A 72,089-nucleotide genomic window follows, 5' to 3' on the forward strand; every position below is an offset into this window, starting at 1 on the left:
AGATATCCATAGTTTTATAAACGTTGGACCGCTAACGGTGAGAGTTTGTACGGTTAATAACATCAAACTCATACGTCTCGAATCTGCAAACGTATGCTTGAGAATGACCAAATCGACGTTGCATCGTATGTTCGATCTCGATCGGTGCATCGATGCGAGATTCGATCATTTGATCAGAATACTTGCGACGGTCAATGCAAAGTTTGCGCTGTTCTCCGATATCGCGTCTACTGTGAAGGATCCCAAGGAAGCGTCGAATGTAATATACGCTAGCGATGCGTTCAATACGAATCAGATCATCGATTGTGAGCTCGCAGCTTTAGTTTTTAGCACGTAAGATATATTATGTAAAAGAAGAGTTAAATAAACAGGCTTTTCTTACACCCTAAAACAAACGATGTATTTTTCTTTTGCGTGCATGTCCTTCACCCACTGTATCTAAAATTATCTTTCCTTCTCCCAATTATTTATTATAAAGAAAAGAAACGCGAGCGAAGGGGCGCGAGCAAGAGAGGACGCGAACGAAGAGACGCGAGCGACAGAGAACGCGTTCACATGTGTCGATGCTCCGTCGAACTTTTGCCTGCCATTGTAGTGCGAGACATATTTCATTTTAATTTCTTTTCGTTGGAAGGGGCTGTCTGTTTTTAAATTGTTACCATTTCTTTCTCTGGTGACATTTTACCCCGCTTCGTTCTGCAATCGTCGTTGCAAAACCGAGAATTCAGTCTCGTCGAGTCCGCGAAACCAAACGTTCGAAAGTTTTTAGTAGTGTCAAACAATTATGGTGCAGTACATAGAAGTACTTATTCCGAGGAAGGGCACGGTACGAAAGACACGGTGACAGAGTATAGTGAATATATAGTGACATAATATAGTTTTTTAAATATGTTTTTTTTCTGTTTAGCAGATGCAGCTAAATATACAAGTCGTGACAAATGAGCGGTGGGTGCGGGTGCGCATTGCACGGCAACACGTGAGTCTTATTTTTTGTGCGTGCGCGCGTGTTTTGGAAAAAAAAAGTACAATAATATTTTATATATATTAATTTTACAGCTGTGGATGAGTTACGTGATACCGGGATTTATAAATATAGCTCACCGGCGTTGGATCCAAGAGGATAGACGAGATGAGAGAGATATGTGCGATTACCGAGAAACATCTCGATACGCGTTACTCAAACTTTTCGGAGAGGATACCTCCGACGAGGAAGAAAATGAAATCTGGTAAAATAATCGCTTTTTAATAAAAAAAATTTTGAATTTTTATTAATTATATTAATCATATTGCATTTGTATGTTTCAGGTGAAGATCCTCCTCCTAGTTTTCCTAGGGAGAGCACTAACTCAAACTAAAAGAAAACTTGGACAGCCAGTACGGCAAAATAGCGAAACCGAAATCGAAAAAGGAAATGGAACAACCAGAGAAGAAGTCCTACACTGCTGATGAAATCAAGCAGCTAGCACCAGAGTATAGGGGTAAACCCGAAAACTTTGATGTGCAGAAGATTGGCCGCAAACCAAAGGTCAACAAGAAAACATTAGGACCAAAGTCACCAATGGTTACACCACCTTCGATGGCCGCTACACCACAAAAACCAAGTGTGCAAAGGAACGAGAGTCTAATAACGGAATCTATTTTCGGAATTGGAGTTTCGGTAACTGAAATTGCACCGAGGCAAAACTTTGACATAAACTTGTCAAAGCTGCCAATTCTTTGTGCTGAAATTCACAATAATTATAAACCAGACGAGAAGCAACTCGATCGCCTCATAGCGAGAGAGGAATTGTCATACTATGGCACTGGCCTCATGTGGTTGAGATTATTGAGTATTAAGGCGAAACAAGGAAATCAGGCACTCACAAGTGCCGAAAAAAGATATATGTAAGGCGACTGCAAAGGACATTTTTAATGTTCTAGCTCCGTTAACTACATATTTGAATGAAATCGGTCCTTACAAGGACAAAATGGGAAAAAAACACAGTTAAGCATACCAGAATTGCCTGTATCCGTAGCGCAAAACTTTGGAGGCTATCACGCGAATAATATAACGGTTGACAATCACAACCTATTCGAAGAGATTCCTTCATTGGGCATCGCAGGAGATATGGTAATGGCGCTTGCTGCAAAAGGCGAGGAACCGTCAACTTCCATGTTGGAACGCCCGCACACACGCGAGTCACCGACAACTTAGTTAGCAGGTTTTCACCGATTGGACCACGACGTCAAGAAATACGCCAACGTCTGATAAGCCTAGGCATAACATCAACTGCCTTTCCCAAATTCATTCAAAACACACGATTTAACTTGAGATATATGCGATCAATCTCAGACATAATCGGAAAACTCGAGACATTTCGAGTTGACAAAGTGTGCTTTGAAAATCTCACCATCGCAGGAGAAGAAGCACAAACGATAGTAACACAACCTATCGAAAAGGAACACGGCAAATGGACCGAAGTTTCTGTACAACCGACATCCGCAGCAACAAGTTCGATTGCCTTCATGGGCGCTTCATACGTATTTGGATTCCAATTACGAAAAGAGGACGGCCTGGGAGCAACTGATTTGGAGCAAATGCGAAACTGGTGTTGCGTTGAGCAGATTCAGGGACAAGTGTGGCAGAATCACGCCGCATGGCGCGAAATTCGAAACGCACGCCGAAATCTTCCAGACGGTATTGGAACAGCACGATTCCGTGCAATTGCCATTAGGCAAGATTTCCATACTGAGAACGTCGTTAGAGCAATGATTAAAACAACAAGATAATCGTTGAACGACAATAGAACCGGAAGTAAGCAATAGCTGAATTTAAAGGTTCAACTGCAAATTTTGCAGAATTAGTGTATAAATATATTTTTCATTTTATTCACTTTAAAATTATTTTTCCTAAATTGATTCTCCTTATAAATTTTTTAATTTTTATATTATAAATTTTCTCGAAATAAACAAAAAATTAAATAATTATAATATTTATTTATTTCCCTTCCTTCTCCCTCTACCTTAGAGATAGTTTAATTATATATAATAAAATATATTTATTATGGGGGACGGGAGCGAGAGAGACTGCGCGCGAGAGAGAACGCGAACGGGGGATGGGAGCGAGAGACTGCGCGCGCGAGAGAACGCGAACGGGGGACGGGAGCAAGAGAAAGACTGCGCGCGAGAGAGAACGCGAACGGGGGACGGGAGCGAGCGAGAGACTGCGCGCGAGAGAGAACGCGAACGGGGGACGGGAGCGAGAGAGAGAACGCGAACGAGAAGGCGGTCCTTGTCGAGAAGAAGACAAAGAAAAGAAATAACGCGCAACGTCATAATCGAATGGCACCGCAAAAACGTGACCCAGTGAACCTGTGACCCACATGTTAAAAAAAAAAAAGAAAAAAAAACCTCAATAAATTGCCCTAAAAGACATGTCTGAAGAGGACATTGCGGCGGTAGGCATGCACAGCTGGGGTCTCCGAGACTCACAGGCCAACTTTCTTTTCCGGCGTTTTATTGTTTCCCTTTTTTTACCCCGTATATCTCGGAGTTTTTTTAGAAATTTTCTTAAAATAAATAAATAAATATTAAATAATTATCTATTCCCTTTTTCTCTTAGATAGTTCTCCTATACAGAAAAATAAAGAGAAGAGACCGCGACGGTTAAGTCGCATAAAATTTTGGTCGAGTACCTACGTCGCGCGACCATCGATGCTCGGCCATCCGCAGTGCGAGATGATATTCGTTTATAAATTCTGTCATCGACGTTCGTCGATACCCATAGAAATTGAGTCGCGTTGCCGCGCTTATGCCATCTAATGTTTATAAAATCTAGCTGCATGTCATCGGCGCTCGCCTTTGTAACGCGCGACGTCATAGCCGAATGGCGCCGCGAAACACCGATAAGCGGCACTTCCTACGAAGAAAAGTGAAAAGGACCGCGGTGTCACGCTAGTCGCAGGTCGTAAATTATAGCCGCCTGCCATAGGCGCTCGCTCGCATTTGAAGTGTGAAATGACATCTGTTTATAAATACTGTCGGCCGAACATCGACGCGAGGCGGCATTTGTTTATTGAACATGTCCCGACGCGCTCGCCTGATCCCCCCCCCCCCAGGACCTTCTCTATCTCAAAGCCCTTCCCGCCCCCCACCAACCATATGGTGGGAACGCAGATCACCCCTCCCCCCTCGGATGACGGCGGCGCTAGAGTGTCTCCCCCCCCGGCAGACCCCTCGGCCGCGAGTCCTTCCCCCCGCCCCTCACCCCCCCTGAAATCCCCGGCCTAGAACTCTTATATATATCCTACTCTTGTTCCCTTTTAAACTTATCTTACCTTTATTCTAAAAATCTCAATACAATGTGTGCGTGAAGCGCGGTCTTATTAGGTATGAGAGTGCAGGGACTAAGTCCCAGAATTGAGCGCGAATGCTCGAACTTATCGTATAGCGGAACGTAGGAAATCGAATAGAGTTAAGAGAGAGTCTGAGAATTACGTCTAGTCAAAATCGAAGTTAAAACTTATCTGCTTTCCGCGGCGTTTTTCCGCCCTATTTATACCCAAAAAAGACCGGAATCTCTCGCGCGAGATTCCCGCCTTTTTCCTACGCGTCTTAAGGGGGGAGGTATTCTAGAAGCTTCTAGAACATTCTAGAAGCGTAGTTTATGGGCCCATCTGGCCCCCAGCCCTTCAACGGACTCCGATAAGATAATCTAAACATTTACACTAACCCGGCCGTTCCCTCGGAATTCCGAGCCTAGCGTGCGTCGTCTAAGCGTCCAAAACTTTTAACGTGCGTCGTCGGAAATATAAAATTTCCGTACGTAACAATATGCTCAGAATAATACAATCAAATATCGATAAAGTAGACGAAAATACGGATGAAGAATCCAACGATGATGAAAAAATTTCTTCTGACAATGGTACAAGGACACTTACAAAGCTTAAAAATCTTTTTTGAAAAATAAAATATTCAGAGCATTGGACGAACAAGCTGAAATCATGTTGCGAAACAACAAATTCTCTAATGTGTACGCCAAATCTCGGAGTAACTACATGATGGAATTCGGTTTGCGATATGATTGACTCCGCGCTCCAGATGAGACAGGCTCTAAATTTGCGGTGTGAAAATAACGAAATTTTAAATATCTATCTTCTATCAGCAATGGAGTAGTCTCTTTTAACCAAGCTGATCAAATTCTTACGAGATTTTAAAGTTCTATCCACTGCTCTTGGTGGCGAAAAGTACGCAACATTACCGCTCGTTGTAATTGGTATCAATATGATGCTCGATAAGCTAGAAAAATCTATTTTTTCGCATCAAGAACCAACAGATAGTTGTGTTATGAGAATTGTCAGCCAAATTGTTATTGAGGCCCGAAACAAATTAGTTAAACATTACACGAAATCTAATTGGATTTATTGCGTAATACTTATCCTCGATCCGCGACAGAAAGTCGAAACTTTTCAACGAACGACATGGGGCAGAGAAATGGCTAAAGAATCGATAAAACAATTTGAATTAATATATCGGACTAAATACTACGAACCTAAAATGGTTGCTCAAACCAATCTTGATACATCACACACAAATTTTGAGAAAACTTCTGAAAGTGCTCCTACTAATACACCGGATGATATATTAGATTTAGGATTGCTTTTTGAATCAAATACGTCTAATCAGATCCTAAGTACAAATTAACGAAAAGAATTAGACGATTATTTACGCCTTCAACAAGCTGACAAAAACGAAAATATTTTTTTATAGTGGTGTCAGCATGAAAAACAATTTCCCATATTGGCTTCGATGGCAAGAGATTTCTTCAGCATTCAGGCCACATCCGTTCTCATGGAACGTTTTTTTTCAAAGGCATCGTTAGTAATACGTAAACATCGTAATCGACTCACTTGCAGCTTATCTTCAAAAATAATCGCGCAAAACTCGAAAATGTTTAATAAATAAATACCAAAAAGTAAATGTTTGTTCGTCGATATAAATATATTCTTTTAATAAATAAATGTTTAATGTTTAATAAAGGTTCTTATCTCGATATAAGCTCGCGCGAGACGGAATTCGCCGGACCGCGTTCCGAAAAGTGCGCTAAAAAATCGCGGTGCTAAGATGACTGCGAACAGCGGGATTGAGAAGTTTTCGCGTATCCGACGGATTCGCTTGACAAAATCTTTTTGGGCTCCGAAATCGCCTCGCTTCCGCGCTTCAGTGTTTCCGTCAGGACAATTAATTTACACGAGCCAATCACGTCGAGCTACGTGAAATCACGCGAGATTTATTGTCGAACAAGGGTCACCTCGTTTACATTTTTTTTTATTATACAAAGGATTCGTGAAAGCGAGCGAAATCACCGCTGAATATATATAAGCATATATTTCAAGATTCTCGTTTTGTCTCGCTTGTTTTTTTGTTTTCTTGATTTCGAGACAAATATAAAACTTCATGTTAAACGATCGAGACAAGATCTTCAACTAAATAAAAAATCCAAAGAAAATTGAGCGAGATGCTTGACAGTCTCGTCTCATACCGAATCACTAAAAATAGAGGTCGAAACGTAGTTATAATTATTAAATTATTGCCAGTCAGGCCGACTAATAAAAAGTTTTATATTAATTTATCACTGGCAAAAGATTATTTTTGAATTTAATAATTTAAATGCGTAATAAAGAAAAAAATTGTGTAATATAGAATAATGGCCTCAAAGAAACGCAGTGTACTCAGGACATTTTTTGAAAAACTTGGAGATAACAAATTAAAATGTAAAACATGCGGAAGAGAAATACAAGTTCCCCTCAAAAAACATCTTATAAAGAACGCTCATTACTTTAATGAAGAAAAACATGCATAATTGTGTGAGTACTTTGATAAAAATGGAGACGCATAAAAATGCAAACAATGCGAAGAAGAAGTTCAAGTGCCTTCTAAAAACAACACAATAAAAGCATTCAGGATGCACTTAAGTAAACATGGGATGTCTCCCGAAAAAATCGCACACTACTTAACAAGCTACGGAACCATTACACGGACTTATCCAATTATAAGGCAAAATGTAATAAATGCGGTACAATAATAAATTCAAGATATTAAACGTTAAAGTTGACAGGAATCAGGTTATGATTCCTGTCATGCCGCCAAGATGTAGCAACACTGAACATGCTCCGTAGCCACACACGCAGCGAAATAGAAGTTTTCCTGTTATATCGTAGCTGTCAGAATTCGCAAAAATTATTTAACATGGTGTTATAAAATTATTTGAATAAAGTAAAGCACTAACCTATATAAATTAGTGACGCGCTTTAAACAGTCAAATACAAAATATCTGCTTCCCAGTAAACATTGGATATTCTATGTATATACATAGAGTGTCTGTAATGTGAAAATAATATCATGTATTTGTCATGTACATACATAGAATATACAGGAATGAATATACATTTATAGGACATACATAGAATATTGTATGGATATATGTGATATGTATATTCATTTAAGATAATAGCTGAAATATACACAGCATATACGTCTTGTACATTCCATGTATGTACATCGAATGCACATACATGCAACATACATGGATGTATATATATTTATGAATATTCATAGAATATCGTATACATATGTGTGATATGTATATTTATTTAAGATGATAGCTGAAATATACACAGCATGTACGTCTTGTACATTCCATGTATGTACATCGAATGCACATACATGCAACATACATGGATGTATATATATTTATGAATATTCATAGAATATCGTATACATATGTGTGATATGTATATTTATTTAAGATGATAGCTGAAATATACACAGCATGTACGTCTTGTACATTCCATGTATGTACATCGAATGCACATACATGCAACATACATGGATGTATATATATTTATGAATATTCATAGAATATCGTATACATATGTGTGATATGTATATTTATTTAAGATGATAGCTGAAATATACACAGCATGTACGTCTTGTACATTCCATGTATGTACATCGAATGCACATACATGCAACATACATGGATGTATATATATTTATGAATATTCATAGAATATCGTATAGATATATGTGATATGTATATTCATTCGAGATGATAGAATATACATAATATATACATTATTCCATCCATGTTCATGCAACAAGTAAATATATGCATGAAAATACAGTTGTTATTAGTGTTTTTTTAAAGGAATAAGGTAGAATCAATCTATTCCATTATTAAAATAACAATATAATTATTTTCTTATCTGATAAAGCTATAGAGAGGTTTATTATCTCTACATGTAATTTTTATTGGTGGCGTAACGGCTACTGAATTATTTAATAAAAATTGTAAAGAATAACTAATGATAAAAAATACATATTTTTTGAAATAATATATACTTTTTATTTATAATATATTTTAATATTATATTTATACTCTTTACAATTTATATTTTATAATATTTAAAAAATATATATATTTATATTAAAATTAAATTTGTTTAGAATTTTATTTTTTACGCTGTATTTAAAAAAATTTTTTTAGTAAAATAAAAATTGCAAAATTTTTGAAAATTTACTAGTCGTTAAGAGTTCGACAACGAGGTCGATCGTTGTCGGCGATGTTGCCCGGTATCGGACAAATCAAAATTAAGCGCACTGATCTTTGATGCGTACAGAGCCATAACGGTATTATGAACTCTTGGGGGTCGTCTAATATCATCTGCCGAAATATGAAAAGCGCTCGACAGCAGCCAAAATATTACAATGATCAAAATATTACGGATCAGCATATTTGCGACAAAAAAACAAAATCAGCTCAGCGAGTAAATCAATGGCGATTAATGCGCTAATTATAGCGTTTTTGATTGAAGCGGATTTGATCGACCCGAGGTCGATTAAACTCGTTTCCATGTGAACATATGTTCAACCTGAAATTGTTTGAATCTGGTTCAGGTTCTGGTTATAATAAATAGTGGCGTCCCGTTTAACCACAACCACAAAAGGTAAAAACTTGAGAAATTGAATAACATTATATAATATAATAAATTAAGTTTGATATTTCGATGAATCCCTAATAACCCGAGACAGAACACGTGACGTCATTAATCGATCTCGGGTCGATCAAATCCGCTTCAATCGAAAACGCTATTAGATAAAGCCACACTTTTGTCTCAGCATGGTATTTGCTTGTGCGCACTAAAGCTGGCCACACACACTTTTTCGTAACAGTAACAGTAAAGTTTCGACTAATCGCGTTGCTTGAATCGGGAACGTATGGCCGTACGTTCCTGAATCGAGCAACGCGATTGGTCGAAACTTTACTGTTACTGTTACGAAAAAGTGTGTGTCCGGGGCTTAAACCGCGACGGCCATATGCTTATCGGTCATTGGCTTGCGCATCATGCCTCAATTGTCGCACATGTAGTAGGATGTCACTACTATCAATCACGTATCGAGCAGGATCTACCATCCTCGCTCTCTCCGTGTGCTGTGACCTGAGACGAATCTCCTCGTGTACGAGCCAAAAAACGTGTGCAGTGTCCCTCAAAAAATAAAGTACGCCGAATCTTCAAAAAAGAAGAGATCGTAAGCTGGTAAGATAACTTGCTTTTCTGTGAAACAAACTCTTTAATCGCTCTAGGACTTTGTTTACTACATTTTCGTGTTTTCGAGTCATGCCGGCAACGTGGCTGCCATTAGTGAATTTGATAATTTTCGGTGATGTTATTGCTGTTAAAAATTATTTCGAGTGACCGGTCTCAAGCGAAATAAGCGACCAAGATTGGTTTGTATAGATTCGGCTAGTATAAAATAAGTGATTGTGCTCGGCCTCTCGGAGATACGGGACCACGTGAAACACAGGCGAGTCGTCGTCTATCGTCTTTTGCTTGTGTTGTACATTTTTGCCTGTGTGTGTACTCATCTCATGTAAAATTATGTCGTATTAAGTGTGTATGTGTCGCGTCTGCGTTTATACATAAGATGAACTATAGACTTTTTACTCTGGTAGTGAATTATTGAACGCAGCCTATGTAGATGCGGTTTATTAGTTCGTGTCGCATTGGCAGAAAATTTCACGTTTGTCCTTTTGTTGCGCATGTTACGTTACCGTAAAATATGAATGTGATTGGGAAAACTGTCGCGTCCGTGATTTCGATTTATTGACTTCTCGATTCTTAGAGGTAGTTAGAAATTGGAGCTAGTCGAAATAATCTTAGCAAAAAATATTTCTTTATATAATCAAATATTTTATGAAAGTATGATGAAAAGTTTAATGTATAAAAAAAATTAATTTTATTTAAATTTTTATTAAAATTATTGAATTATTAATTTATATACAATATATTATATGTATATATTGATTATTAATTGATTACGTATATATTAATTGGCTACATTTAATAGATTGCTAATTAATTTATTGGATATTTTAGAAAATGAAAATTTATTGAATATAGTAAATTTTTTTTTAATTGAATGAGTTTAGAAACTTTTATTAAAGCTAATTATAATCTACAATTTCTTTTTTATAATAATTGTTTTTATAATTTAATTTATAAATATTTTTCTTGTTAATTTAAATAAAGTATATATTTTTCTTTAATTTAAATATATATTTTCTGTACAATACTCTAAATAATTTGTTAATTATTTTTTAATTAATTTTAAGAGGAGAAAGAATGAGGGTTAATGTAATAAAAAACAAAAGATACTGTAACATTGTTTTGTATTAATGTAAAAAATTTTACTAAATAGTTTAAGATGCCCTGGCTTGTAGTTAAATTTGATTTGGAAAATACTGTTGAAGCTGTACCAAAAAACTGGTATTGCGAAAGAACTTCGACCTGTTATTGGCCACCAGAGTCTTGTAATAGTACTGCTATTGAAGAAAAGATAAAACATCAACAGACTCCGGATCGTTCATTATGGAAAACATATCCTGCTGCAATCTTGGGGCAATATGGTAAGCTTAATTAATTATATAAGAATATGAAAATACACAACAAGTCCTTATCTAGTTTTAAACACTTTTGACTTATTTTTCCTTTTATTAACTTTATCTTAATATTTTGCAGCTTTTTTCTGACTATTTATATTTTTTCTTTTTATTAATCTTTTTAATATATATTTTCTGATGTGCAGACTGCAAATCCTAAATTAATTAATTATATATTTTCAATATAGCTAAACACTTATTATTACATTTTAATAATGATTTTTTTATGCATACTTCATTACATACATAATAACTTTTTAAAAATGTTTTTTGTCGTTAGATAATTTAAAACTCGCCAAGAAAAAAGCTAATAAAGCGAAAACTACTAATGAGCTATCTTCGAATAATGAAGATATTAGAAGAGAACACATACGAAAAAAGCAAAGAGATAATAAAAATCGAAATAAACGATTCTCAGATACTGATGAAACATCCTTAGATGATGACTCGAATGATGGAAATATTTACCCCGTTACATCTTTTCTAAACTCAGAAAAAACAGTGAATGGTGAATATTATTATCTATGAGTAAAACTCACAATTGAACTGTTGCATATAATATACATATATGGTTTCTTTTGAAATATTGTTGATGACTATATGTGGTGGCAACAAATTGTTAATTATTATTACAAACTAATAAATAAATTGTAATATACCATATTATTTTTTATTTTTTACAGATATTACACAGACAAATTCTGCATCAACTGCAAATTCGGTTGTCGTAAGCGAGGATGTTTTTTCAAAATATCAGTCATTAAATGCAAGTGAGTAAATTATGTTTGTATTATAATGTTATTCTTTTATATTTTATGAATATTTCTATTTACACATATATTTGTGTGAAATGTTAGTAAATTATTGTTAATTCTTAAATTTCAGAATTTCAGAAGGAACTACTGAAAGAAATAAGCTTATTACACCTAAAAGTTAATAACATGTTGGATAGCATCGACATTATCATTAATACTACAAAAGTAAACACCGAAGCTCTCGTAAATATTGATAAATCAGAAGTTTCGAAAATCGTACATTTGTTTCCAATGACCGAAGAATCATTAATTAAGGTAGAAGAATGGATTAACGCATCAATGGATAATAAAGTAGCATTGGTACGAATAGACTTTTTATCTCAATTTTTATATGAATTTTATTTTATAATAACGACTTAATATGTATTAAATTTTATGTTGATTTCTCTCTATATATAATAGCCTTTATTTAAAAAAATTTTTAGACTAGTGCTCGCTAGACCAATTAAAGTAAATCATCATTAAAATTTTTATATTTTAAATATTTAAATATTAATAAAATTTATATTATTAATATGTATTATATAAGATATATTTCAAAAGTAAACGTTAATTTTTAATAACTTTAAAATATTTTTATGTTGAAATTTCAAATTGCTTTACTTTATAATTTTTTGTCAGAATTCTAATGATAATGTATATAATAGATTACAAGATATTTTAAAATATAATGATAATGTATATAATAGATATACAATAAGATATTTTAAAAGTGAAGTGATGAATTGGTTCGGGAATTGATTGAGAATTTAAAATCAAGAAAAAAATTCATATGAACATAGCTCCGGCTATTGATTTTGAGATTAAGAGATAACCATTTTTATGTTAAAATTTCAAATTACTCTACTTGAGAACTTTTTGTCAAAATTGAAAGAGAAAAAGTGGCTTTCACAAATTTTGATAATTTTTACAAGTTTTTAGTTATGTTATAAATTTTAAAAATTATCTCTTTTAATTTTGACAAAAAGTTTTAAAGCAAAGTAATTTGAAATTTCAACATAAAAATGGCGTTATCTCAAAATCAACACATTTCCGGAGCTATGTTCATCAATTTTTTTTGTTTTTAGATTCTCAATCAATTTCCGATTAATTAATCATTCCATTTTTAAAATACCTTGCATATGTAAACTATATTATATACATTACATATATATATATATATATGTGTGTATATTGTAATAATATATTTTTAATAATATTATTAAGACGATTTGGTAGAAATCCCAGCATATTTCATGTAGACACGTTAATGACATAAAACAAACATTACGTCTACAGAATAAAGCCGGAATTTGCGAATGAGATAGTTGATTTTCTTTTAGTGCTTTCTTACTCTATTATATTGATCATATGATAGAATGAGAAAGCATTAGGGGAAATCAACTTGCAACTTCCGGCTTTACTCGCTGCTACAACAGAAATATAGGAATATTTAGAATTAGTTTATGTATATACGGCATTGATTATACGCGAGTTCGGTGGTTCGGCCGTCGAGCTTTAAACGTGGAGGGATCGGAGAGATCGTTTCAGATATCGGTCCAAAAATCTAATTCTGAGCACACTGTTTTAGACTGAAGAGCTGAGTCGTATAGGAGGATCCAACGTAAAGGAGTTGATTAAAAGAATAATGTATAGAATTCTATTAAACGAAGTCGGAATGCTATACTCTTGGGAAGGTGCGAAAAAGAAGAAAGCATTCAAAAATTTAAACATTGCAGCTGTCATTTTAGGTAAACGTAATAAGTTAATAGATAAAAATAATAAATAATCTTATAAATTAAACATTCTTGTTTTATAAAAATATACATTTTATTAATTTTTTAATGATTTTCAGATGTCGTTCGTAAAAATCCAAAAATTCAAAACGCCACTGAACTCGAAGCAATAAATCACATAAAAGCTTGGCTCGTCAGAAGTAAGGATCGATACTTTAATGCACAAAAAAAGATTAACCAAGTTCAACCTAACCCACCTGCAAATGCTCAGGACGACGAAGATACGTAGCCATTTACATTCATAAAATATGTGCTTTCAACGTACGTAAATTTTATTCTCTTTTGAACAGACTGATAGTTTAGTCTTGACTAAGCATTACTGCTTTTATATGTATTGTTATTACATATAAAATTTATAAACATATTTTTAATTTTTAGTAATTAATATTAAATCTATTATGAGACATTGAACTGAAAAATATAGCTGTTTTTAGTTTGGATAATAAATTTAGTATTAAACGAATGCAGGGAATTAGTTATCATTTATAGTAATTGTGGTTATTAAAGCTTATAGTATTTTATAGTATATATATGTTCAATATTTTGAATTAAAATGAATGAAAAAAAAAGTTTCAGAGAAAAACGGTGTAGATATATTAGAGAAAAAGTAAAGCAATCTGTAGCAATTATTAATAGTACTTATCAATTTCATGTTCCAAATTCAACGGTTGAAAATAAAAATGATAAAACCAATCGTTACAGCTATTCAAATAATAAAGTTACTCATAATTCTGATACCGAGAACATTGGTTCGAGTTATGTAGACATTGATAATTTGACGTTCGACGAACAACCCACCCATAGTTCTGATAGCATAATTAGGAAAACAAGTTTATGTTCAGATCATGTTGAAAATAGTGAGCAGTTATCTTCCAAACTTGCTAAATGGGCTGTAGAAAACAACATTAGTTTATCTGCACTGAGAGAGTTGCTTACTATTTTGCGCGAAGATCCTTCTTATTGCACCAATAATATACCAGCAGACCCTCGAACTCTTTTAAAAACGCCTAACAAAGCATACGGTACAAAAATGGGATCGGGTTTATTTCACTATTTCGGGATAGCTGAAACATTAAATTCTTTATGCATTGCTCTTAATATAAATGTAACGTCCAGCACAGAGTTTTTTCTTGCAGTTAATATTGATGGGCTACCTTTGAGTAAAAGTTCTGCAAGCTCATTTTGGCCCATTTTGTGTTCCGTCAAATCAATCGAAGCCCTTAAAAATAAAGTTTTCTTAGTAGCTCTTTATCATGGACATGATAAACCAAATTCCAATGATTTTTTACTTGATTTTGTTAATGAATGTGCAAAGTTAACAACAAATGGTATATTAATCAAGACCGTTATATGCAAATTTAAAATTGAAATGTTAATCTGTGATACACCTGCAAAATCATTTGTACTATCACTTAAAAGTCATTCAGGCTACTTTTCCTGCACAAAGTGCAATCAAGAAGGAGAAATGATTAACAATGTTATTTGTTTCGTTGAAACGGAAAATCTTGTAAAAAGAACTAATGATTCTTTTAGAAATAAACTTCATCTAGAACATCACGTTGGTGAAACTCTTTTCATTAACATTCCAAACTTTAATTTTATTGATAACGTGCCCTTGGACTATATGCACAATCTTTTGTTAGGCGGAACTAAGAGATTGCTATGCAATAGACGCTATGGGTGGATATTCGGTAGACCTCCTCACAAATTACGTGCAAAGGATGTTAATGATATTACTAATTTGCTTCTTAAACTAAGAAAATATATTCCTTGTGAATTTTCACGAAAGACTCGATCTATAGTAGAATGCAAGCGATATAAGGCTACTGAATTTAGACTCTTTTTATTATATACAGGTCCAATAGTCTTAAAACAAGTACTGTCTCCTAAAGTTTACAATAATTTTATTACCCTTAGCTTAGCAAGCACTATCTTAATCAGTAATTATTATTCAAAGTATGAACATTTTATTTCTTACGCTCACGAGCTCATGAAGCATTTTATTACTAATTCTATTAAAATTTACGGTCCAGATTTCATTTCTCATAATATACATAATTTTTTGCACTTAACTGATTGTGTAAAATTATTTGGTTCGCTAGACAATTTTAGTGCATTTCCATTTGAAAATTTTATGCAAAAATTAAAAAAAATGGTTCGTAAATCTTCCCAACCCTTACAACAAGTTGTTCGTCGAATCGTTGAAGAGAATAATATTTTAAGACCTACTAACAATAAGAATACTGATGATAATTTGTCTACAGAATTGTTAATGGAACATTCTGATGGCCCTTTAATAAATACTTGTAATCCTCCTCAGTACAAAAAACTTAAAACTGCCGAATATTGTTTAAATATTAATAGAATTGCTGACCGATTTGTAGAATTAAAAAATAAAACAATAATTGAAATAAAAAATTTTGTTAGCCATAAAAATTCAATAGTTCTGTTAGGTTATAGCTACAGATTGCAAAATGATTTTTACTCTAAACCATGTAATTCATCTTTGTTTAACATACAGTATATAGAAAAACATAATAATTTACTTGAAATGTGGTCCATTGATGACATTAATAGGAAATTAATAGTTCTACCATTTAAAGGTCGATACGTTTCTTTCCCACTATTACACTTATAAGCAGAATTTGAAATTATTTAAAAAATTTTGAAACTGTAATTGTTAAATTAATTTCATACAATTAAAAATTACATTTTAATTTGTAATTAAATGAAATTATATTTGCAACTCTTAAAAATGTTTTAAATCAAAATGACGTTTGTTCACCATTTCCATTAAAGACAATTTAAATAGTGTTAATGATTCTTTATAAATATAAAGAATATTATAAAGAAAACAAAACTATATTTTTCAGTTTAATTTGTAGTTTTTAATTTTAAGCGTTTTTATATAGTGTAAGCTTTTATGGGTACTTATAATGAAAGTATTCCGTTCAAAAACTTGCCTCATACATTTTTCTATATAAAAATTAATTAAACATGCCTTTTGTTCAGATTGCGCTTCACAAAAAAATCTTATATAATCATGTCTATGATTATATTTTCGTTTGCACTTTTGTAGAAAATTACCAAAGTTTATTAATAAAGAGATGTACTAATTCTTTTTCACTCATAAAATTTAATGTCAAAATAGATTAGGCAAGTTTTGGAACAGATTGCTTGAATATTATATTGATATTATATAATATATATAATATTACATTGATTTCATATATAATAAAATATTAGTAGTATTCCCAGGTAGGGAATCACGTAATTTGATGTTAAAATGACCTCATTTGACGTTTGAATAAGATCATTTGACATCAAAATAATATATGTTGCTATTTGGGATATAGATTATAAATAGAATATGCTAAAGTTACCGTATTTTTTGTTTCTGAAAACGCGTTACTTTTTCTATATTATATAAATATTAATTTTGATTTTTATACAATTACTGTTTCCATACATATCCATACATATAATTTTTGTTTTTTTACTTGGTAATGCAAAATTTTTTGTTTTACATAGGTACTCCAAATTAAAGTTTATAAAAAATGCTAAATCTAATATTAATACTCTAATACACATAAAATTTTTGTAGCTCTTGCTTTATTTATAAAATATTAGTTAAGGCTTAATTAAACCATATTATAAAATATGACGTCAGAGGCAAGAAATTATATGAAGCTCTTCTTGCAAATTATATTGAAATAAATAAGATTATTTGAGCAATAATATGAATTAATGAAATCCGTCAAATACTTTTTTGTACTTCGTAAATCTGCAAGTAGCTGTAAATAATCTTGCTCAATCATGTCCACGTTTACTGAAAATGTAGGACATATGCAAATAAGTTATACGCATATTTATTAACAAATAGGGAGTTTGACGGATTTTACTAATTCATGTTATCAAACACAATAATTACATTCAAAATCTTATTTCGATATATATATATATTTTATAAAAAAAACCTCATGTTATTTCTTGCTTCTGACATCATAATTCAATATAGCTGTAATGAGGGATCAGTAGATGTAACGTACAGTAGAAAAAATTGAAACAATTTTGTCTTAAACACAAAATTGTTTCAATTTTTTTACAAGATATTTTATGTATTAATTATTAACAGTATTAATATTATACAAACATTTTGATCCGTTTATTTTTTCAAATAGATAAAGTACTTTTTAAAACAAGCTCCTTAATAAATTGTAATTTAACGTACTTATATTTTAAGTTTCTTATTTATGGACTACTGTGACCAAAGAAATAATGTTTAATTTTTTGTTTAAAATATTTCAAAGTTTGATTTTAATATATTATAATATATTATAATATAATATGTTATATGGATGTAATGTATATTAAAAATATATAAATATATATATATATATATATATATTCGTAAATACGTATATTGTTTTTATTGCAAGTACCTATATCTGTAAATACAATACAAGATATATTAGTAATTAAATTTATGTACAGTGTATATTCGTGTATGGCATATTCTATGCATGTATAGTGATCTACAAACGATTTACATTGGATGTCTTTAATATGTACATATATAATGCACGTATATATATCCATACAATGTGCCTCATTTGTAGATCACTGTATATACATAGAATATCATTTATATACATAGAATATCATCCATAGATGTATATAGATGCAATTTACATACATTGGATATGAAAAAATATTTGGTGTATATGTAAATTATCTGTCATATACTTTCCACGAATGTACATGGAATGTACCTCATCTATACGCATATATATTGTATGGATATACAATGTATAAACAGAACATTAAATTTATATATAAATAGGATATCCAATGTACATCACCGTATATACATAGAATAAGTCATATTCACAGACGTATATGGAATACATATACATGAGATGTCCAATAAATATTGTTTATACATCACTGTATATACATATAATAAGTCATATTCACAGACGTATATGGAATACACATACATGAGATGTCCACTAAATATTCATTGTATATGAAGGAAGGTATCTGCTATATATGTACTTCTCTGTATGTACACATACATATACATAGAATATGCAGCAAATATACACATGTATGTTACATGGACATACAGTGTACATACAGCGCGTTGCATTTGTACATACCTATGACATCCAATGTATGTCATTTGTGTGTCATTGTATGTCTATAGGATATGTGATATCCACTGATGTATATGCAATGTATATTCAATGAATATCAAAATGTTTTCTGGGTTAAAGCAGGACACACACACGTGATGAACAAATATCAGAATTAATATCAAGGAAATCAATTTGGAACAAAGCAAAATTTTATAAATTTGATAACTCAACCCATATTTATTATTCTAAGTTGATTTTCTTGATAAGAAATAATGAACTATATCTATCACCTCCACCTTGGGAATTACCTCCAAACCCAAATATTTTTAAATTAATCTTTAATATCCTATATCAAAAGTTCTTCAGATTAAATTAGATGCATTGGGATAATATTCTTAAAAAAAGACACTTCTGAGAAAAAAGTATTATATAAAAAAGTTTCAACATTTTTATATTTGCCCATAAACATTGTAGAAAAAAGTAAAACCGATGAAGAAGAATCTATTGGCATAAAAAAAGATTTATGTGGTGTACCTCTGGAAGAAAACTAGCAAGTTAATGTATTTTTTCTGAAAGACAAAATATTTCAACTGTAGTCAGATAGACTCAAACCGGAGTCTTCGCAGTTTATGAATCACCTTTGCCACTAGACTACACTGCTTTTCTACGAAGACAAAATGTTGAAGAATACTGTTGAATTATCAACAATCCATAAACCATTATTAATTTCTAAAGAAGGGAAAGAGGAAAAAGAAAGTAAACTTGAAAAGAGAGAGAAAAAAGATTTCCATTATTTTCCATTTCTAAGATCAAAATGTCCATACAACTTTTTCCAATCATACTAGACAAAGATCAGATTCATTTAAAGATATATGTAAAATGTATTGGTAACAATGCAATAATAATTAATAACTTATCGTATGAAAAAGCATGAAAATTGGCTGATAGAAAATACCTAGTCCCTTGGGTAATGTCTCGATTGCGTAGCTACCCTCTTAACAAAGAAATTATTAGAGAAAATAAGAACCAACTCTAACGTACTTCGTTCCCGTGGCTGACATCAGGATTTTGTATATTTCATTTCCCGTATCTGACATGCGTGACCCAATTTTGCTTCAACAACAGATCTGTTGTCATATACATATAATAAGATCAAGCAGTCGACTATGATTACATAAAAATATGATCATATCACGCCAAATTTCGGATCTGATTACATATAATCATATAAAATTAGATCTTTTCATATCTAATTTAGATCCTTTCATATTTAACAATATATTTTAAATCTGACCATATTATACCCATTTTTTTCTTGGGTATTTCGAAATATAATATTTGAAATATGTATTATTTTACATATAAACTACAATTTCATTAGTGTTCAAATGTTCAGCGTTTAAAAGTTATGACTTTAATGTTGCTTTCAAATATTAAATAATGTTACATGGAACGCGTGATTCCGTGATATCCCTCCTCCACCTACTCTGTCGGGAATGATCAAAAACAAATAAAAAAAAATTCGGAATAGTTTTGAGCTACCACACAAACTGTATTTACGGATAATGGTGAAACATTTGCTTCACATAAATTTCAACAATTCCTACGAGTAAATGTTAAACAAAAAGTATATGGCTTCGTATAATATAGCAACAAATGGTCAGGCTGAACGTTTTATACAAACAAGTTTTACGTCGTATAAACTGTGATTCTTTAAATGTCGATTTAGCATTAAATAACGTACAGAAATTATTGTAATTTAAAAATAAATAGTTCTCATAAATTACGCACCATTACGCGTTGTTACTCTCATAGCCAAATCATTATATTAATTTTTTATTATCAAGACTCTAAAAGGATTTTAGCATTAAATAAGTTATTATTACAGTATAGAACAATGCCATATGCAAAAACAACTGTCTCCTGCGGATATGTTCTCAACAGAAAACTATGCACTAGATTAGATGTAATGTTACCTACTAAATAAAATAAGACTGTCAGAAGCTTTCGGTTGATTGACTACATTTTTCTCGCTTTCAAACAACGAAAAGTGTTAAATTTAATAACTTCTGACTGAGTTAATTCCCTTTGTGTTCCGACAAAAACTAGCATAAAAAATCCAAACTTTTAGTAATACAAACACATTAAGTATAAATTTCTCGTGCGGAGAGAGAGTAGCGTGTAAAAATTATTCGAAAGATGAAAAATGGAAATTCGATAAAATTACAGATCGATTGAGAAAGTTGCATTATAAGATGTCGTTCGATGATGGCTGTTCCTGGATAAGACATGTAAATCAAATACGTTCCATAGAAAGTAAACACTCCTGTAGAGTCTCAAACTAATGATTATTACTAGAGTTTTAAATCGCATGAACGAAATATGAACAAGACGATGTTTTTCAAGAGACATGCCGAACAATCTCGAATCAAAACACAAATTAATATCCGCGTTTCTCTACAGACAGAACCTAATCATCTTTTTGATCAAGCGCAACATACACCACGACGCTCTGTTAGAGTACGAACATTTTAGAGCGTTCATTGATAAGTAGTCAGGTCGTTATAAAACGACCTGATTACGTATCAATGTATGCAGCGAAATAACTTTTTTCTTAAGGGGTAGATGTGTGTTCATATTACGCGCGCTCTACTGGATTAGGCGCTCTAGGATAACACACGCTAATGTAACTAGATAGACAAAGTACTGCAATCACAAACATCTATATTATACATCCATGGACAACGATTCGTCCAATACACGGACCTTATAGATATGGACTGGTAACTGCCTACAGTTTATTATAACGTACGGAGGAAGTTAGAGAAAGAACCATCTTCTCTTTTTTTTCTTTCTACTTTCGGACACGTTAGAGAGAAAAGTATATTTCTCTCTCTTTTCCTCTTTCGGTGCTTCCGGACACTTTAGAGAGAGATGTACGTGACAAGATGTGCTATGTATTGCCAATCCATGGTCAATATTGCCTTAAATTTCGCTACATGCTTTTACTCACTAAATATCGCAGGCCCAATTTTTGAATATTTAAGTAATTGGGAAAAAACGCAAGAAACCGCGATAAAAACATACAAAAAACAAAAAATATTATTATATATAACTGAGCAAACACGAAAGCAGATAAGGAAATTCTACGTGAATCAGCTGATTACGGTAATTATATTTTTGTAACAATTAACCTGCATATCTATAAGATCTATGGTTCCATACCTGACTAGTAAAGCAAGTCCGAAAAATACCTCCTCTGTTCTATCCATTAGATTCATGTATGTATGTGTCACGTATGTGTGTATACTAAAGTGCTATTCCTTTCTATACCGTATCAAAAAAATGGATTCCAAAAAATATGTATCACATATATATGACGAATAAGCATCTGCGCATCCGTGGCGTAAATAAAAGAGAAAATAGTAGATATGTAATATTGCTTGAAATTCAACCAATTAGGTAACATTCGTATCTTTTACATAACGCATGAGTTATGTACATACTTTTCAGATCCACGTGAAAGTGATTTTGTGGAAATTAGCAGTCTAGTATATAATATATAGATGTCTGTAATCGCAATTCACAAGACTCAATGTTTTAGCATTTAGAGTCAAATGGCGTCGAATAATCGACATAATGTACAATTATCTTATTACATAATGTAACATAGCTACACATTAAGTGCCATTTTCCTAACCTGATTCTGTGTGTGAAACATTATATGTATGTACGCGTTTTTTTGTGTGGTCGCATAGTTGTAAAGCCAAAATGGCGGATAATTGCGATATTTTATCTATCTACTTTAGACTTAGACTTTAGGATGCGCTATTAACAAGTAAACGCAATAAACATAATTCCGTTTTTTCTTTTGCTATTTGCTCCCTTATTCTGTGCAATAAAATTGTATATTGTGTTGCCATATTAATTTGCAACAGTTATTTAAATTATCCACAAAAATCCATAATAAAAAATAAAAATAAAAACGGGCCTAGCGCCATAATGACAATAAAAAAAAAAAAAAAACCAGAAAAGTTGTACAGATAACATCATTTATCTATTCTCATGGGATACACCGAACAGAAGCGTACAAATACTTGAACTTCATTTCTAACATCTGCATTATTTAAGTGCTTCTGTAATACCAATTTTATTGCACAATGTGACAAATTTATCCTTTAATAAAAAAAAATATTTTTCTAAAGATATCGATTAGTTGGTCTTTGCTTAGAACATATCTTATATCTATTTCTTCGTTTGCATATTTTTCGCGTATAAAATAATACCTAGCACCTATATGTTTCGGAACTCATGTTTTTTGTTTTCTTTGTTTTTTTGCTTTTTGTGTTTCGTTTTTTGTTTTTTAAATATATTTTTTATGTACATAATTATGTACACAGGCCCCTAAAGAGCTAAGAAACTTGCTGGACAGGATTTTCTTTACGAAGGTTTGGGTTTGATTCAGGCAGCACACTTGTATGTCGCCTTCCTCGAAAGATATTTTTCTTCCATATCAAGCGGTATCAGTGCTCCCTCGTGTAAGCGTCTTGCAGAAGAAGCGAACCGTCTGGTAAGACAATGCTGAGACAGTTCTTATACGCAAGGTCCCACCTGGCGACAACGTACTTTTGGATAGATCTCCGACATGCTGCTGTACGGAACAGGTTGCTGAAGAAAACCCGTCAGCGTCTTGGAGGACAGAAAACAGTCGTTGAAATAGAGATAATGCGTCTCTCTGCGTCTAAGAAACTTGCTGCACAGGATCTTCTTTACAAAGATCCGGATTTGATTCAGGTAGCACACTTGTACGTCGCCTTCCTCGAAAGATATTTTTCTTTCATATCAAGCGGTATCAGTGCTCCCTCGTGTAAGCGTCTTGCAGAAAAAGCGAACCGTCTGGTAGGACAATGCTGAGACAGTTCTTATACGCAAGGTCCCACCTGGCGACAACGTACTTTCGGACAGATCTCCGACATGCTGCTGTACGGAACAGGTTGCTGAAGAAAACCCGTCAGCGTCTTAAAAGACAGGCAACAGTCGTTGAAATAGAGATAATGCGTCTCTCAGCGTCTAAGGAACTTGCTGCACAGGATCTTCTTTACAAAGGTCCGGATTTGATTCAGGTAGCACACTTGTACGTCGCCTTCCTCGAAAAAGCTTGAAACATGGCCCGGCCAGACACGGGCTCGACGACCTGCTAGCCGAAGAGCAGCCGACACTATGTCGTTCCAGATTCGAACAATATCTCGCGGCACCCGGTCGCGTCCAGACCCTCTGGGCTTCAACGAGTCTGTACTCGAGCTGCTGTCCTCACCGTAAGAGCTGCAAGTATCGGCGGGCAGTCCACGCTGGAATGCAAACTCACACCGGACGATAGCTGGGGCGAGCTGGTGCTGGTGATCCCCTGCTGCATCGCGCCGCTGCGCCGTTCACAGACAAGAAAGGGCACCGTGGAAAAAGTCCAGGCCAACGATAGACGCGGCCGCGGGGTTACACGGTAAGAATGAGTTCTCCGTCTCAAACTCCGGATCAGCCTGCTCCTCCTCATCGTCATTTTCCTTTTCGGGCTAGCTGAAGCTGTTCTCCAAAGACGGTATGTCGTCGACAGAGGCGGTGGCTGTCTGCGGGCTTCCGGTCACGTCGATTTGCACCGATGGCGACGAGATGGTCGTCGCCGTGGTGTTGCTGCCTTGTTGCCCCACATCTGAACGAGGATTCCTCGATCCAGGATAAGGACTTCGCTATCGATTCGCTCGGCGAGAAGGAACGTGTCTCACCGTTGTTCAAGTTCAATAAATCGTTGAAGCGACGACGTAGCATAAACTTGCGGCACCAACTGCTGCCGTTATTGTTTTACTTCTTCGTCGGCGACAGCAAGGAACGCGGAATCTAATAATTTTCATCCTGTCGTTCATTGATAATACTGTTGTTGCTGTTCAAAGCGACCATTATATCGCTCGGCAAAATCAGCGTCCATTCCGGGCGAGGGTTCAAGATCAAAATAATTGATAGTGTCTGCGCTGTTACCGCCGGACTTCCAGGCCTCCTGAGCTGAATGTATCTGATGGAGGAGTTGGAACGCTTGGTCACCTCGAAACTGCGTCGGTTGCGCTCGCTCGCGTTGGATGACCTCCTGCGGGTGAGTGACAAAATCACGTTGGTCAGCAAGGACTTACTCTTTCCTGTTGACAGCGACGCCACTGCACGACACGCGCAGATATGGATGATGTGTACGCAGCCGTTGACATATGTGCGCCAGTATAATACTCGCAATATTTGACAAATAGTTTACAATAGTATACAAGCCAGCCTGACTGACTAAGTATTCGACCCGAATGTTTGGGTAAAAACATCAAATAAATTTTTAATAATAACGGAAACGCAAATTATTACTTATTCCATGATAACGGTACTAAAGCAATTATTCAGTTAAACGTAACTTAAAATCTAAATTTGTATCTTTGGACCACAATCACAATGTGTGTGACTTAAAAACTAGTATTTGATTACCTTCACAAATTACTACCCTCTCTCCTTAAATATAATTTTTTTAACATTTTTTCACCAGTTTTTAATCTAAGGTTTTATTCGTCTCCAATTCGGAGACAATAAAAAATTATATAGTCTAGATAACATTAAATCTAAGAATATTTTGCACTGCATATCTGTTCTTTTAAAATTGTTAAAATAAAATATGCTAATGATAAATAATTCTTTATTAACTCCTCCAACACGGAGGTACTTCCTTCAGAGATGACTAAACTCCTCCAATTTGGCAATAATTTTTACCTCTCCACGAACTTGAACCAAAAAACTGCCATGTACGAATTCATAAAAAATATTGAAAGCAACACCAAATACCATAACATTGGCAATGTAATAAAAATATAGTTTTGAATTAAACAGCTAAAACTTCAAAGATGGAAGCGAAAGCTGATATAAAAGAAGCAAGCAAACAATACAGCAGAAATTAAACGTCTAGTTCCAAGATACCGTGGAAAATTCAACAAGTCTCTTATGGATGAAATTGACTGATGTAAAAGCTAAACAAGGACGCGAAGCTTTGTCAATTGAGAAAAAACGGCGAAACTTCCGAAAACGTCCATGCTCAGATTTAGATGAAACTTTGTGAATAGGTTTTTTTTAGATAGAAAACACATATACTAAAAGGATTTTTTGCGACTCCAAAGTTTAGCAACTTTTTTAACATTTTTAACTTACTGCCTTCGCACATACATTTTCCACTCAAAACAAACCAAAACAGCTCTCAAGTAATGTAAACAACCATAAAATTATACACAAAATACAAATATATTAGTTTATATACAAAACAAATAAAATTATATATATATATTATGAAACATTATATATATTCTCTAATTTTGTTTTCCTGAATACACATTTGCACACAGTTCTTGTCGTAAGCGAACTAACTCAGTATATTACAAACTAAAACAGCTCTCAAGTAATGTAAACAACTATAAAGTCATACCCGTCAAAGTCATAACATAAACATCATTGGTGAAACTTCCTCTGTGAGGTGAGAAGTAGAGGTGAAATACCACCTCTACTTAAACGAGCTTGTAAAGCGCGCCACGAATCTATGTGGCACCTCGTTTCGCGTGGATAGTGTATGCGTGGAGGCAGTAGGTTCCGCCCCCCTGCGGGGGGCTCCACTTTTTTCGGTAAAACAGAGTATACAGCAGAGTATATAAACTAATATATTTGTACTTTGTGTATGATTTTATAGTTGTTTACATTACTTGAGAGCTGTTTTGGTTTGTTTCGCGTGGAAAATGTATGTGCGGAGACAGTAAGTTAAAAATGTTAAAAAAATTGCTAAACTTTGGAGTCGCAAAAAATCCTTTTGGTATATGATTTCTATCTAAAAGAAACCTATTCACAAAATTTCACCTAAATCTGAGCATGGACGTTTTCGGAAGTACAGCCAGTGCCAGTTAGACCGTCGTGAGACAGGTTAGTTTTACCCTACTGATGACCAGTCATTGCGATAGTAATCCTGCTCAGTACGAGAGGAACCGCAGGTTCGGACATTTGGTTCACGCACTCGGTCGAGCGGCCGGTGGTGCGAAGCTACCATCCGTGGGATTATGCCTGAACGCCTCTAAGGCCGTATCCTCTCTAGTCAAAGGTGGCAATGATATCTCTAGGAGTCTCGTGAGTCGAAAGGCTCAAAACAATGTGACACACTACTAGGCTATACTCCTTATTTGGAAGAGCCAGAGACATCTCTCTGAAAGCTTCTGAAGAAACTCCATTAGCCATCAAGTCTAAAGAAGATTTGGAATTAGAGGAGATAATCAGGGCCCACATAAGATCTCCAACGAGGGTTATTGTCAAAAGGACTCCCATTAAATTTAGGATACCTAGCGACCTATCCGAATAAAAATGGAGAACATTCAACAGAGAGTGTCAGCAATGACAAGGGATGGAGCGTTGGCTTCTCAGCTGGCTTCCATCATCTCTGCTAAATCATTAAACGACCTACAAGCTACTATGGTCTTGGATCTTTTGGATCCTGCAAAAATGAGAGCTGAAATGGGATTTTTGAATGTCCTGAAAGAAGTTGTCAAGTATGAAGGATTTGATCCAGCTGAGATAACAGCCCTACTTTTGAGCAAATGGGAGAGGACCAGAGCAGAAATTGCAAGAGATCCGGACGCAAGAGAAGAGGTCATTGGCACTGTCAGAATTGAAGGGGAAAATCAGGATTTCACTTTTGACAATGATCAATCTTTCACCAAAGACATGCTATTCATCTGCCTAATGTTCATCACGCGTGGTGCAGCATATGACAAAATCATGAAGAAAAGTAGCAATAATATGAAGGAGTGCATGAGAATTTTGAAAATAAAATATGACATAAACACAGCTGTGAGAAGACCTGGTCAATCTCTGGAAGCTAACATAATTACCATACCCAGAATTGCTGCTACTTTCCCCACTACAACTGTTGGGCTGTTTGATCTTGGCTTTGGGAGGACCATTTTTGATGTCAACTCATTATATCCAAGGTTTAGGCGGATATCATGCTACTGAGATTAAGGAGGATAACCATAACCTCTTCGAAGAAGTACCTAGTCTAGAGATTTCAGAAGATGTTGTGATTGTCTTACGTCATGATTGGAATACATACAAAAACTAAACATTTTATTTTAAAATTAATATTACAAAAATTCGAAATATGAAACAATCTCTATAACTTTCTCTCTCTATCTCCAACCCTCCTTCACACACAAATTTTTACTCCATTTCGAATCACTGTCTACAAGAATATAATAGCATCATATAATGCATACAATTGTAATATTTAAAAATAATTATTCTTTTCTATTTTTATTTACATCAGGTTTCAATGCAGACCTAGCACTTCTAACTCAACAAATGACGTTATAGATCCTTCTGTAGAAAATCAAAGTCAAGATCCATCTGATTTGCACGTTCAGTCATGTGAGCCAACAAACGAGGAAGCAGACGCACCTGATAGACCAACTGCATAGAGAAAAAGATCTACTGTATACAAAGTAAGACAAACTGCATGGAGAGAAAGAAAAAGAGAAAGAAAACATTCTAGTCCGAGTCCAAGCCGAGCAAGACAAACTTCAAATTAAAATAGACCAACTGCATAGAGAAAAAGATCAACTGTATACAGAGCAAGTGGAAAATGTAAAATACGGCTATTAAAACAGGAATATGAGTTGGTAAGTTAGTATTTCAATTCTTTAATAAAATTATCCCATTCAACAACCTATGCTATTCACCTCTTTTATTGTATTGTTAGGGAGCCTTAAATTACGAACACCTGCAAGCCACAATATCTCTGAATGCACGTGGAGTTTTTGAAAGGTTCTAGAAATGCTATATGTATCGAAATGCAATCGTAATTGGAAGAATATCACAAGAAAAACAAAATGAATGGACTTTATGAAAACGAACGATGATGTTGCTCAGGAACTACAAAAGGCACTTAAGTCTGTTAAGAGTACAAACACGGTGTGGCAACCTCCGTCAGCCACCAAGCCTTCAGGGTAACCTCTATACCTCCGCTCCGACGACACGTGGTTCTCGCGACAGCAAACAGGTTATTATTTACGATGTACGCGGGGCAAATTCAAGTTGTCAAACGCGGAGAGATTCAAGTCATCGGGAAGCGAGAATTTCAGATCGCTTCCGGGATGACAGATTGCAAGTTTCACGAAACGCAAGTATCCTAGCAACCCCGTTGTTGATACTCGCCGCCGATTTTTCTCGGGTATAAAAGAGGAGCCCGTCGCAGGGAATATTCGGTGTATTGCGAACAGTCGGCTGATACGGTTGAGCCAGCTTCACCACGCCACGCTCCAATAACATCCAACACCTTTCCGGGGCTGTCGAGGAAGTGGTGATTGCGAAGGCGACAGAGCGACGCAGAACGCAACCGCTCCCTTTGCAGCATTATACTGCGAAGAAGAGGAAGGTTGTCTTGAGCGACAGCCCTGCGAACAGCGCTCAATCGACTCCCGGTGCTAGACACTCGGCTGACCTCTTCCCGAATCCCCCGAGAAAGACTCACCTGTCAAAAAGAAAGCAACCGCCACCCAGCGCAAGACGTGTGGTGGCAGATACTCCAAGGAAGGTGATTGTGATAGATCCGCCCTCCGGTGCTAGCCGCCAGGAGATCGACGCACGACGCTCGACAGCAAGATCTCTGCCCTCTCTTCAAAATCCTCAGACCTCCGGTGCTCAGACACCGTCACCAAGAGATAATATAACTTTAAGAGCGAAGTCGCTAACTGGCGCAGGACGCTCTCACGGTCATTCACCAATTCTTGGTGCCAGCCAACCAACTCTCTTTGTTTCACCAAAAACGAAAACTTCCTGTCTTCCACGCTGGTGACGAGGTGAACGCGGACGATAGAAAATTTGCCTTTAGACTTAAGTAGGCGGGGGACGCCATACGGGGTGACCTCTGCTAGCGTTGCAGCGCTTATACGCATGTATAATAACTTCGAATATCCGAGTTCGGCTCACCAGACTTGCAATTACGGTCTGGAGGATCGGTTGCGGGCTAGACTGACCGAAAACGCCTCTTCCAGTAACCTCTACGCCGAAGCCTGAGTTAAAGTCTCTTTTAAAAGAGTTCGAGGTTCCCAGACTTATCTCTCCTCTACCTTCCTCTCCTCGAAGCAGCGTCACTAATCCATTAAAGGAGCTTACGGAACAAGCTACGCAGACCGTAGAGCAACAACGCCCGGAGGTGACATATCGGAGTGTGGCGACACAGACAAAATCTCGAGAAAGAGAAAGAAGAAAAAATAACCAAGGGAAATTTAACCAAATAATAAATAATAAAGAGAATGTTTAAGTTGTAAAAAATGTTTAAACTGTGGAAAATATTGATTATGTTCAAATAAAAAGGTTACATGTAAAACTGAGTCAATTAATCTTAGCGTACCCAATATTTATAGGAAAGCGAAAAATAAACGAGCAAATTGAGCGATTAGCAACCAATAGAATTTCCTAAACACCGTATACCAAATATAGCAGTTGATCTCTATGATGTCTTAAGCAATAAAAAATTCATTCCTTCTATAAAAAAGGCATCAGTAAAGTAATACTAATAAAGCAAGAATTGGGTGATGAAAAACTTGCATTTATGATAACAATATGCACTTCACTTCATATAGACCCAAAAAAGTTATTGTTTACGAAAGTATGCGTCAGTCACTTAAAAAAATAAGCAGTGTATTTTATATTTTGGATGAACAATTAATCAGTTCACTGGTGAGCAAAAGTAACGTTTTGTACCAAAACCGATAAGCGAATAATTTCGTTACATGAAAATTTATCTGTAAAGAGTTTTTTGTGTCGCTGATGACGATTTTTGGGTCAAAATTTCAAAATTTAAAATGGCAGATCCAATATGGCGGCTTCTAATGGCTATATAACTTTGATATTCCATTCTTTGATATTCCATTATAAAAATGTATCACACTCGGTATATGTTTTTTGGTCGCAGATAACAGTTTAAAGTAGAGAGGGCGATACAGTATCGATATTTCAAATATTGATACGATTAACGATTTATGAAAACAAGGATATATAGAGTGTATTAAACGAGATAAGGCCAATGAACTGGAAGATAAAAGAGGAGTTTGAGCAGAAAACATAATTTATGCCGAGATACAGCCCTCGTCCATATTTGTACGGAGCGAGATAAGTCCGCGACCTCCACGACGCGATTGTGACGTTGCATCTTTTCCAGCTGACGCCGCGCGGCTTTGTTATTGTTCACGGTTTTTACGACTCCCGCCGCTCCGCCGGCCAGAGAACCGAGAACTCCCAACAACGGTAAAATCGGCAATACACCGCCTCGTTTCGCTGTCGGAAGTATCTGTTTTTTCATTAGCTTTTTTTTCTTCACCATTTTTGATTTTTTCGTTTTCAAGCCCATTCCGAGCTTTGTCTTAGCCTTCATGGTCGCCCAGACGGCTGTAGCGGCAGCTCTCTCTCCGAGAGTCGAATCTCTCGCGGTAATGCGTTTTCGCGCTTCCGCAGCGAGTATCTCGTCCGCCGCGTGTCTCTCGGTGAGATCGCGGTTACGCAAATAGGCTATGTCGTGCTTGCGACACGCCGCGTCCAATGGATTAATACCTTGATCGCCTCTCGCCAATCGTTCTTGTAAACGAGTTCCCAGACCGCAAAATTGATAGCTGGGAATGTCTAATTCGAACGGAAGTGCGTTTATCGCGCGATTTAACAGACCTCCACCATTTTCTTTCGTTGACATTCGCCGCAATCCTTTATCATTGGCACGGGACCGTCAATGTGCGTTCGCTGCCACGGTTGATTGTAATGTTCGTAACATCACCGTTAATGTCTACCGAATCCAAGAAAAAAAAATCCGGAAAAGGATTATCCATGCCTCGCGCGATGACGCTAACCGACAATAAGATCGACTACGTGCACTGAGACGACCCCAACAAGCTGGTGGATCGTCTGCGATTGCTCGACGCTTCGCGTCAAACTGGCAACAATGCCCATGACAACGAGATCATGTCGATCATCGAGGAACTTCGCGAAGCCGGGCTTATTATAAATTAAACCATGCGACGGCGATCCGTTCAATCAGCATCAAAATGCCGATCAACAAATTTGGATTGTTCGAGCACAGCGAAGACGCGACGAATGCCATTTCGTACCATCGGTGGAGCGGATTAATGAGAAATTTCGTGCGCAATAACGCTCTGTGCCGCGCCGCCACGGACTTTGACGCAAAATCGCGCAAGATTCGTCGCGAAGCGCAACCTGAGACTGACGGTGACGCGGTTAACAAACTGTACTGATCAATTTTTTAAAATGTTGAGCAATCAACGAAAAAAATCAGATGAGAAACTGACTGCGTTCGAGAAGGATCTGCAAGCGTTACGGACTGCGATAAACAAGCTTCGCCATTCGACTACCGTTGAATCGGACGCGACCACGAACAACAACAATGGACAAACGGTTCAGCAGAAACGACTATCGAAAGGCGTCGAGTGAAGAGAAGCAACGATTCATTAAAGACAGCGAGGAACAGCAACAAACGACTCGAGAACGGTTGTCGGATACGGCTGTCTAGCGGTTCAAGAACGGTTGTCGGACGGTTGTCAAACGGTTCAAAAACAGCTTAAAAACGATTACGAGCGGTTTAGAAACAGCTGCGAACTACGCGGAGACAGGAAAGGCTACAAACGGCTAGAGAACGTCGACGACGACGACGACAAATGGAAATAAACGGCTAACAAACGGCTAACGAGCAGTTATAAACGACAACAAAAACATGACATCGCTAAAATCCGACGGACGTAAAAATATCGAGAAGCAACGACTTGTCGAGAAACTGCACGCTCCGGCGACAAGAAATTTTCCCCGAAGACGTCATAGTGCAAGGGTACGATGACCTGTGGCAGGCTGACATCGTCGAGATGCGTCCGTACTCACGTTTCAACGGAGGCTACCACTACATATTTATCGTCATTGATGTGTTGAGCAAGCACGCGTGGACCGTGCCACTCAAGAGTAAAGGCGGAAGCGAAACAGCTAACGCTGTCGCAGAGATCATTCGACACAGCGGAAGGTGCCCTAGTAACCAACAAACCAATATGGGGAAAGAATTTTACAACACCGACGTACAACGTCTCGTGAGGAAACACGGCATCAATCATTATTCCACATATTCAGTATTGAAGGCATCGGTCGTCGAGTGATTCAATCGCACGCTCAAAAACGACATGTGAAAGATGTTTACGCTCAATGGAAATTACAAATGGGTCGACGCATTTGCCGCGACTCGTATCGGATTACAACACGCGCAAGCATCGAACCATCGGCATGCGGACCGTCGACGTTACCCCCGCGATCGCCGAAAAACTCTTGGCTATCGTATACGGCACGATAAAAATCACAAGTCCAGCAAAGTTTAAAGCGGGCGACTCGGTACGCGTCAGCAAATACAAGACAATTTTCGAGAAGGGTTACACGCCAAATTGGACCACCGAGGTGTTTAAGATCGTTAAAATGCAGCGTACCAATTCCGTAACCTATCTACTCGAGGACTATCGTGGAAAATCCGTCTCTGGAAGGTTCTACGAACACGAGTTGCATCGCGCGACTTATCCGGACGTGTATCTCGTGGAGAAAGTACTGCGCAGAAGAGGCGACGAGGTTTACATTAAATGGCTGGGATTCGATGGATCGCACAACTCATGGATATCCAAGGATAATGTTATTTAATTTTGGGCAAACTTTTTTATTCATAACATAAAAATATGCAATATGTAATACATGTAAATGTTTGAAATATGAAATAAACATAAAGTATGTGAAATACACATATGTGTGCAATATATTTATTTATTAATATTCTTTCCAATACTGTGTAATATAACACTCACAATACGTTACTACATACATTCATATACGTTATACTATACTATACATACGTTATACTATACATACGTTATACAGTTTTATACACACGTTACAAAGGTATTTGATCATGTCCCCACGGTAACGTATCGGTCGAATTAGGTATAATATGTCGCTTGTCGTCGTACGGACTCAGAGCGATTTTTGTTTCGGACAAGGTGTACACCTCGTGTTTTTCGGACCTTATGCAAGCCTGCTGTCGCTTCATTTCAATTTCGTCTCGCAGACACCTCGTGTAATCGTCGAACGTTATCGACCTGGCTACGACGTTGCTCTTAACACTTTTCGCTTTTTTACAGTCTTTCTTACCGTCCACTCGCAAGGCATACATCTTCGCCCTGAGTCCGACAAATTCAGTCATGATCGCACCGTTGTTTTCATCTTTCATCAAGCCAGGAATTTTTTTATTGGCGAGTGGCATACCGTTACGCGTTGTTGATCGCGTAATCGCTCGTGTCGAATTTAGCGATATCGCGTTTCATGTTCTTATACACATCCTCGCACTCTACGTGATATATCAGACTGTCCGTATCGGTGTACATAATTCTACACTTGTCGCGATACAGGGGAGACATGTACTCGTGATGAAATTCGTACAAACAAACTTTCGATATGTCAAGAATGCACATGCCGACGTAAATAGGTTTGTTACATTTAACCTCGAGTTTTCGCAGTTCAACGGCTATCAGATTTTCCGAAAAAATTTTCCTGCTGTGAAAATTTGGTTTCGAGATCAGTGCCTCCGCGTCGTATCTACCGTTCCACTTTGTTAATAATTTTACATCAACGTGATTTCAAACGTTCTTCATCATTTTCCCGAAAACCGCATTGTTCATCAATTTATACAAATTTTTCTCGAAATCGTTTTTGGCCAGTGTTTTAAATTTTGTATTAAGTTTAATGTAATTGCGGAGCCATGGAGATTGAGCAAATTGTAATACGCAATGAATTTTTGTGATGCGAAGACCGTGGCGCGTACATTGCTGTAGGTTGCGGTAGTGTATGGCATAACGCTTCTTATCGTACAGCGTGGCGAGAAGTTTGTCCTGCCGTTTGCCGGGTAGTTTATCGCGCGTCGGACAGAACGGTAAGTCGGCGTGCGCGTCGTGTTTATTCTGCGGATACTCTAGATCGACTTCGAGAATGTAACCCGTGGGCGAATCCAAAGCAATCGCGCTAAACTCGAAATTCGAGACGTCTTCGACCCATCGAAAATCTACATAAGTCCACATAAGGCAATTTGACACTTTGCCCAGCTGTACAAGTTGTTTACGTCGAAATACATCAGGTATGACGATGATTTCGATGTATCATAAGATTGCATGTACCTGTTATTGGCCAGCGCGTATCTGTTTGAACATTGACTCAAACCGCCGCGAATACCGCGTTCGATGAACATGACCATGTCAATGTCCGTGAGCAGTTCAAAATTGATACCCATATGCTTCAACATAGCGTCCCACGTAAACCCCGGTAAAGTGTAATAATACGCCGGATCGAGTCCATAACTCGCGACGCAGCTATCGCGAAAATTTTCAAAGATATCGGCCAACAGCACGACATCGATCTTTAGATACAGATCGCTGTAGTCACCGAGCGTTTGAATGGAGAACCGCTGCCAGACGTTGACGGCGTGCGCGTAATCGCTCTCGGATACGGTGTCGCCTGTCAATGAACTGTAAAACGAGTCGCGCGATGGTAAACACGCATCTTCCAACTTTTCGACGCAGTCAATGTACTCGTACGGAAAAACGCGTCAATAATTCGAAATCTTGGTCGGATAACGCGGAAAATTTTAAACGTATAATTTTTAACTTATCCTTATCGAGGAAGGACGCTAATTTTTCGAGACTCGTACTAAGAAATTTGTACAAGTCAATGAATCTTAATTTGATGCAATTTTGGTTATCTTTATCTTCAATGCTTTTAATGTTCTTCGTAAACGAAATGTATTTTTCCTTCGTGATTGGGAGTAATTCTACGCGTCCTTCGTACGCGGTGGCAATTTTTTTTATAATAAAATGAGAATCATAACCCGATAAATTATGAAATACTATGAGAATGAAATAAAAATTTTTATAATTTAAGTTACAATTAGAATGCGCGAGACCTCGATAATTGCTGGTCAAGTGACAGTGATTGCGTACTCGCACGTCGTCTGGCTCGAACGGTTTTTCGCGCACGTGACAGTGCGTTGCGTTGTTAAACTTTTTCCACTCGTCTCGCGTGAAATCCGCCATGGGTATATTATCGGACAAGATGTTCTTTACGTCGTGTGCTAAACGTCTTATACTTCCTCGGCGAACCACGCGACGCAATCCTTATCACGACGAAATCGATACGCGGATAACGAGTCGTCGTACGAGCACCGCACGTAGTATTTTATGCTAAATACCTGATGATGTTGAGACCTGAACGTGAACGTTGTCGAATCCGCATCTGTCTTCTCGAGGGTACATTCCAGGTCGGCGTATACGACATATGGAAGTCGTTTCTTCCTGCTGCGATTTTTCAAACTCAGCCACTTGTCGTCCTCGCTCGGTAGTCGGATGGCACAATTGTTTATCTCTCGGCAGTCTACATCGTGGGCTTCCAATTTCTCGCTCGAATGAAAATAATGTAAACATCTGCAAAAAAACACAATTTTGTAAATTATTAAATAAAAAATAAAATATTTTATAATTTTATTAAAAGAAGTATAAGTACTCACCGATCGCAAAAGTATTTCCGACCATAGTACCTACTCAATTGCGAGCTCACGAGGCGGGATAGATTTTTTATCCACGCGAAATGTCCCACGTCGTCTCGCGGGTCCTGCACGTACAACAGATTTACGTGCTTTTCTCTCTTTCGGTCGGTGAGCCGTATCGGGAGAACGGTTGGCGCGTCTTCTCTCCCTCAATGGTATACACATTGATGGATATATTGTTGTGATTTTCAAAATTTTTAATCTGTTTCAAAGTCATTGGAAACTCAATGTCTTGTAAATTTAATATATTGTTGTAATCAGGGTACGAGGATTCCCGATATGTATAATCCTTGACAGGATACAGCGCGGCGACCACTGACCACGCGAAGCACGCATTGTCCATAGAATGCACGTTGATCACAGCTTTTTTCAATTTAATTTTTTCCGGTAAATTGATGTAACATCCCGCGCGCAAAAGATTGTACTTGTTCACGTTCACTGTCTAATTGAGTATACGCGACAACGCCCATCCGCTATCGCGTTACTGAAACTCCTCGAGTTTCGCTAATGTGGGCTCGATAACGTGTAGCTTGTACCACTCGCGCAGATCGGACCGTTCGGACAAACAAAAGAGTTCACAGTTACTCGTGTTGAAACTTTTATTGTCACGTTTGTCACCCGTCACAAACTCGCCGTTGAACACGGTGTTTATCTTTACACTTGCGTGTGTTTGCATGACGTTTTGCACATGATCGAGCACGATGACTTCGGCATCTTCGAGAAATTTTCGCGGTTCGATGTAATTGATATTTATCACTGCACCAGTCAATACACGCCATTCGAACGCGGCATCAATCTCTCGCCACACGAGTCTTTCCGCGTTTTCGTTACCGCTACTACTGCCCGCCGCGTGCTCACCACCGATATGTACGAACCGTCTCTGTAATAGAGTCTTCGCACCATCGAGTCGCGCGATTCTTGCCACTAATGATGACCTGTTTCCGACAGTCTGAGAGTCGTCTGAGACCTGCGGACGTTTGGAACGACAGTCTTCTTCGAGCTGCTCAATAAACTTCTTGCATTGCTGTTCCCATATGCAAGATATTCGTCCAAGGTAGCGATTTGGTTGGACCTTCCACCAGGTCGCGTTCCGTTTTATCGAGATGTTCCATGTTTTGTTTTTTAATACTGTCTTTTTTTAAATCACGTCACATTCTTTGATGGAGCACTTGCACGTGACTCAATCGCACGCTGAACAATATCGTTTGCAATATTGAACGACATAGTGCGCAGACATAAACGGATAAGGAAAGAAGTAGGGGGTATTAAAATGATTAAGCTCCCAATTATCAATATCATCACGGTCACGTTCGAAAGTTCTTTGAACCATCAATAGATGATTAGGATTATTGAGGTCATGGTACATATACATGTGTGCCGAATTGTTCATCACCAATAATTCAGCGTACTTCCCAATACCTGTATGAATCTTAATGTACAGTGTTTCACAACCACCATCCTCGATCTTCCAAAAAATTTCACTCGCCCAAAAGTGATAGTCTCAATAGCGCGGTTTAAAGTAATATGGCACGTCAGCACATCTTTCTTCCTCGCTAACGCACTCATCCAGCAGCCGTTGATACACTTTTCGTCTCACGTTAGAGTTCTAGTCATAAGGAGGCTCGGTTTCGATAACGATTTTTTGTCTAACGATGCGTTCACTGGTTTCGCGTATACCTAGTTCGCGATCGCGAAGAAACTGTACCGGCGATATTCGTTGCATATCCCTCAATCTTTCGTCTCGCACATCTTCAGCATTCTTCAAAGCATCAGCGATATCGTTTATTAAATAGTGATCATAGCCTAAAAAGGTTATATACTCGTTAAAAAATCACTTTTTCTTTTTAATTCGTTTTTTTAAATTATCCGTTCCATGTTGCGCACGTTATATAATGTCCCACTCGCGATAATGTTTTTTTATCACTTTATGCAAATAGGGCACAAGTTGCATGATTATATTTGGAACAATGGAGTATTACGACAATCTATGCAAAATTGAACGGTCATTACGTCGTACGTAATGCTCTCGACGTTCACGTATGTGCTCACCAGTGTCTGGTGAAGCGATCATACACGAATAACACAAGTTATCTGAACCGTATTCAAAATAAAAATAAATAACGCAACAGTTCGTACGTCCATCTAATGCTAAAAATTCGGGACGCGACACTATTTATTTCATAACTTCTCTACGGTTATCATCTTCATCGCTGTTATAAGTGCTGTCCGGCGACAACGGACGATCCTCGTCGGATGAATCTGCATCCATTATTGCCTCGAAATTATTGTCCATCTTTATTTTTGTTCACTGTTTTTGAAAAAAATGTTTTCTTTATACGCCCATTTGACACAAAGCTTCAGCCCCGAGTATGAACTTTTAAAAGCCGCGATAATGTTTTTTTCTTATCGTGTGCAAATCGGGCACATATTTTGCGGAAATATCATATACAATGATTCACGACATCTTGAACAATATCGGCTTTGCGTCGTTCCGCGTCTCTCAACAAATTGTTTTAGGCGAGCGTACATGCCAAAATCAAGGTCCCATAGAGCAACCATACATAGAGCACATAGTGCAAGTGCACCACCCGTTGAATAATAAAAATCTATTACGCAATGTCTTACACGTAAATTTAGTGCAACGATTTCCCAAAGCAGCACTATTCTATCGATGACTTCTTCATGATTGTCGTCTTCATCACTGAAGTAATCCGAGGGGGTAACCACTAAATGAAATTGTGGGACAATGTCCCCGAAATCATTATGAAATCATATAAAATCATTAGAAATCATATGAAATCATATGAAATCACCAGAAATATAAAACCACTTAGAAATCATATGAAATCAGCAGAAATCATTTTGAATCTCCGTGTTATCACTGAAAATCATGTAGAATCACCATGAAATCACCATGAAATCACCATAAAATCACCATAAAATCCTCAGTAAAATTTGATAATATCATATCAAATCTCGTATACAGTGTGACCGTGTCGCATCGTGACGTGTTCTATTGATTACGATCGATTATCAATCACTCTCGCAAGCGCCCTTCCCAGTAAATTTAGGTTAGGTTAACCACGGAATAAGATGGCTGCGTGTCAAAAGCGTGCGTGTACAATCTCTTAACGTTGCCGGATTCTAGTATAGTTATTTTCTCGAGTGTTTTCTAATTAGAGTATAATGGACGACAAGAATGACCGAGAAGACGGTAGCCAGCTTGGCAACAAGTACGACGCGGTGATAAGTAACAAAATCCACGTTAGTGTTGGAACTCAGACATAGACTCAGGAAGAAGATCAAACAGCTACAGACGTAATGTGGCACATTATAGAGAAAGGAATGGGGCTAAATAATCCTGTATATTTAAAAAATATAATGCATCTTTTTTGAAGGATATGACACACCCATTGCTATAGAGAAAATGTCGGCAGATACTACTAAAGAGCTGGAGTTGTTTCGCAGTAGTGAGTTCCGCATTCCAACCGGACATAAGGCACTACTCGATGAAATACAGAAATTCGTTGCTAACAAACGTTATAAATCTATTGCAAAAAACCAAACTCGAATACCGCAATTTTTAAAAATTTTAAATGACATTGACTTAATTATACAAAAAAATAAAGAGTTAGAAATATGTCTAAAGAATGCTTTATTAATTCAAGAAGAAACTCGGGAGAAAATGTTAGAGAAAATTATGATTAAAAAAATACTTTTTTATTACAAATATTAATTGATTCTGCTGAAAAGAATGTAAACGTGTCAAATCGAAAGTCAAATACCGGTTCTAGATACAGTAAGACACTCAAGTTATTTTCAACATATATATTTATGCTTGGAGGGAGATTACTATACGAAACACTGTATAAGAATCTTCCATTACCTTCTCTTACATCTGTAAGTAAATATTTGCAAAAGAATGGACAAAAAATAGTTGAGGGAGAATTACGTTGTGATCAATTGAAATCTTACCTACGTGAAAGAAACTTGCCTTCTATTGTATGAATCTCGGAAGATGCTACAAGAATAACTAGTAAAATTCAATATGATCCCTCAACAAATCAGTTAGTAGGATTAGTTTTACCACTTAATGAGCATGGAATGCCTGTATCGTATTCATTTCTGGCCAGATGAGCAAAGAAAATTAAACGTCATTTCAATGAAGGAAAGACTGCCTCATTAGTTTATACCATTATGGCACAACCCATTGCAGAACATTCTGGTCCAATTTGTCTGTCATTATTTGTACTGATAATAAGTTTACCTCACAGAATGTTACTAAACGCTGGAAATTTATTCTTAAAGAACTAGCTGCATTTGGAATAACTGTACTCGGATTTTCATCAGATGGAGACCCTCGTTTATTAAAAGCAATGCGCATAGAAACACGTTTAGGAATTTCACAGGTATGCAATACGGCACATCCAAAATTTACCTCAAATTGGCCTTGGTTCAAGGTTCAATGCTATATATACTGACAATTATTTTGTACAAAATACCATACACATAGCTACAAAACTTAGAAACAGATTATTGAAACCCTCTATTCTGCTACCGTTCGAAAACACACTTATTTCTGTAAGTCGTTTAAAAATACTGATAAATATTGTATCCAAGGACAAGCATTTGTTATCTTTGTCCGATATTGAACCTAAGGACAAAATAAATTTTGAATCTGCTAACAAAATATCACAAGAACATGTTCGGAAATTATTACTTAATATATTTCTAATTCGGAGGGTACCGTATTATATTTAAAATTACTAAATTATATAATACTGTCATACACTGATCCTTATTTAACACCTTTGGAAAGGCTTTCTAAATTATGGTACTCTGTGTTTATAATACGAATTTGGCGCAACTGGATAAAAAATAATAGAATGTATACTTTAACAGATAACTTTTTAAGTTTAAATTGTTATGCCTGTATTGAAATTAATGCACATAGTATGGAAATATACATAATTACAAAAGTTAAGAGATTGCAATATGCCACATCTGTTCATGCCGCCATTGTTTAGTAATCAGCCCTGTGAAGCATTTTTTCGTCAGATCAGATCTATGTCTACTAGTTACTTGACTATTGTAAATTGTAGTTTACTTAATGTCATACATAGAATTAAGAAGCTACAATTACAAAGCGATATCTTAGCGAGCGAATTAAATAAAAATATTAATTTTTCGAGAATGGAACATAAAGTAAAAACAATACAAATTCAGTCTAGTTTACCAACTAATGACGATATTTACGAAGCTATTGATGAAGCTAAAAAAAAAAGCAATCACTGATACTCACAAGTTTGGTCTAAAGCCGGGAAAATTAAATTGCAATTTACCATTAGTAATTGATACAAGAGTTGATGACTCGGAAGTCGACTCCTCTGATAATGAAAATAATAATTTGAATAACTATGTAGACGGCACTAGGGAAAATAGTACAGTTACATCAACTTCTACTAAAGATTCTATTTCTAGAAGTATAGAACAAGAAGATGACGAATTTCCAGCAGAAGATATTCTTGAGGATGTGTCCACTTTATCATGCGTATCTGATGATTATCTTAACATGAAAAATTATGGTAAAACGACCCTTGCACTAAATAAAACAAGTCCATTTACCATTGTTACAGATGCGCATGGTAAAGAAATAGTTGTTAGAAAATCGTCTATCTGTTGGCTTCTTAATAAAAATTGTAATCGCCTTAGTAGTGATCGTTTACAACGTGTAATGGAAAAGGAATATTCCTTCAAACCAAAATCTACTTTAAGATCGAATCTATTAACACCATCTTGTAAAACTTGTGATGATGTAACTGTCGGAGAGTGGTGCTTGTTTCGACAGACCGAAAAAAATGTAATACTCTTGGGTTTGATTTTAAGTTTTTCTTATTTTCAAGATAAAAGTAGAAAATGCAAAGAATTTTCCAAGGAATATGCAATTATTAATTATAAATCAAATCGTGAAGTAGGAGTATTGTGTTCGTGGTATAGTTACGATACTGAAGGAAATGTTAAACCTGTATTAGTAGAGAGTCATGGATACATAAGTTTAAAAAATTATGTATGTACTTATTATACTAATGGATTTATAGAGAACAAATTAAAAAACTCCATGAGAGTGTTTTAATAGTATATTACATTACAAGGGCAGAAAGTTGAGATTCCTGCACTGCGCGCCATGATGCCCGAGGCGAAGCCGAGGGCATCATGGCGCGCAGTTCAGGGCTCTCAACTTTTTGCCCATGTAGTGTATACTATTTTTCTCAATACTAGGCCGAAAGTACGAATGAAATTGCATTCGTGTGTTAAATGATATTGATGCCTGCCCGACATTTGCTGCACGAGCGAAGCGAGTGCTGCTGGTCGGGGGCAGGCTTCAAATCAAATACATCTAAATAAATAAATGTAGTTATTTTTCTGGAATACTTATTTTTTATTAATTTGTAAAACGAACTTTTATTATAGTTTTATGAAGCTTGGTCATTATTTTGCGAGTAATAAAAATTATTAACAATATTGCCATGAAACACATTAGAAATTGGTTATGATGATTTTCATGAAGAGTTCGAAGTTGATAATGACGCTTTAGCAGAACTAGAGAAATTGATTCCACCAGAAGAATCGATTTTACCAAAAGAACCTACTTTACCAAAAGAACTGATTCTACCAGGACAGTCAAACAGTCACCAACATTTTTTTATGCCGGGAGCAAGAGAAAAATAGTTGTAAATGCTAATAGTGAATCAATCAAGCCAACGCATTTCATGAACAAACCACCGATCTCTGTTGTTCACTGTCAGAAAGAAAATAAACCACCAATAAAAAGAAATAAATTTGAAACAACTGAAAGGGATAACCAGGCATCAGATTTAACTTCTACTCATTCAGCTAAAATCAAAGATTTAAGTATAAAATATGAAAATTGTGTGTTTCATGGCAATATTGTTAATAATTTTTATTACTCACAAAATAATGACCAAGCTTCATAAAACTCTAATAAAAGTTCGTTTTACAAATTAATAAAAAATAAGTATTCCAGAAAAATAACTACATTTATTTATTTAGATGTATTTGATTTGAAGCCTGTCCCCGACCAGCAGCACTCGCTTCGCTCGTGCAGCAAATGTCGGGGCAGGCATCAATATCATTTAACACACGAATGCAATTTCATTCGTACTAAAACAATGTTTTTCAACATTGAGTACACACTCCACAACGTTGCCGGACTTAACCTTGTTTGTAAACTTTGAAAATATACTATAAGATTATCTTCTTCGGATTGTGACAATGCATTTTTATGTTCCGTTTTCCATTTTTTATATGTTTCGTACACAAGTAGGTATCTCTCGGCAGATTTCTTAGGTAAGGTGTCAGTTTCAATAATTAATTGCGCTTCGGCTTCAAAATTTCTGTTAACCATCTTCATCTGATGATTCATCGGATGATTCATTTGCACTCATAATTGTAGTAATAGCAATTTCTATTATGCACAATTCACAAAATTAGATAACTGTCAAATATTGGCGTACATCAATTGTAAATAAATTTTAAGGTTAGAAATCAAGAGTAGTTAGCGGAGTGTGGTTAGAATGTTAATACAGAAGATAGAGGTTCTACTGTATGATGGGAACTTCTTTTATTGTATTAATGCGCGCGAATAAGTTTCTATGTAACAGAGTGAGCGACTCTCGACTTTCGGCCGTCTTGTGTATTGTGTACCAGTCTCATCAGTGTATGAGTAATTTCTTTCGGCCCGCTGTCGCAGAGCGCATGCGCGACACTATCACGGCATAAAAGTTAGGCTTTCTGCCGTAAGATGGAAGCCGGAACGACGTACTTTCGGCCTAGTATTGAGAAAAATATATTAAATCTTTTGTTGAGACTGAGCCAATAGTTAAGCCAAATGATTTTGTATTAGTTCCTTTCAAAACTAAAAAGTCCGTTATTTATTATATAGGAGTTGTAATTTCCTCAAAGAAGAATGAATATACCATTAAATTTATGAAAAAGAAAGAAAAGTATTTATTTTACTTTCCAAAACAAGACAATATATGTGTAGTTCAGTCTGTTAATATTGCACATAAGCTTTCGTCTCCTAATATTGCCAAAGGACTTTATTCATTCTCTCCACAGGACCTTTCAAATTAAAGCTAGGATAAGTTTTCTATAATAAATAATGTCATTTATTTTGCTGTTATAAAAAGCTATATACTTTATGTTAATATTCCGTTTTTTTTTTTTTTTAAGAAAGCTATATACTTTATGTATACTTAATATTCCGTTTTTTTTTTTAAGGTTTAATATGCCACTAACTATAAAATAATCTGTGATTATATTGGCATCGAATTTAATATTCCGTTTTGTTTGTAATAGTTTATATTTTGTTTTCTTTTTAATATTACTGTGATCAACGGGACTCGTTCAATAAAAAATAAACTATGAATTTATTTATTTAAATTTATTTTGTCCCCGCGTCAAAATAATTCCCTCCCACTACAATAATTATGTCAACGTTTTTTCCAATCTTCGAAACACTTTTTTTATAGTCAATTTCATGTATAGTCCTTAGAACGCGAAGCGTATTCTTTTTTATCACATCTATCGACTCAAAAATGTCCATATGTAATCACAAGAAATCATTTGTAATCAGATGAAATCATTCGTAATCACAAGAAATCATTGTGTAATCACAAGAAATCATTGTGTAATCAGATGAAATCATTGTATAATCAGATGAAATCATTGTGTAATCAGATGAAATCATTGTGTAATCAGATAAAATCATTTGTAATCAGATGAAATAATTTGTAATCAGATGAAATCATTTGTAATCAGATGAAATCATTTGTAATCAGATAAAATCATTTGTAATCAGATGAAATCATATGAAATCAAATGAAATCATGAAATCGGTGGGACAACATTTCAGATAGTGGTAACCCCCTCGAAGTAATCATTGTCGTCCGTTAACGCGCGATCCATATCGAAATTATTGTCATCTCGCTATACTTTTTTCCAATCGATGTACCGACGCGTAGACTTTCAAATCACAGACTGTGATTTTGACTCGCTTCATTCTTTCTTATATACTTTTTCTATTGCCTTTTCCTCTCGTTCCAACTAGAGCATCGCGTATCGTTTCTTCTGTTTTAGTGCATGGTGTGCATACACTGCACAGAAACAATATCACCCATAGAAATTGAGTCGCATTGCTGTCTAGTGTTTATAAAATTTAGCAGCCTGTCATCGGCGCTCGTCTTTGTAACCCGCGACAGTTATGTCGTAAAATTTTTGGTCGAGTACCTACGTCGCGCGACCATCGATGCTCGGCCATCCGCAGTGCGAGCTGATATCTGTTTATAAATTCTGTCATCAACGTTCGTCGATACTCATAGAAATTGAGTCCCGTTGCTGCGCTTATGCCGTCTAGTATTTATAAAATCTAGCAGCCTGTCATCGGCGCTCGTCTTTGTAACCCGCGACGGTTAAGTCGTAAAATTTTTGGTCGAGTACCTACGTCGCGCGACCATCGATGCTCGGCCATCCGCAGTGCGAGATGATATCTGTTTATAAATTTTGTCATCGACGTTCGTCGATACTCATAGAAATTGAGTCGCGTTGCCGCGCTTATGCCGTCTAATGTTTATAAAATCTAGCTGCATGTCATCGGCGCTCGCCTTTGTAATGCGCGACGCCATAACCGAATGGCGCCGAAACACCGATAAGCGGCTCTTCTTACGAAGAAAAGTGAAAAAGACCGCGGTGTCACGCTAGTCGCAGGTCATAAATTATAGCCGCCTACCATAGGCGCTCGCTCGCATTTGAAGTGTAAAATGACATCTGTTTATAAATACTATCGGCCGAACATCGACGCGAGGCGGCATTTGTTTATCGAACATGTCCCGACGCGCTCGCCTGATAATTCCCCTCCCCCATTCCCTAGGACCTCCTCTATCTCGAAGCCCTCCCCCCCCCACCAACCGTATAAAAATAAAATTCTTGATAGAAATAAATCAAAAATTACAAGATTTTATGTCCAAATTTAATTTACTTTTACTTAAAGTACTTAATTATACTTGAATTATAGAATTTTAATAGAACTAAATTTAATATTACATAACATAACAAGTTTAATATGCTGATATCGTATGCTAATATTACGTAATAAAAATAATATATTTTATATAAAAAATAATACGTTTTAATATAGCACACATAAATTCGATATAACTTAATTATAAGTAAAATATAACATTTTGTTCATTATACCTACACATGCATTTTTATAAAAATATTATTCCTACATCTACTTCTCTATATTTTTTTCCTATACATCTATTCTTATATTCGGGGGGAAAATCTGAAAAAGAGATCGAAAAGGGATGAGAGATTCGTTTTCGGAGTGACTGATAAATGGGAGGGGGAAGTTGAGGGAAATGATTGATCAAGTTTAGACGGATTCACTCTGTCAAGAGAGGAAGAAGATAGGTTGGTAACTCGCAGATTACTTAAGGTGTTTAAACGTTCGCGGTATTTGAGATCTAAAAGCTCGCGTGCTTTATAGTCCAGTAAAATGACAAAATTTGGAGGAAATAATACTGACTGGGCTAAAATTTTGTAAACAGGCTTGTTTTAGGGTACTATTTAACATATTAAAAGTCCCCACGTGTAGACGCTACGTTGCGGGCAGAGGAGGGTCCAAAAGGTCCAAAAAATAAGTTTTTCGCAAATAACTCGGAAAATATCAACTTTACGGAAATTTATGTAGATATCAAAACTGTAGCTTACAAAATTCTGCACAATTTTATTTTTTATTCAAGTCTGTACGACCAAATGGAGCAGAGATAGAATTTTTGTAAACATCGGAAGTTTTGCGACGCAACGAAAACGCGTACGCACGTCGCGCATTTTTCGCTAATATCTCGAAAATGGACTCTCGAATCGAAAAATGTTTTAAATAAAAGTTGTAGAGAATTTAATTACAAACAATTTCGTTTCTTTATTCATTTCTGTACGGTCCAAATTGGCCAAGTTATTAATTAAAAGACAATTTTATTTTATGTTGATAGTGGATGTTTTGCATGTAAAAATCAGTATTAACTCTGAAAGTATAGGTCGTACACATATAGTATGTATAATGAAAGTTAAAGAGAATAAAATTTTGAACATGTTGATGTATGCATAAATCTATTTTGGTAAAGATAGCTTAAAGTTAAGAGCAAAAAACATGAAAAAATGTCATTTTTCAGTGCATTTTGGAAAATAACTTTTTCTAATTGGTTGGAGGCAGTAATGTTATGTATTTTTCTCGAAAATATCTTAATTATCTTTAAAATGAAAGGTCGTAGACCTTTTTTCATTGAAAAGTTAATGATTTACAGGCGTTTAAATATTTAAGAAAAAAAATTCAATTTATGTTAAATTAACATTTTAATCCAAAAATATATGGATAATAATTTTTCAAAAATTTATTTTACCTTGTTTTCATTACTTTATATATATATATATATGAACGTGCTGGAGTAGTATAAGTCCTTCGCAAAGTATGTTTTATTTAAAAAAAAAAGTTTATGAATATTGCTGTATTTTTGATAAATTGTGGAAAAATTGCATTATCATTTCTTTTTTTGTAAATATCTCCGTTTCTATTAACTTTACAAAAAAACTTCAAGAGACCGAAATTAAAGTTGACAAAATTTCCTATAAAATAGAGTTTATGGCATGTAATTTTGAATGCATCGTGATGGAAACTGGTGTTTCAAAAGACAGGTAAGTTTACGCATGTAACAGATCATCACTATGAGTCGCCTAAAATGATAAAAAAAAACGTGTCCTTAACAATTTTTCTGTACTTATTGAAGTGTCAGAAGTTATTCTTGGAATCTTTCTGAATCGTTTGGTACTAGGCCGATATTTTTAGGACCGATAATACTGTACGTAGATACTAAAGATTGAGAAGAGTCCGAAGCCGGTATGTGCGGCGCGCGGCGCGGCAAACACGTTACGACTCGTTTCATTTAAAAAATCATAACTCACGAACAAATTGACGAAGCTTAATGATCAAACACGCAAATTAAAGTTAAAAGTAGTGCGAATGAGAAAAAAAATGAGATAATTATTAATTAAATAAGAATACTTGGCCGCAAATTTGGTAATTTTTAAATAGTACAGAAGAACTTTAAGGACTTAAAGAATGCTAGAAAAAGAATTTCTGAATAAGAAAAAATGAATTTAAAATGACAGATATTTTTTATGTAAAAAAATTAATTTTTTTATAACGTAGCTCCTCCCCACCTCTTCCACCTGCCTCTGAGCTATAATTATCCTCGGTGGAATGTCAAATTTTTTTTTAACGACAATAATATTTTAAATAGGGAAGACCGGGGCTAACTCGACATCGGGGCAAACTTGACACTAGACTTTTTGCTAATTTAAATATGTCGTAGAAACTTGCCTTTCCTACTGTAAATGCGTCTTTATGTGCCAGTATTATCAAAGAGGTTTGATGACATTCTGAGTTATGGTGTAATTTTTAGCGCAACATAAGCGTTTTTGATGGTGAAAAGTAATTTTTCTGATCTCTCGAAAATTTCTACTCTTTTATCGAGTTTTACTCTTGCAAACCTATATGTAAGTGATTTTCATGGAAAATTTGATGCTCTATATGAATCCGATAATCGTTTTTGGATATTTTCAAAATTTTCAAATTTTTGAAGTGACAAAAGTGAAAATCGACGTCCAGGGCAAAGTCAACACCACGCCGTTTTGTCGGCTCTCAGGACTTTGAAATTTCTACCTAATGTTCCCTACTATAACAACTTTTTTTAGGGGTGGGGGAGATTATCTAACAATCATTTGTTTTCCGGAACAAACAACTGTTAGAAACTTATGGGACACAAAAGGGCAATAGGGTTAATAAATTCTTGCGGCTGGATTATCTATGAACATTGTGAATTACATGCGTGAATTGAATCAAAAGGCATATAAATTGCGTGAAATCTATTGTAGTAAATTGAAATGTAATATTACATAAAAATTATTACATAAATAATAAATTATAATAAATAATAAATTATTACATAAATAATAAAACTTATTTTAATGAGTAATTGTTTTTACAGATCGGTATACATTGAAATTGCTGCTCCATAATACTTGCTCCTGTTTATTTTGTGTGACAATGGACAACGACAAACAATGCTTTATCTGCGAACAAGGAGAAGTAGCAGAAACTTTAATCAATATATCTAAGAAAGGATTAAACAGTTTAATCGAAGCGAGTCGATTATTGAAAAATGGAAAACACAGTATGATATCTGCATCATCTTCAGTATTTATTCATGCTAAATCCCGTAAAAATTATACCCGCAGGAACAGCATAAATGCTTTATTAAAACGACAAAGTTCAAGTAAAGCTTCAACATCTGGCACGAAGATAACAAGATCTTCAGATTCGTTCGACTTTGCAAGAAATTGCTTGTTCTGTAATGACGTAATCGACGAAGCATTTTATGTAAAGCAAACTACGCTCCGAAATGAATTACGGCAAATAGTACGTACGGTACAAAAAGATACAACTGCCGAAGTAATCAAAACAAAAGCTCGGGAGCGTAACGATCAACTAGGCCAACAGATGCTTGAACACTTAGCATCAACTACAAATGTAGTGGAAAGTGGTGCGATATACCACCTAGATTGTTACAAATCTTTCCAGTGGATATCGAAGTCGAACAAAGTGGGAAGACCACCATCAAGCAATGTTGCATCAGCATTAAAAACTATTTTTCATTACTTACGCCAATCAGAAGAATGTCAATTTTCCGCGAAACAACTTCATAAAGTCATAGCGGAGGCAGGATACGACGCACCATCGTGGAAGACCTTACAGCACGGACTGTTAAAAGAATTTGGGACTGAAATAACTATAACGCATGTTTCAAAGAAAAATCCCACGGTCTGTTTTACAAAAGTCGCGGATATAATTTGCACATCATGGTATGAAGAACGGCTATTAGATGAGAGCAGTGACAAAATTAGAATTGTACAAAAAGCTGCTGAAATTATAAGAGCCGACATTCGTCGACAGTATTGCGACATAACATCATATCCAGCAAGTACGCAGTTTTTGGATGATGTCGATACTTGTATACCAGCATCTTTGACTACCTTACTAGAGCATATATTGTGATGAAAGATAAAAAGTATCCAGAATGTTATTAAAAAAAATGCACCGCAATTGCTCATTCCATAATATCTGGTGTTAGACCTAACACTTTTATATCAACTCTTCAACTAGGCATCGCTTCATATCTTTATAAAAAAATTGATTGCAAAACAATCATTAACATTTTATCTAAACTTGGTCTTTGCGCCTCTTACCATGATGTAAGAGTATTGGAATCATTAGTTTTACAGGCAACCAAGTACGAAATCCGACCACACACGCACTGTCAGTTTGTATTTGATAATACAGATTTTAATGTCGGTACAATCGACGGGCTGCATACGTTTCATAGTATAGGCGGAATACAGTGCGTTACTCCAATGTCTGGTATAATCAACTGTTTTGATCGGATAGTGAAGCAACCAATTTTAAATAAATCTGACCATTTGAAGAAAAGCGGCGTTTTGCAATTGCAAATCTTCGAGCAAAAAACAAATGCTGGATTAAAATCAATAATTCTGCAAGATTTGAGTAAAGACGTGGCTGACAGCATTAAGTGGACCGGTGGCATCTTAATGCCAACCGTAGCGGATACTTTGTAGATGGTAGCAAAGTATTCTGACATACCTAATACTCCTGGATGGAGAGGTTTTCACGAACAAATACAAAGTACCGAAGTGCAGAGATTACGAAGGTAATATTTTTGCCTTTTGTCAATGCTTCGCCCAGCGACTACAACACAATCTACACATCGCTGCAAATGGCTGTCAAAAAAGCAAAAGAAGTCCAATTAAAAACAATATTCGTCACGTTCGACCAGCCACTGTATGAAAGCGAGGGATATAGTAGCTTGTTCTGGTAAAAACTCCATTTTAGGTAACATCATTATACGACTAGGTGGATTTCACACTCTTTTATCTTTTTTGGGATGTATAGGCTATGTAATGGCAGGCAGTGGTCTTGGACAACTTCTCAGTCTTATCTACGCTCCGAATTCGGCTGACAAATTACTCGCTGGTCACGCTTATGCGCGAGCAATACGAGGGCATTTGCTTGTTCAATTAGCACTGTCGAATATAATTCTGGAAAAATTGCCGATGACTTATCAAGAACGTGAAACTGTGTTTTTGTTGCTGCAGCATTTTCAAAGTCCTCCAATGATGAATGAAATAAATGAAAACTCTGTTTTAAAGAACCTTTCTGTAAAACTTGAAAGTAAACTTTTTAAGTTGGAAAATAATGGGCCCACTGCTCAATTATGGACTCAATATTTCCATATGGTGACAATACTCAAGTTATTTATTGAGTCAGAGAGAGAAGGCTATTTACAAGATATGGCTGATTTGGAGAAAAAAATGGATGTCAACAAATATGCTGAATTTACGAAAGGTGCAAAATTTACATTTCGAAGAAATGACAAATTTTGGTCAAGAACATGGTCTGACCAAATGATCGAACAGACGCTAAACAGAGATTTTAAGATCAAAGAGGGCGCAATTGGCAGAGGCATTACGGATAGTTCCTTGACGTCATTCACCGTGACAATGCCGATTTTGCATAATATTTGTGAAGCTGTGGAGATGTACAGCAAAACCCAGTTTTCATCGAGTGAGCAGCACGTCGAAGCTCGTGACAATCAAATCGAGCAAGACAGTAAAGACGTTCAAAAACTTATCAAGTGGCTGCGTATTCACAATCCCTTTCCAGTCACTGATGCAATTTTGTCATTGAGTACCGGAGTACAGAGAGAGAAATCGTCGATAAACTGTTTTCGAGCACGTAAAATTGGCGAACTTCTCATTGAAAAAGTGCATAACAAGCCATTGAAAGATGTGACAATGAAGCGTAACAACAGAGTTTTATCGTTAGCTTCGATAAATTGTTCTGTTAAAGTGCACAATGATCAAGTAACGGTGGATCCATTGCTGCTGTTTCATCAAATTACAGTCGCAAAAAAATCTGAAGAGGATTTACAAGAATTTTTAAAGTACGAGTTAGCTCCGTATCCACTTTCACTATTTTGCGAAAATGGTATGCGCAAAAACACAAAATCTACGTTAATGAAAGTGTTTCAAAAGTCCAGTGATAATTTTCCAGACGTTGATCACCTGCATGTCATAGACGGAGGTTTCCTGTTGCATCGTGTTGTATGGACTATCAATACAACGTACAAAAATCTTTGTGCTATGTATGTTAATCAAGTTAAGCAGCATTATGGAAAACACTGCATCATAGTTTTCGATATCTACGATGACATTTCCAATAGCACAAAAAGAATTGAACAAGTAAGAAGAGATGGAAAACACGCTTGCCCTGAAATAATGTTTCAAGAGCACATGATTGCAACAACTGCTCAAGATACATTTCTACGTCACAACGGTAACAAATCGAGACTAATAGCTCTGCTTAAAAAGTCGTTCGAAATGGACGGATTTCGTGTAGAACAAGCGACCAGCGACGCCGACGTTCTTATCATCCAAACTGCGATAAAATTTTCAGAAATGCACTCCACCATCGTGGTAGAAGAAAATACGGACCTTCTTGTGCTGCTGACTGCATTGACGCCATCTGATAGGAATATATTTTTTTTGAAGCCAGGCAGAGGACTAAGTTTGAAACAAATCTTCTCTTCACAGCAATTGCAAAGCACACAAAATTTGCAAGCTTCAATTTTAGTAGCTCATACCTTCAGCAGATGTAATATGACGTCTGCAATTTTTCAAAAAGGCAAAAAATTGCGGTTTTTAATTTATTTAAAAAAGAAAAATTGCAAACAATCGTTGATATTTTCATGTCTGCAACATCCAGTGCTACGGACGTAAAGAACGCAGAGGAATTATTATTTTTGTATTTATACGGATCGAAAAATCCTAATAATTCAACTCTGGATACTCTTTGATACGATGCATACAAAAAATCAGCGACTAAGAAGACATTGCGTTTGCCTGCACTGCCGCCCACGTCAAATGCTGCTGCCCAGCACTCGTTTAGAACTTACCATCAAGTTCAAACGTGGCTGGGCAACAGTAAAGATCCGCAATCATGAGGCTGGAACAAAATTGATGGGTGCCTTCAACCTGTTCTCACAACTGATCCTCCTGCACCCAACGAGCTGATTAAATTAATAGCATGTAAATGCAAATCGAATTGCACCGGGTTATGTGGCTGCAAAAAGGCAGGATTAAAATGTTCTGACCTCTGTGCTAATTACAAACAGAACGGCTGCCTAAATATGTTCGTATCTGACGAAATGAGCGATTCCGAATCGGATAAAGACTATTCAAATAGTGCAAATGAAGAAAAAAAAGACTAACAACTAATTTCCATCGTATCTCTTCTATGGCGGTTATAAATTATTTAAAAATTCATATTTCTTCGATTTTTCACTGTACAGAAATGAAGAAAACACGAAATTGTTCGTAATTAAATTCTCTACAACTTTTATTTAAAACATTTTTCGATTTGAAAGTCCATTTTCGAGATATTAGCGAAAAATGCGCGACACGCGTACGCGTTTTCGTTGCGTCGCAAAACTACCGGTGTTCAAAAAAATTCTAAGTTTCAGCCCAGTCAGTATTATTTCCTCCAAATCGACAAATTTCGAGTCATTTTACTGGGCTATTACGTGCTTGCTTGTTCCGTCGATTCCGGCTGTGCTTGGCGGCCGATCAAGACTTTCGCTTTTTATATAAAAAATCGGCTGGAATTCTCGGGTCCACTCTATATATATATATATATATATATATATATATATATAATTGATTTCGTTATTGATTGATTTAAACAGTTGGGAGTCAATTTTCGCTCGATCTCTTATGGGCGTGTATCAATAGATTTGAGAATAATTACGATAATTACCTTTGGCCCCTCGAAATGTTAGTGGTTTTCGGAGAGATTTTTGGTAAAAAACATGGGAAAAATAGTAAAAAAATTGTCCGAGGTTCCTCATTCGAACCCGAGGTCTATCATTGTATAACAATTCGGTTTTCAACTTTCTACGCAAACCGAAATTCACCCTCACCCTGCCTGCAGAGGAGGGGCGGTAACCCTTTTCCCGCTTATATATATGTACTGTCTATACACACAATCAAAGTATTAGGTATTTAAAAACTCATATTATTTATTTTTAACTTCAACACCGTATATCTTAAAAACTAGAACAGTTAGCCTTATAAAATCTATATAATTTTTTATTTAGTGTAAAAAATACTACCTGAAAATATTAAATCAAGAGGCCAAAGTTATCGTAATCGTGCCCAGATTTGAGTCATTTGAGATAATTGAAAATGCTACGGATCTAATCTTTGATTTACTAACAATTAAGTAACACTACCCAAGTGTTACTCGCCAATTTTTTTGAAACTATGCACACATGTAGATCATCTGTGCCAGACTAGAGTCAAGCTCAACAGGGTCTTCTTTCCCCGCTAATGTACGTTATCTTGAATGGTTTTTGCACCAGAATACTATTTCTAGGAGTTTTCAGGGTTGTTGATTAGGACTTCTTTTATTGGTCACGTGATGCCATTGGAATCATGATACGTACTTCGTGAACAAAGTTTAAATTCCCGTTCTTTGCCGAATCCAGGAATAACCAACGTGGAGATAACGAGCAAAACTATTCTTTTTTTATTTTACAATTTCTTATTTTATAATTTTATAATTTTTTTTAGAATTCTTTTTTAAAGTAATCGCATGTATAATAACATATGTCTTAACTCTATAAGTCGCCACACTTATTTTCGAGTCTTTAATTCGCTACATTCCGGTTCGTGAGACCGCTCGACTTTGTCGTGTTGTCATTTTCATTCTAATTAATATTTTTAAACTTGTACTGTAGAAATTAAAAATACAGTCTTTGAATAAGATGTTTATGATAATATCATGTCAAGAAAATGATTTGAATTTAAGCTGAACTTATTATAAGAAAACCAGAAAATTATGTTATTATGTAGCAACTAGAAAACCGAAAATCGCGTTCAGCGATCCACTGGATCGGAGTGTGGCAAGCTATAGTTAAGACATGTGTTATTGTACATGCAATTACCTTAAAAAAAAATTCTAAAAAAAATTAAAAAATTGTAAAATAAAAAAAAATAGTTATTCCTGGATCCGGGAAGAACGGGAATTTAAACTTTGTTCACAAAATACGTATCATAATTCCAATGACATCACGTGACTAATAAAAAAATTCCTAATCGACGACCCTGAAAACTCCTAGAGATAGTATTCTGGTGCAAAAACCATTCAAGATAACCACACGTGACCACATATATAAATAAATAAATAATAAATAAATGTTTAAAACATTTTTTATAAAACATTGATATCATTTAAATAAAACTATAGTATCATTAAAGCGATAGAGAATATGTCTTTCGTTTCAAACAATTGTTTTATTTAAGACAAAGATATATATTCTTTGAAAAATCAAACAATCGTAATCATTGATCGAAACATTAGTTTGTTTGGACCATTCCAATCATCTTTGTTTAAATGCAATAAAATTTATTAAATCCAAAGAATCTTTTCTCTGTGCAGTTTCAAAAAAATCGGCGAGTGACACTTGTGTAGTGTTACTTGTAAGTCAACCCGCGATAGTAGTAAAGAACAATGTTGGAAATCGTAGAGGATAAAAATAAAGAAAGAAGATGCTATAAGTGGTGAATAATGTCCATATATTCGAGAGTTCGATGCCCTACTTTAATAAAGAGAAAAAAATAGAAGAAATTTATAAGACTTACTACTTGTTGAAATCTTTGATTTGCTCTGCATCGCTCTGAAGCCTTGTAGCTTCGCAAGGATTCTCGAATACTTGACACTTGGCAGTTTTTGGCTCCGGAATGAATAAACTTTCCTCAGTGCAATCCCCAGGATCAAGCCTTCTACCTGCAATTAATTGATTAACATGTAAAAATGCAAACTATACACTTGAACAACTGATATTGAATCAACAATTAATTCCAGAATAGCGAAAAACTTGCAAAAACCTATTTAACACTTTGTCGCATTTCTGAAACATATTTAGCTAAATTTTAGTATATAAAGATTTTTGGGGTTGCTAATTGCAAATCTAAAATCGTTTAATAAATTAAAGTTGTGCACTTAATATATGGCAGCAAAATGGAACAAGATTATATATATATATATATATATATATATATATATATATATATATATATATATATATATATATATATATATAACTATGGTTTATTATTTAAATATAAAATTTTTTTATAAAAGTTTTTTAGACTTCTTATATTTTAAATCTGCAGTCAAAATTTCAAAATATAAAATAACAGATACAATATAGAAAAAATTTTTGCTGCTTTTTAACGAAAAGATCTACTGGTAATTATTCAGTTCACACCCCTCACCTCCGATTTTGATGAACTTAGGCTTATTCGACGCGTTTTTGCACGAAACGAACGAATCTGGCAGAAAAAAGTGTCGCTCTGCCCCGCGACGCGAGATATTAATCGTTAAAGTTGACAGGAATTAGGTTATGATTCCTGTCATACCGACTTCTTCTTCTTTCTAATACTGGCACCTGCCTCTATTTTCAAGGCAATATGGCCAGGTGTATATGTATGTGCGTATGTGTAATTGTATGTGTATGTCCGCGATGCCTTGAACTCGGGTTGATGCCGTAGGTTCGTTGGGCCCAAGGAACTGCGCGGATCACTTCCCCCTGCGGCCTCAACCTGTCATACCGACGACATGACTGAACGTGCTCTGCGGCCACATGCGCATGCTCAGTAGTCACACGCGCATGTAAAACTGCGCCAATTTTAAATGAATCAATCGTGCAGAATAACCAAGCATCTCGATTCAAGCAGTTAGGTCTCACGCTGGGAGTTTCTTTAGTTTAATTATGCGGGGGAAGGTTTATTATATATTTACACTATATGGTTTATTATTTAAATATAAATTTTTTGTATACGTATAAAACTTTTTTAGACTTCTTCTATTTTAAATCTGCAGTCAAAATTTCAAAATACAAAATAGCAGATCAGATATAAAAAAAATTTTTGCTGTTTTTTAATAAAAAAAACTATTATATATAAATTTAAAAAAAAATATATATATATATATACCACAATACCTTAAATATAAATTATAATTTTTTAAAATTCTTACAAGAGAATCTCGCAAAGTATGAAATTCCGCTGGTAATAAAATTTTATTTTAGAAATGATAGATGCATTTTTTTTCGTGCTCGGCCGGAGATTCCGCGGAGCGCAATCGGCACCACTCAGAAAAAGCGCGAAACGAGGGGAGGGCTGCGGATAAAAGAAACGACGTCGGCAATTGGTATTGATTTGCACCGGGAACTCGTTGTGAATTTCACGGACACTGTCGTAGTTCAAATCACTCGGAAATCTTGAATCGTCGGTTGTCTGCCGCAAACGCGAGACGGAAATCTTGACGAGCATCGACTTGATGCCCTTACCAGAGAGAAGAATGAGAGACGACACGGGCCGGTTTTAGGTGATCCGCGAACGCGATACGCCCTCTGGGATCGACGTAAAACGTGCACATGAACTACGTAGCCACCGTCCACGTTTGGGCCACGGGGTAACACATACGTGCACGATTTAGGTTGCGTTCCGTGCTAATGTCGGTAACGCAAAGTTATTGATTTTTCGTTATGTGAGCGAGCGAGAAGGTATAAGAGTGAGCGAGATGACAATAAGAGCGAGCGAGACAGTAATTGGAGTGAGCGAGATGAGAATAACACATGCAGAAGGCTCGGGGATGGGGATCTGATCGAAGATCGAGCATCGAGTCTTTTCCTTGCGCGCCGTTGTTCTTATCTGGCTCACTCCTGTTACTGTCCTACTCGCTCTTATTAACGAATTAATTACGAACTTATTACTTCTTATAGTACTACTGTGACACTTATACATATATTATACTGTTTATATGTTGCATCTTGCATCCAGTCGTCCACCGGTCATACTTTTTCTAACGCGACGATGTATGTACACGCATTTTTTTTTTTTTTTTAAGCAGGGTAAAATGAGTAATTTGTTAAACAAATAAGAAATAATTACAAGATTGTAGCAAGATAGAATAAAAATAACTGCAATACATAAGCGTAAAAAAGTAAGCAATAAAATAACATAGAACGCAGAATTATTTTAAAATATAATGTAAATAATGCTTTTTACATATTAATTTTGTACAAAATATGAAATACAATACTTTTTTAAATCTATTATTGTTTTATTGCATCTTATCGTTCCGTCATTGTGGACAGAAATACTTTCTACATTGTATCATGACATTGCATCCATTATGTCTCAATAGAGGCATATATGTTTGCAAGTTATGTTACTTTGCAACGAGTATGAATTTCCAGTAATGAGAAAAATAAGCATAAATTTTTCAATCACAATTGAAATAATTGCATAAATCGTAGACTAGCAGGTCTTGTCACGGAATATATAAAAAGTTGTAATATGTGATCATGCTACGAAATTGTAAAATCATGCATTTTCTTGTTATCAATGATGCGTAATAAGATGCAAATTATAATAAAGATTTAAAAAAGTACATTTAGATTTATTATATGCTGCTATTAACATAAGCATATTAAGTGTTGCGCACGTTATTCTACAACTATAATAACTAAACTATTAAAAGTATTACTACTAAAAGTACACTACTAAAACTAAAAAGTAACATAACACACGTACTATATATCAATGATTTTCATAAATCATTCGCAATAACAAACGTCGTAAAATATAAATATGAGAAATAAAAGACAATTACTGTCTCGCTCGCTCTTATTGTCATCTCGCTCACTCTTATACCTTCTCGCTCGCTCACATAACGAAAAATCAATAACTTTGCGTTACCGACATTAGCACGGAACGCAACCTAAATCGTGCACGTATGTGTTACCCCGTGGCCCAAACGTGGACGGTGGCTACGTAGTTCATGTGCACGTTTTACGTCGATCCCAGAGGGCGTATCGCGTTCGCGGATCACCTAAAACCGGCCCGTGTCGTCTCTCATTCTTCTCTCTGCCCTTACGACGGAAATCTTGCAGTCGAACGGAGATCTTGTCCGCGAGGCAGACGACGATAGCGAACGCGACACAATGACAGTGATCGGAGGCGAGCTCACTTGGTGAGCAGAGTGGTCACTCTCGTAGGTTGCATTTTAGCGCCCGTAACGACTCAAAATCTGATGTCGTACTTATCCCGTGGTTGAGCATGCACGAATCGTCACTTTTACGACTTAAAGAATGTGGAGTCCCTTGACACTCACGCGCTTTGCTGAAATTATTGGGCGGCGATGCCGCGCACAAATCGGTGGAGAAACCACGTACATACACAGAATGTTTGCCGTAATGCCGAAATCACTTAATTTGAAGACGTGTGAAACAAGTCTGTCTCGAGGTCGTTCTCTTCCGCCGGGAGAGTTCTCGAGAGACGGAAACGGGGCAGAGATCCGACGATTAACGGAGTTGCGCTGTAGGCACAATTTTCGCGAACAAAGACACTGCGCGTCTGGAGTTGCGCCGTAATTCGATTCTCGACAATGTCGGCATGCGCGCACCTGTGCGTGGGGCGGCATCGACGCGTGATCAACTACGCGGGACGGCGTGATCGACAACCCCATGCGGATCGAATCCGTGCCACGAGACTAACGGCAGGCACGTAGCAGTCAGCCTCGCGGCCCAATTGCATCGAAAATATGTTCGATCCTTTTAACAATATATAAATATACCGCAAATATAAGTTAAATATAAATAATTTTTTACAATTCTTACAAGAGAATCTTGCAAAGTATGAAATTCCGCTGGTAATAAAATTTTATTTTAAAAATGATAAATGCATTTAGTTTTATCAGCGGTAAAGGAAAAAAAATAACGGAAAAATAATAGCATATTTTTCATAATTACGTATTACATGTTGTTTATGTACACGTATGTACAAGTCTTACAATTAGAAACATAACGATATCAAATATGTTACACAAATCAATTGTGAAATAAGTAAAAACATAGAAAAACTGCAAAGAAATAGGTGTCCTTAAATAAGGACACTATAATATGCACAATGAATGATGAAAGCTTTGACGTATGTTTTCGGTGTTGAATGTTACGTTGATCTACAAATTGATGCCGAGTTTGAAATAAAGTTTAACGGTTTGTTATAAGTGGGATAGGTCTTAGGAAAAACAGAAGAAGTTAAACGTTTTTGCATGCAAATTTTTGTCATTGTTGAATTTATGTACAGTATTTGTAAGTCCTATAGAAAGAGCATATCCGTCCGTTCTTTTTGTGTATACTTAATATATGACAAGTATTTCATATAATTCACTAGGTAATTATTAGAGCAGTTTGCAACACATTTAGCTGGAGAATTCAAGCTTTTTTACATTCCGACGTTAAATGATTTAGAAAGCATTTCACACAACAAAGTTTTTTTATAGCAGTTGACCGATGTGTATCCAAACACTTGAAAAAGATAACATTGCAAAATATTCTTTCTATTAATAAATTTGCCTCACTAGACTTTGGAGTTGAAAAAATAATATCTATAATTTTCCGTAATTGAGACAAAAAAATTAGCGCTTAAATTGATTTTATACATGACGTATAAGTTTGTTTAGCTTTAATTTGAATGTATATAAATTCGTTGCATCGGTTTCATTATTGCTATTACCTGGTTTAGAAGTCCACCTGATGTTATTTTTATATTCTTTCTGTTGAGATATATGGATTTCACTGGAATAAGCGTACGCCACGTGATAAAGTAAACAAGAAAAATGAACACTTTATTGAGTCGAATCATGTTTCACACAAAAGTAAAAAATATAGTTCTAGCAGTGGTCGTATAAATTTAGTGAATAGTTTACTCCAAAACAGTTTAAAGAATAAACGTCGATTGCGCCGATTTCAGCCGATAATTTTACTTCTTGCCGAACCGTTACACGTGTTCGCTTTCCGACATTCCGACTTCGCGCAGGCATGTAAATAGATTCGAGCGAAGATGATGTATCGTTCTTATATTAGTATTGATCGATACTGCAGAGTGCGCAACTTGCCGGTTACATTTAGGCTGATATTCATGGCTGCGTTCAGATTCCCCACCCGAGTGCTAAAAATCTTTTGTAGTATGTTATATATTATATGCACTATAGATTTTCAGCACTTAGGCCCAGTTCAACAGTGGCCAGTTAGCTTAACTAGTAGTTAACTCTCACTCTCTGTCTCTTTTTAACTCAAAGGTTAGATAGAGACGGAGAGTGAGAGTTAACTACTGGTTAAGCTAACTGGCCACTGTTGAACTGGGCCTTAGGTGGGGAATCGGAATGCACTCCATAGTCAGATCTTATTTCAAGACCAACGCTAGCATCCCGCCACACTCTTGGTAGAATTTGTTGACTTATACAACGAGCAATAAATTCAGGATTAAATATTTTGAGAGCAATAAATAATAGAATCAATGTAACACCAAAATTAATTCAGCAAATAATCTTTTAAACATACTTTACTCTTGTGACGCTAGCACGTGACGCCATACTCTTGGTGGATTTTGTTAATTTTAACGACAAGCAATAAATTGAAAAGTAACGTATTTTACAAGTATTTGGTTGGAAAAACAGTTTAATGTTAAACTTATACGTTTAACTTTCTATTTTTGGCCGTTTTGCTGTTAGCGTCTTCGTCGCCGCGTTGTCGTTTAATTCTGCGGCACCCACGAGACATTAGAATCGATTGGATGTAAAAAAAATTTACCTTGTGTAGTAAAATTTCTTCTTTGTGGAATTTTATAACCAGTATAACCTTTGCAGGGCAACCGTCATATGCCAATCTCTTAAGTGAGAAATCTTGAAGATTTTTGCTTCAAGCTAGAAAAATGTCCAGAGATAAATAATCGATGGAAGATTTCACCTTGCCGTGCAAGCGATCTTTGTCTTCAATAAGTCACCAAGTCAAGTACAAAATCCAAGATGGAAAATATACTTGTTATAAACCGTGATAAACCGGCACTGCGAACTCTCCACGTGCGAGCCCGAGGATGTCTCACCACAGAATGAGAGAGTGGAGATGGGTTTCGTTATGGATGTGGTTTCCGCTCTTGGCGAGCTAAGGTTTTCGATTGGTAGGATTTTTTCACGTGACACAAGTTTGATCCTGCGTCTACGGCTGCCCATTGGTGAATTCAATGTTGGGTCCTGACCATTCCGGTTTTTGCTGAGTCAGCTACCGCTCTTTCTCTTTTATTACTAGAAGTTGCCGACATACCCAAATCTTTGGGTTACTTAGAAATTTTTGTGGAAACACACAGTAAAAAATTTTGTGTATTTTTGTTAAAAATGAACCTTGTTAAAGTTTTTGTGTTAAAAAATCTACCATGCTTATATATATGTGTTAGTTTAACTAATTTTGATTATGTTATCTTGTTTTTTTTGTGTTAAATTTATATTTAAATAAATCAAATGTAAAAATAACACATTTTATATTTAATCGTAAGGTTAACATAATGTAGTTTTGTTAAAAAAATTTCCTTTTCATTTATATTTAACATTATACAGATGTCTATTATACATAAAATTTTCATTCACATTACATCAAACTTTTCTTTATTTTGTGTTAAATTATGGACATATAATATTTGTGTCATAATTTGCTGCGCAGAAATAAAAATGTACTTTTTTGTCAGAACTACGTGTCTAAAGTCTCGTGTGTCCGATGCTAAAAATCGCTCCGAAATCTCGGAGACGGAAAAAGAATTAACTCTAGACAGATATACTTTTTTATTAAGATTTTCTTTGAAACTAAAAACTTTTGGCATACGACGGCGCCGAGATTATTGCCGCGGATCAGACGAAATTGATAAAAACTTTGTCTCATCTGGTTTAACTGTTTGAATTTTGTCGTCTGGAAGGTTTCTCTCTCGGTTTTATCTTATTGACATGAAATAAACATATCGCTCATTTGCTACAACAATAACATAACTCAAAAATTGTCATTTTTGAACTATTTGCAAAAAAAGGGTGAAAATTCAATACACAATGAAAAGCTAATATATATTAGACATTTTTGTTTTTTACAATCAGTTATTGCAGAAAAAACGCATTTATAAAAGAATAATGTTAAAAATTTTAATGATATAAAGCATTCAAACTTATTTTTTTGGAAAATTTTGTTTTCTGAGTTATGTCATTGTTGTAGCAAATAAGCGATATAGAAAAAAGGAAACGTGTCGATATCATAGCTCGCTTGCTGGCAATCGTTAACAATTTCGTCGACATTATCGGGATGTCATTACTGTAGCTAATGATTTTTTAAATTATTATTTGATTATTTGAGTATTAAAAGTAACATCTTGCTAATTATTTATGGTTTCTTTCAAGAATCGCTTTAATAATACTTAAATAAATCTGTTTCTGAAGTTTGGTTGATAATAAAGCAATAAAAATAACAAAACTTTATAAAATTATCTTATTAAAGAATAATAAAAAAAGACGTTAAATTCTTTCGACAAAATGTATATTATGTACAAATATGTTGATACATATATTAATTTAAATTTGATACATGCACTTATTTTAAATATTAAAACTATTTGAAAAATAAAATTCACCCTATCTGATTAGTGTTTGCAAATAAATTTGTTAAGATGTCAAATTTGTCGAGATGTCATGTCATTTTACCTGAGAAAGCGACGGGTATTTTGCGCTGTATGAGGATGAACATTATCTTGCATAAGCAAGAATCTTCGTTCAATTCTATTACGCATTGGAGCACGATACTTGCGGCATTACACGGTGTCATCGACGGCTCGGCCTTCAAGCTTTACGACAATTAGGGGATAATAGGCATCGCTTCAACAAAAGAAACGACCCAACATGTGTATTTAGTTCCCAGCACTTTCCCTAAAATTTCCTCCATTTCCTCCAATCGCAGGTCAATTTTTAATACGCAGTTTTAAAGGGCAAGTTTTAAACTTTAAATTTATCTTAATTTCAGTTGCAAAAAAATTTGTGTAACTTAAACCATTTAAAATGGTTTAACTTCGCAAAGTTTTTAAAATTTAAATTCTTCTTGAATTTTCCATTTCGCTTCTTAGTGTAAAATCATCTTTGAATAAAATCAATTTATAAAGGTAAAAATAGAGACTCTTTAAAATGACTCCAAAAAGATTGTTGTACGATATTTTTTACAAAAATGTAAGTTCAAAGATCAAACAATTTCTGCAGAAGTTTAGTGATCTTTTAATTTTGCTGTTAAGTGTATAATAAAAATTACAAAACTGTCGCCAATTTTTTTGATAAAACATATTTTGTGTAAAAAAATATATTGATACATGTTTTAATTCAAATTATGATGCATATAATGCTTATTATCAGATATTAAAGTTTACATCTATTCGAAGAATAAAATCCACTTTATCCCATCGGAGTATTTATGCAAATAAAAGCTTGTTCTTTTTAGCTGAATTTCTTGCACGGTTTCACATTTATAATATACATTAATAATAGAAAATTTAGTGTTTAATTAAAAATAAAATTTATTTAGTAATTAAGGAAAATACTTTAATAACGACTTGGTGAAAGGTACGATGGTTTCAGCATATTTCTGATATAGGGACGCTGTTAAGGCACAGCATTACATATGTTATTGACAACTCGGACAGCTTTACGGCAGGGTCGACAGGGAACAATAGGCTTTACTTCAACAAAAAAACGACCAACATCTGCTTCTAATTGCTGTTGTACAAGAATACGCTGTAATCTTTCACTTATAAAAGTTAAAAAAGTGCTTTAACAAAAAATGTACATAACCTGAGATACTGTGCATCTCTAGGTAAGTTTAAGACCTGTTTTTTTTTAAGCAGAACTTCTTGCACAACTGTATCCTTTCATAAGTGAAAGGTTTATACAACGTATTCTTTTACATTGCTGGGAATTGGATGCATATGTTGGGTCGTTTTTTGAAACCTATTTCCCTTAACTGCGTCGTAAATCTTGATGACCGAGCCCTCGATGACACATGTAATGCTGTGTCTTAAGAGCGTCCATATATTAGAAATATGCTGGAATCGTACCTTCCACTAACAAGGGGACCTTCAGGCTAACGGATTTTTTTTTTTGTACTGTACTGTACTTGAAGAATTCCGAGCGCGCTATGTACACATAATTTTAATTTTAATGTAAAATTTATCAAATCTATGCTAATTAATATTTAATCGTTTTCAATTTTGTTTTCAATGAAAAACTTACATCTTCTTATTTTGAATATTGGTACAAAAATGAAAAACGTCAGGTAGGAAAAAAATGGTTTTATATTTTTGAAAATTACGAGAAAATACAGCGCAAAAATGATATTAATAAAAATATTGTTTAATTTTTAAAAGTGAATTATATGATATGAAATATATAGTTTAAAATATATTGTATACAGTCGTTTTTCATGTCAATATTGCATGAACCAGAATGATAATCATCGTAAAAGCAAGGGAAACAATACCTTTTTTTGAAATACATATGTCATTTGAGTTAAGTTAAGTAATATAATTTTGTGAAGAAGAAATAAAGCTACCACTTTTAGGTTGGATTTTTGAATTTACAAAATACATTGCGTGTACTTGGCACCTTTTTTTACCTTTTGTAATATGTCTCACGTCGCATTTTAAATTCTGCACCCAATTTCAACGTAATACGTACATTATTCTCGAATTAAAAGCACGCGGAGATACGTGAATTATTGAATCGAATGATTTAAATAACGGAGAGCGATGATAAATCATTTATTAGTACATGTATTTTGCAGGATTTATGCATTCGTGGAACATATTGTGCGCGCAATACTAAATTTCGATGTTTTCGAAATTCCATCGTGTTCTTAATTTGACAGTAACTTGACTTTATTAATTGAATCGCGCTACGCGGTTTCACGTCATGGGAATCTCATGATACTTACAGGCGGCAGTTATTTTTTAACAATCCTTAAATTATTTAGTCCTCCACACTTATGGCACTTAAAGTCTTCTTCGTTGTTTTTCTTATTATTGCTGTCACCTCCGTGTAATGAACGACCGCCTGGTCCGTTCCGCTCACTAGCTTGAATATCTCGACTGTTGTGTATCTTCCTGCCACCACGACCTCTGAATCCGCCACGTCGGTTGCCACCCGATTGTTTAACAAATAATGCGATGGTTATGGGTATGGGTGCTTATACTGTTATATACGCATATAATTTTTATTGTTTTAAATTATTATTTTAAAAAAATGCTTTCTTTCATGTATTTCTTTCAAATCATAATAGAATCTTTCAAAAATCGAAATTTTGATCCGAAAATCTTGTTATTCTCACTTATTACTGGCAGGATAATATTAAACTAGATGTCAATCATTTATCGTTATATTGATACTCATTAGATCCACAGCTAGAGATCCAGACGCAAAATATGATCTATCGTTTTGTTCAAACAAAGAACGTTTACATCTACACAAATCGTGTTTTATTTCCAGATGTCTTATTTCGAAAGCCTGTCGAAATATTAATATCGGGAATTTAACAATAAATGTCCTTTTTTATTTCATATTTTCTTATTAATATATACGAATATGAAACCGTATAAAATATAAAGAGTGAAAATGCAAAATAGCATTTTAAAATAGCAAAAAAAAACATTGAGCAGTGATAGAAGCAACGCGAGCACGCGCGCGCGCACACAAAACTCTTATTAAACTATAAAAATCTCGAATCGTTATTTGACTTTTGTTTCGTCGTATTGTTTGAAATCTATATTTATCAGTAGGACTCTATAAGATAAAACAAATAATTTTGTGAGAAATAGAGTACAAACAATACGACAAATATAAAATGTTTCTATTCTACTTACATTGTAACATTTTTGTTGTACCTAAATTAATATATACGTATATAAAAATATTTATATGTCATATAATTAATAATTTCTATACAGAGCATATTTATTTTCTTTCTCACTATTGTTGATTTTATGTGAAAGTAATAATGCATCGATTTTCTTACATTAATAATACTTGGAATACTTAAATGCTCTATATTTAAAAACCAGACTTATCATAAGATAAATATATGTATATCTATTATCTATTCTTCTTGCATTAAATCTGAGAATATCATATCTATATGCCTAATGTGGAATTTAACGAAATTTTGAAACATAAATAACAGCAAGTATATTAATGATTTTTTATTTGACTAAACTGGCTATCTTTATTTGATATAATTGTCATGATTTTTTGACCATTGATTTTGGTCTTCTTTTAAAATATGAATCTATAAACCATAAGTTCAAGTATATTAATAATTAAAACAATCAAAATTTTTATTATATCTTGTACATCGGTGTAATATTCTCAAACCTAATGTGAACAGATAATAAATATACTTATACTTTCTTTATTTTAAAGTTTTATTGGACTATATATATATATATAATGAATATTTTCCAAGTATAATAAATGTAATACTACGTTATTTTTAAAAATTATCTAATTGATGAGTCAAATTAATAAATTATTATGTACCAAGATATTTTATATATATAATAGACTGTCCCTATTTTTATTATGTAATAGGGGAAAAGACATGATTCTTGTCTCTGTCATTGTCAGTTGATCTCGGCGGCAATTTCTTTTGTCGTATATTACTGTGCCACATTCCGTAGAAGAAATATACTCCCAAGCCTGCAATAATACGTAAGATAATCCAAGATATTGTATATCAATGTAATTATATAAACGCATATATTTATGTATCTTCTCATAGTGCACTCACCAATTGCCATCCACACAGAGAATCGTATCCATGTGTTTGCATCCAACGTAAACATAAGATATATGTTAATAAGAATACTGAATCCTGGCAAGAATGGCACTAGCGGTACCTAATGTAAACAATATTTCAAAATTACTTGATGATTATCACTATCTACTTCTCTAACACACTATTTAGCTAGTAATTATAAATATACCAACTAAAACAATTTAAAAATATTAATTAATAATAAAATTAATTAAAATTGAAGAATTTGAGATAAGATATTTAACATAATAATAAATAGTATTCAATAATAATAGAAATGAACAAATAAATGATATAAACGTCCTCGTGCATATTAACGTCGTTAATTAAAAATTAACAAGTCAATATTAACAAAAAAATAGCAACAATACATACCGAAAATGAGAGCTTCTTGTCGGAGACTGGTTGAAAATAAATAAAACTGAGAGTGAATACGAGTGCAACGACTAAAATTGCAAGTGGCACTACGAAAAGTACTCTTCCCTCGCCGATCTCTGTTATATACCTTGATAACAAAATGGCCGTACAAATACAAAAGATGACTGCAAAAGAATTTGAAAATATATGAGACATCTCGAAAAGCGTATGTTCGTGAAAATAATGACGGGTCTTACCGTAGCAGCATACGAGGGCGGTAACGATTTGCGCTGTAAGTTTCGTAGAGTGATTTAATTTGTTCGCGCTTACTAGTTGTTTTACGGTAAATATGAAAGTCCGTGGATTACGATCGCCTTTCTTCTCGTATGCTTCGCTTTCTTCGTATCTACAAAAGAGAGATAAAGATGTATCTATTATCGATAAAAAAGAGGTTCTATTATATTATTTATTAAGCTGTTTAATTTGATGTTTTAATCTCAATCCAACTAATATTTTTAAAAATCAATTAAACTATAACGATACTTAAACAAAATTAGTTAAATTATAAATTCAAATCTTCTTTACCGTAGGATAAGTACACAAGCTGCAACAATTGAGTATGTAAGCAACGTACAGATACTCATCATGTTAACCAGTGGTTCGAGTTCAAATATCGTAGCTAGAGCGCCTGTAATACGTCATAAAGTAATTATATAATTATATAAGTAATTATATAATATTAAGCAATTAGTAATTGTTTTGTTAATTACAAACCTGTAAGTAGCCCAGCAGAAAGCGTGCCCATGATCGGAGTATGGAATCGCGAGTTTATGTTGCCCATCCATTTGAAGACCAGTCCGTCTGAAGCCATGGCATAAATCACTCGCGGCAATGGAAACATCGAACCTAATAGACTGAAGTAATTGGTCAGTAAAGGAAAAATAATGTTTGTCCCTATTTCAATAAAAGATCCTTTAATAAGATATATAGATTAACTGTTATTTAATGGATTAATTCCTTGTAAATCAGGTTCTAATCAATTTTGTTTATCTATTGAGTAGATTTTTGGAAAGAGTAACTTTTTATCCTTAAATATCAATTGTGGTCTAAAAATTTTTATTAGGATTCGATCGAGTTACAAGGATATAAAATAGAAAAGTGCATAAGAGCCTGCTCCTAAGGTTAATAATTTATCAAAAAATTTTCGAAATATGTTTGTAAATTAAGTCAAATTTTGTTAAAATCATTACATTTGTAAACTAATGAAAAGCAGTAGACTTGCTCCTTATATATTGCATTTGATGGAATAAATATCAGAACAATTTTTCAGGATAGGACTCACGTGCGTGAGTTGAATGCGCATTTAAGATCAATATGTGAGAACCATTTGCTTTATTAAAAAAAGAAATTCCACCCTTTCTCTAAAGGATTAACGTGACGAAGAATGAAAAATTACCTGGCGCACAGTCCGCTAATCGCTCCGATTGTCACGAACCACTTGGCCCAATCCCATCCTATCACAGTAAACATATGCGGGAACGGTGCCTTGGCATTTTGTTCGTAGAACGGTAGCACGGTGGTGAGCACCACGGAAACGCCGAAGTACGCGAAGAAGACGATTGTTAGCGACGCGATGATTGCTATGGGGATGGACTTCTGCGGGTTCTTGGCTTCTTCCCCTGTGGTGGCCACGCAATCGAAGCCGATAAATCCATAGAAGCACGTAGCCGCCCCTGTTATTATGCCCGATAACTCATAAGGCATGAATCCCCCTTGCCCGGACTTGCAGTGCGAGCATACAGAGCAGTCCTTGCAGTCGCCACAAGTGGGTTCCGTTTTCCAGTTATTAATGTCGGCTATAAATCGTTGCAAATTTTACTGCTGTACGTATATGTATATCTCAACTTATGAATTTGTAAATACATATATGTAATAATTCTAATATTTTATAGGTATCTGTGATATATTAAAATTAATGATATTATTATTATCATAAATTAATAATATAAATAGTATAATATACAGCAAAAAATTGCAAACTATATTATTAAAAGATATTATAAGATTTGGAAGAGTTTATAAATAATTAGTTAGCAAGTTAACTTATTAACTCGATATTATAAAAGATCAGTTAAAAAGGGCATTTACCTTTGAAGGAACCGGCAATTATGACGAAAAGTACAACAGAAAGATTCACCAGAGTGAATATATTATTCGCCATTGAGGATTCCTTAGCTCCGAAAGCAAGAGCGGCTAGGAAGAGAATTGTATATTGCTTCACCTGTTTTTACTATTATGAAGCAATTGTGTAACGAGCCAATGAATTATTAATACAGAGTATATGAGCATTTGTGTTACGAAATTCACCTGTTTTTACTATCTATTATATCAAGCAATTGTGTAACGAACCAATGAATTATTAATGCAGAGTATATATGAGCATTTGTGTTACGAGATACGCGTTTCAATCAGCTTTATCAGAACTATTTTATCCAATAAAACATAAAACGCGCGAGATTTGATTTGTTGAAAATAAAAAAAAATTCTCTTATCACCTGAGAATATTAGAGTGACGGCGAGTGCGAAAAAATCTGGATATGACGACAGACTGTCAACATTGATAGGCATCACCGATTCGAATGAGTTTTTCATGCTGTCGTTGAAGAGCACGTCGACGTATGTGCTGAGAGCGCGCACCACGCTGGCCGAACCGATCACGTATTCCAGAATCAGGGTCCAACCCATGAGAAACGCCACGAACTCGCCCATTGTCACGTAGCTGTAAATATACGCGGATCCGGCGCGGGGCACCCGCGCACCGAATTCGGCATAACAGAGACCTGTGAGAAGAATACCACAAAATTTAGAAATAATACTGCGAAAATACTGTTTGCAATATTTTTATCGACCAAATGCGTGCGTTTTCTATTCACAAATTTGCAAAGTCTTTATCATGTATAATACTGCGCGGATGAAATGTAAACTAATACCTTGAAATAAATAACACTTTGTTATTTTTAACTACGTTTCCATAAACTATGTTTATGGAAATTTATTTAAAAATTTTAACACAAAACAGTGTCAAGAGACGATACTGTCTCGCGCCAAGTGTACGCGCGAGACCTCTCTGATTATTTTAACTCCATTGGTTTAGTCAAATTAACATTGTTTTAATTAAATTAACATATTGAGTAGGAGCAGTGGCGACCCATCTGAATCGTTAAAAATGACTTAGTATATCAGTTTTCATCAGTTGCTTAAAGTCACAATAAGTAAACTTTCTTTCTCTGCTTCATCATAA

General features: G+C 35.2%; 4 protein-coding genes, 1 long non-coding RNA gene and 1 pseudogene across 10 annotated transcripts in view; 4 read left to right on the forward strand and 2 right to left on the reverse strand.

The window, feature by feature from the left end:
- Positions 1-9,293: 9,293 nt before the first annotated feature.
- LOC143905389 (uncharacterized) lies at positions 9,294-13,833 on the forward strand. Its single transcript, XM_077420802.1, has 7 exons — positions 9,294-9,578; positions 10,741-10,948; positions 11,262-11,489; positions 11,665-11,751; positions 11,867-12,096; positions 13,367-13,526; positions 13,631-13,833. The coding sequence occupies exons 2-7, from the start codon at positions 10,747-10,749 to the stop codon at positions 13,798-13,800; spliced, it is 1,077 nt and encodes a 358-aa protein (XP_077276928.1). The 5' UTR covers positions 9,294-9,578; positions 10,741-10,746; the 3' UTR covers positions 13,801-13,833.
- Positions 13,834-14,124: 291 nt separating this feature from the next.
- On the forward strand, positions 14,125-17,952 carry LOC143905388 (uncharacterized). Its single transcript, XM_077420801.1, has one exon. The coding sequence runs from the start codon at positions 14,125-14,127 to the stop codon at positions 16,207-16,209; it is 2,085 nt and encodes a 694-aa protein (XP_077276927.1). The 3' UTR covers positions 16,210-17,952.
- A 5,172-nt stretch (positions 17,953-23,124) lies between these two features.
- Positions 23,125-26,217, reverse strand: LOC143905366 (uncharacterized; annotated as a pseudogene).
- Positions 26,218-33,007: 6,790 nt separating this feature from the next.
- On the forward strand, positions 33,008-33,487 carry LOC143905367 (uncharacterized). Its single transcript, XM_077420775.1, has one exon. It carries the CDS (start codon positions 33,008-33,010, stop codon positions 33,485-33,487), a length of 480 nt encoding a protein of 159 aa, XP_077276901.1.
- Positions 33,488-56,345: 22,858 nt separating this feature from the next.
- LOC143905392 (cationic amino acid transporter 2) overlaps positions 56,346-72,089 on the reverse strand; it is a 30,302-nt gene continuing 14,558 nt past the window's right edge. For 4 of the 6 annotated variants that reach the window (XM_077420808.1, XM_077420814.1, XM_077420812.1 and 1 more), the window contains 11 exons: positions 71,344-71,628; positions 70,937-71,041; positions 70,245-70,644; positions 69,563-69,702; positions 69,374-69,476; positions 69,046-69,194; positions 68,807-68,973; positions 68,405-68,513; positions 66,557-68,313; positions 61,290-62,856; positions 56,346-56,490 (listed from right to left, as the gene is read on the reverse strand). In XM_077420808.1, the coding sequence (XP_077276934.1) occupies positions 68,195-68,313; positions 68,405-68,513; positions 68,807-68,973; positions 69,046-69,194; positions 69,374-69,476; positions 69,563-69,702; positions 70,245-70,644; positions 70,937-71,041; positions 71,344-71,628 (1,577 nt within the window). In that variant the 3' untranslated portion in view covers positions 56,346-56,490; positions 61,290-62,856; positions 66,557-68,194. The remainder of the gene's footprint in view (positions 56,491-61,289; positions 62,857-66,556; positions 68,314-68,404; positions 68,514-68,806; positions 68,974-69,045; positions 69,195-69,373; positions 69,477-69,562; positions 69,703-70,244; positions 70,645-70,936; positions 71,042-71,343; positions 71,629-72,089) is intronic. The other 2 variants (XM_077420809.1, XM_077420810.1) reach the window with 2 other exon arrangements.
- LOC143905394 (uncharacterized) lies at positions 69,575-70,910 on the forward strand. The gene is made up of 3 exons (XR_013259181.1): positions 69,575-69,714; positions 70,353-70,671; positions 70,741-70,910. It is a non-coding gene; the product is annotated as an uncharacterized LOC143905394 (long non-coding RNA).

This window comes from Temnothorax americanus, unplaced genomic scaffold, assembly GCF_048541705.1.
Source record: "Temnothorax americanus isolate GAGA-0224 unplaced genomic scaffold, ASM4854170v1 Scaffold60, whole genome shotgun sequence".
Classification (NCBI taxonomy): domain Eukaryota; kingdom Metazoa; phylum Arthropoda; class Insecta; order Hymenoptera; family Formicidae; genus Temnothorax; species Temnothorax americanus.

Excerpts from the sequence above, each read along its gene's own strand:
- LOC143905389 (XM_077420802.1), top strand. The coding sequence starts at position 10,747 with ATGCCCTGGCTTGTAGTTAAATTTGATTTGGAAAATACTGTTGAAGCT. Across the intron at positions 12,097-13,366 it reads TGGATAATAAAGTAGCATTG|ACTGAAGAGCTGAGTCGTAT; the intron begins GTACGAATAGAC and ends ACACTGTTTTAG. Across the intron at positions 13,527-13,630 it reads CATTGCAGCTGTCATTTTAG|ATGTCGTTCGTAAAAATCCA; the intron begins GTAAACGTAATA and ends AATGATTTTCAG.
- LOC143905388 (XM_077420801.1), top strand. The coding sequence starts at position 14,125 with ATGAATGAAAAAAAAAGTTTCAGAGAAAAACGGTGTAGATATATTAGA.
- LOC143905367 (XM_077420775.1), top strand. The coding sequence starts at position 33,008 with ATGGAAATTACAAATGGGTCGACGCATTTGCCGCGACTCGTATCGGAT.